Raw genomic sequence first — 72089 nt, forward strand, 5'->3', positions numbered from 1 at the left:
GGTGTCTATATAAACCGGAGGGGTTAGTCCGGAAAGGACACACGTTCATGACCATAGTCATTCAGGTTAGACTTCCAGGGTTTAGCCATTACGATCTCGTGGTAGATCAACTCTTGTAACACCCATATTCATCAAGATCAAACAAGTAGGACGTAGGATATTACCTCCATAGAGAGGGCCCGAACCTGGGTAAACATCGTGTCCCCTATCTCCTGTAACCATCGATCCTAGACGCACAGTTCGAGACCCCCTACCCGAGATCCACCAGTTTTGACACCGACATTGGTGCTTTCATTGAGAGTTCCACTATGCCGTCAACGAAAGGTTCGATGGCCCCTTCGATCGTCTATAGTGATGCTGTCCAAGGAGAAACCTTCCTCCCCGGACAGATTTTCGTGTTCGACGGCTTCGTACTACAGGCCAATTCGCTTGTCCATCTGGAGCAGATCGATAGTTACGCCCTTGGCCACCAGGTCATATTTGGAAGCTTGAACTACGTCATGGATATCCATGGACACTTGATCTTCAATGGATTTGAAACCGCAGCGATCGCTCCCCCTCACCCCGATGAACATGACTTAAATCTGTCATCGGATCACATCCAGGAGATGGTCCCTGTTGTTGCAACAGCCTTAGGACCGGAGCAGATCGTGCCATCTGAGGCCTCATAGTCCGCGGCATTGGAGCCACACACGGACCCGGCACCCCACAATATTTGCATCAATGGAACTCCAGACTCGTCTCCGGCTATAAGTCCCGGACCGGGTACGCCTGCGGACACCGAGCTGGATCGGTTATCAATTCTCGAATTTAGCGATGCAGACATCTTCCAGCACTCACCTTTGGGTGAAGTGCTAAACTCTTTAAAGAACTTGTCCTTGGAGAAGGACTCACAGCCGAACTATGTTCGATTCGAGCGAGAGGCTGATGATGGGAAATTTCGCTTCCCACCAGCCACCAACTTCATAGCCACTGTCGATGACTTAATCGACGTGCTTGATTACGGCTCTGAAGACTTCGATGGTATGGACGACGATGCCAACATGGAGCAAGGCCAAGACCCGCCGTTTACTGGATGTTGGATGGCCACCTCTTCATACGATTTGTATATAGTTGATACACCTAAAGAATCTAGCGGTGATGACAAAGAAGACCCAGATGTGAATAAACCTTCTGAGACACAGTCCAAGCGCCGGCACCCTAAACACTGCTCTAAGCCACGCCGCTCAAAATATGGCAACACTGGCACCGGAGAAAATAGCACTCCGGACGACGCCGAAAACAATGAAGACCCTGTTGGGGCAGCATCTGAACAGGAGGAACAAGACAATGAGCTAGCTAACCCTGATAAACAAGACACGCCGAGTGACCCAGATGACAATAGTTATCGTCCACCCTCCGAAGATGAGGAGAGCCTCAGCAGCGAGGATTTCATCGTGCCTGAGGCACCACTAGAGCAGGAGCATTCCAAGAGCCAGCTAATAGCTACTACAAGAAGCCTAAAGAAAAAGCAGCAGTAGCTCCAAGACGATCAAGACCTACTTATTGACGGATGTACTGATGTCCTGTCAACCGAAGAAAACGGCCTCAAGCTCCCAGCCAAGAGTTACCCAAATCGCAGACTGCTACACCGGTTCGATGAGGAGGCACCAAATCCCATACTTCCCTCGTGTAATGCGGAACGACCACCATGCGGCCGGGATAGTACGGTAGACCGACCACCCTGTGGTCGGGATAAAATGGCAACTCAGGCCAAATAACAAGTGGCCCTACTGCCTCGCAAAAATAGGGACAGTAGAGCAGGACACACGAGATCAATCTACGGATCGCGAAGACGCTTCCCCACTAAGGATGACAGCCACCTACTCGGACGCGACAAACTTAATCACACCTGGGCCGATAACCACAGATGGACTTCATCAGAGGTACGCCATGACGCGGCCCGCTATAGAGGTGCGGCACACCCTCTCTGCTTCACAGATGAGGTGATGGATCACGAATTCCCCGAGGGGTTCAAACCCGTCAATATTGAATCATACGACGGAACAACCGATCCCGCAGTGTGGATCGAAGATTTTATTCTCCACATCCTCATGGCCCGAGGAGATGACCTCCATGCTATCAAATACCTCCCATTAAAGCTCAAAGGACCAGCTCGACACTAGCTAAATAGTCTGCCTGAAAATTACATCGGCAGCTGCGAGGACTTGGAAGAATCCTTCCTTGATGTAACACCCCGGATGTAACTTACCATATTTGTAACTCTAACTATTGCCATTTCCGACTTTAAGTTATGAGATTCCCTTCGTGGTTGGGTTTTGTCTTTGTTTTGCATTTCGTTCATGTCATGCATTTCTTATCATGTCATCATGTGCATCTCATTTGCATACGTGTTCGTCTCATGCATCTGAGCATTTTCCCCGTTGTCCGTTTTGCAATCCGACACGTGGGAGATATAGCCGCCTTGTGGGTGTTACAAGTTGGTAATCATAGCCTTCCCCGACTTAGGAGCCCCCTGCTTGATCAAATAGCTGACGTTGTTGAGTCTAGAAGAAAATGTTTTGAGTCTTAGGATTATATATATATATCGGAGAGTAGGACTCTTTTTACTCCTCGGTCCCTTCGTCGCTCTGGTGAGGTCTCATGACGTAGAGTTTTGACTCTTCTCGCCTCAAATTTCACGAAAAAAAATTAGGATCACGCGGGTATCTTGGAATCATTCTGATGGTTTTGTGACGAGAACATTGTTCTTGGTGCCTCCTGACATTTCGGGGTTGTGGCAGTGTCCCGGGGAGTTGAGCTCCGAGGTGTTGTCGTCACAATTTTATCGTTGCAGTTCTGGAATACCTGAGTTCGCCGACATCGAAAATCTCTTTTATGCAGTTGTTGGTGAGATAACCTCAACGCCACCCAGTACTGGGGCGGGAGTTCGGGAATATTGCCATAACTCGTATAATAGATGCTTTTCAAAGGTTGAGGTAAATGATTTCCGAAGGTTTCTTGGTTATGTGTTGAAGGATGGATACAGCTGGATGTAGGATTTGCTAGTTTTGGGTGAGATGTTATGCTTCCCCTGTATCCCCAACACCTGATTGCATAACCAGAAAGTTTCAGGAGTTTCATAGGTGGGAATTCAAGTAGCTCTAGTATTTCTTCCCGCAGATATTTGGTTTGTGATTGGGTAATCCTTACCACTTATTTGTTCATATCCGTACCTTGTTGCTTTATTGCATCTACCTTTATCTAAGTGGCTTCTAAATTTATGGAAGTGTGATGATTTACTTTGGAATTCATTCGTTCATTCTTGTTTGAATGTTAAGGCTATATGTTGCAATTTTGATCCATTGATTCAACTTGAATATATGACTTTCAAGATGCTAACGGATGTCAACCTCTTCTGGACGGCTCCTCCAACGCATCAGAATTCGGACCACAATGATGGGGATCAGTCGAACCCTCCGCCACCACCTCCACCTCCGGAGGCATGGCAAGCTTTCATGGCAGCCACCAAGGCCAACACTCATATGCTTCTACAACTCTTGCAAGAGCGCAAACAAGGGCAAGGCAACCAAGGAAATCAAGGCCAAGGAAACTATCAACCTCAGTTTGCTACCCTCAACAAGTTCCACACAAACCAGCCGAAGTCCTTCAGCAATTGTGTCGAGGCCACAGACGCCGACGACTGGCTTGTGGATATCTGCAAACATTTTGAGTGTAGCAATGTCAGGCCTGAGGTCTTTGTCAAGTTTGCTTCGTTTCAACTAAAGGATCAAGCTGCTGAGTGGTATCAACAATACAGAGACTCCAGAGGAGGTCATGTGATTACCTGAGATGATTTCTGTCGAGACTTCAAAGCTCATCACATTCCACAAAGTGTTGCTGAGAGTAAGCGTGAGGAGTTCCGCAATCTCAAGCAAGGCAACATGTCCGTGTATCAATACAATATCCAGTTTCAGAAACTCGCTCGCTTCACTAAACAAGACATCCCTGATGAAAAGAGCATGATTTATCAATTCAGAGGTGGCCTCAGAGAAGATCTGCAATTAGCTCTCGTGCTTCTTGATTCGATTAAGTATGATGAATTCTACAACATGGCACTAAAGCAAGAAGCCGCTCAAATTAAGTGTGATGCATCTAAGAAGAGAGTCAGGGATGCAGTTCAATCTTCTTCTTCAACTCAAGTGGCAGCTAAGCAACAGAAGTTCTGGTTGCCTCCTCAACAGCAGAAGAGTAAAGGTGGTAGTGGATCTTCCCACCCACCCAACCCAGGCTATCAGAACAAAGCTCAATCTCATACTCCAAGGTTAAGTGCTCCTTATCACCGTCCGCTCTCAGAGGTTACTTGCAACAAGTGTCAGCAGAAAGGGCACTATGCAAACAAATGCTTCAACCAAAGGCGCCTTCCGCCTCCTCCTGTGAGATCTGCCAGCAGTGAAGTGGTCAAGCATAATCCCAAGCATGCTAAGGTCAACATGATGAACGCAGCTCAGGCAGAGGATTCTTCAGAAGTGATCATGGGTAACTTTCCAGTTAACTCTATTCCTGCAAAAGTTCTTTTTGACATTGGGGCATCGCATTGTTTCATGTCAAGATCATTTGTTTCAAAGCATGACTTCGTTTCGGAAATCTTGGGTAAACCCATGGGAGTGGTTTCTCCGGGAAAGTCTTTGAGGGCTACCACGATGATCCCGGATGATTCCATCAAGATGGGAGACTATAAATTTCTGTCTTCTCCAATGGTTCTTGGTGACTCGGATATTGATCTAATTCTCGGCATGGACTGGCTTTCTAAGCACAAGGCTCAGCTTGATTGTGCTGCCAGGCAGATTCAATTGACACACTCGTCTGAGGATGTGATCATCTATGCTGCTCGTGATGATACCATTCGACTGTTTTCTCTCAATGAGAAGGGTGAGTTTAATGCCATCTCTCAGATTCCAGTCGTTTGTGAATATCAAGATGTATTTCCAGAAGAGCTTCCGGGAATGCCTCCTCACCGGCCAGTTGAATTCGTTATCGATCTTGAGCCTGGCGCGGAACCTGTTTGCAAACGTCCTTACATGATTGGACTAGAAGAGTTGAAGGAGTTGAAGAAACAACTCGATGAACAATAGCGTATGGGTCTGATCAGACCGAGTTCGTCTCCATGGGGTTGTGGTGTTCTTTTTGTCAAGAAGAAGGATGGAACAGAACGACTCTGCGTCGACTACCGTCCCCTCGCGAGCCAGCCTAGTGAGGCCGCTCCTGAGGTGGTCTTGTGTCGTCTGCCTCGCGAGGCTTGGAACCTCGCGAGGGTGTTGAATGTCTTGTTGATGAAGTTGGACCGTACGGGCCCGCTCGCAGAGCCACGCCGTGGGCCGCAGGCAGGCAAGCCTGGGGACCCGCGTTCCCAGAACGACGACACTCCCTGCCGAGGAGCGGCGCCGTCCTGATCCTAGGGAGACGCCCCAGTTGGGTCCACTTCCTGCCTTCTTGACCCCTTCCTAAAGGAGATGGATAAGGGCAAAGGCATTACGAGGCACTTATCTTTTTTCAATCTTAAACTTGTCGACACTTCCCAAATTTTAATTCAAATAATGTAATCTCTCGAGTCCATGTTTGTGTTATGTAAGATTCACACTTGTAATATCAGCATATTAATGAAAAAGATGAACCATGCCGAGAACTCGTGCATTTATATGTCCATGCAGAGGTGGGATGCCTCTTTAGTTTTAAATAAACGAGTCTTCCCCGGCAGGCTATGTTGTCAGTATCCTTCTTATCGTGCTTGTAGGAGGACCAAGCCTACCGGGAAAAAATTAGAGGGACCAGCCCCCCGCAAACATCTTTTTGACAGAGGCCACTGCGACCATCTGAATTGAAGCAACGTTCAAGTGATGGATAGGAGCACCTAAGTTTCAAAGGGGCGACGAGGTTTTCTCATGCACAAGTTTCAGCTTACAGAACACTTTATGGACAAGAGGTAGAACTTATCTGTTTGGTGTTGGAGTATTGGGCCACAGGTAGCCTAACCCGAGTCCCTGAGCCTTTCAAGACATCGGGGCTGGCAGCGCCCCTCAAAACTGTCACAACCCTAGAATTTGATTGCAATTAGTTTCATAAGCATCCATGGATGATGTCTATATTGTTTGAAATTTGAAATGGGGATGTTCAAACCCTAGCACCACATGGAATTCAAATAGGCTCAACTAAAGTCATTTTCAATGAACCCAAAATGCCATTTGAAAATTTTCATGATTTCTGATAAAGGTGAAAACCTCTACCAAAAATGATGAACATATTTCTTGGTCATTCCTGGATTTTTGAATTAATTCATATTGTATTTGACTTTGGGCATTTAAACACTATAAATAATTTAAATGCTTAGATAATGCTGAAATTAAATGTGGGCCACTAGAATAATCCAGAGAGTGTCCACAAATTATTCCAGCATTTTACAAAATGCTTTAGTATTTTTACTAAAGCCAAAACAGCATCAGAAAAATAGAAAATAGAAACAAAATTAGAAAACTAGGGAGAGGCAGAAAATTACCATGTCTACACAGTAGCGGTCCGGCACTGTTCCTGGCCCAACCCAGGGACAGGGGCGTCTTTTTCCTCGTGACAGTGGGCACGAGGGCATGTGCCCACGGCACGCCGGCCACCTCCTGCTTACCTGCTCGCCACTGGAAGCACCCGAGGGCGCCACGCACCCCCCTCGACACCTCTTGACCCCCCTCGCTCTCTCCCAGGACCCCCTCCCCCTCCTCTGCACCCGAGGACCACTAGTCGGCGCCACAAACTCTAGCGGTGGCGGCACGTAGTTCAGGGGGATGACGAATAGCGGCTCCTAGCGGCGTGCGGCTGCTTCAAGACGCTTCTTCACGGCGGCATCGGCCTCGGCCTCCGCCAGTTTCTTCAGCGCGATGGCCTCCGCTTTTCTGCCTCCGCCTTCTCTAGGCGGGCGGCCTCCTGCTCCTCACGCACCTCACGCGCATTTCGTTCCTGCGCCTCCCGGAGGTCGGCCATAGGATCGATTCGCAGGCTAGTGGTGGAAGCCTCCACCGACCCGATAACGGAGGCGGCGGCCGACTTCTCGACTGAGAGAAGAGCCCTAAGTCTAGAAGACAAGGATAGGAAGCTCAGATAGAATCAACAAGAAAGGAAGGCACGAGAAAAAGATACTTACACCGACACCATGGGAGGTGCCTTCGGGAGTTTTTGAATTTGGCCGCCTTCGCGGCGGCTTCCTTCCGCCTGATCGCAGCGGTCGGGTTCTTGGCCTTCTTCGGCACGCTGCCGAACAAGGCGGTGCCCTGTTTACGCTTTCGCGTACTGCCTCGGGCGGTCGGCTCGGCGGAGGGGCCCGAGTCCGCCTTGCCAACGCCTCGTGAAGGGCACGGCTCCTCCTCCTCCTCGAAGTCGTCCGGCCACGTCTCGACGCCAAACCCCTCTTCGGAGCCGCCTGCTCCATAGATGCCGCCTGTGGTGTCATCTTCCAAGGCAGCCGCCCCCAAGTCGGGGTCGTCCACGTCGCTCAAAATTCGGCACGGTAAGTAGGGCCGCCCGCCCCCACGATGGCGGTCGTCCCCTCAGACATGTAGATCCGTTTCAAAAGTAAGAGGCCGATTGGTCGATACAACAAGACGGAATCAAGAAAAAGGACGAAAGAGGGAAAAGGTTGAAGAGCTTACGGCAGGCGGTGGGTCCGCGCGGCAGTACGACTGCTTGCCGAACTGCCAGGGCCCCTCTAGCTTGAGGTCGGAGATCTCGTTCACCAAGTTCGCCACCTCGGCAGCCAGCATCTCCTTGGTACTCAGCCGACACGGGTCACGGTGCCAGCTCATCCGGCTAATCAAGTGAGGCTGGCCTTGGAGCGGGAGAACCTGGCGCGCGACAAAGGCGACCAGCAAGTCGAACGCTTTGAGGCCTTCGGCCTCGGTCAGCACCCGGAGTCAGTTGATGGTGGCGGCGCCGTCTGCTGACACCGGCTTCGGCTTGTAGCCCCAGTTGGCCCCAGGCTCAGCCGATGGGCCGGCTTCGTAGGCCGGCAGGTTGATGAAGGCGACAGCCGGGTCGATGTTCTCCATGTAGAAGTAAGATTGCTGCCACATCTTGACCGATTATGGCAGCTTGATGGCGGGGAAGACATTCCGCGGTGACGGCCAGCGCACCGCGATGAAGGCACCACACTGGGCCGCCTTCTCCTTGGCGGAGGTGCCCAACTTGGCGTAAAAGAGCGCCCCCCCCCCCACAACTCGATGGTGGGGAGGATGCCGAGGTAGCCTTCGCACATCGTGATGAAGGCGGATAGAAGCATCACGGTGTTGGGCATGATGTGATGAGATTGGAGATGGTAGAACTCGAGGAACAAGCGGAGGAAGCCGCTCGTCGACAGGCCGAATCCGCAGATGAAGTGTGAGCGGAAGACGACCCGCTCGCCCTCCCCGGCGCCGGTGAAATCTCCCCCTCAGGAGGCGCGCGCACCTTCACATAGCCCGTGTTGGGAAGGCGCCACATGTCGTGGAGGAAGGCGATGTGGTCGTCATTGACGTTCGACCCGTCCCAATCTCCTTCCCGCTCACGCGCCATGAAGAGCTCGACGAGGCAAATGGCGCGGCCGGGGAGCTGAGGATCGAAGCAGGGCCAAGAGGGCTCGGGGCGGAAGAGCTCGACCGAAACGAGCGGCAGGAGCACTCTGGCGGAGCTCGGGGGCGCTGCGGCGAGAGGAGGAAGAAGTAGATGAGAATGGGGCAGGAAGGCGTGCGTGCTCCGCCGCTTCCCCTCCTCCCCCTACTTATAGCCGACGGGCTATGAAGCCGAGGGGGCGAGCGTGGGATCATGGGATTAACTGTTTCCACAACCCCATGTCCCCATGTTTATCACGCGAGTTACCGCACGCGGTAACTCCGTGGAGAAGCTTAACCGGCCGCCCCGACCGCGGCGGATCCGCTGGCGTGCCGACGCCCGGTAGTGGCGGGCCCAGCCTACTGTCGAGTCCCATCGCGTGCGTGGGCTAGCAGGTTGGCCCGGTTGGTTGACGCCAAGTGGCATGCCCACAGCGGGCGGCGGGCCTGGAGGCTTCGCTGGTACGCCACTTGGTTCCCGCCGTTGCATTCGAAGTTTTCGAACAAGTCCGTCTGGCTGTGGCTGACTCCTTCCATGTGGCACGCTAGGAGTCGGATGAAGATTCATACCACAGAACTCGGAGAAGGAAACTATCGAGGCTTCTCGGCTTGTCAGCTGCGACGCCTAACCAGCTTCAGGGACTACTGTTGGAGTATTGGGCCACGGGTAGCCTAACCAGGGTCCCTGAGCCTTTCAAGACATCGGGGCTGGCAGCGCCCCTCAAAACATCAAGAAAAGCTCCGCCTTCTGGTGGCCGGCTGTCCCAAGCGGCCGGCTGCAAGAAGGCGGCTCCAGACGGGCCGACTTCTTGCGGGAGGCCTCCAGAGAGGCCGGCTCCTAGCCACCAGCCCACGGGGCCCTCAGAGTCTGCGCTGCCATTTAGAAGACAAGACGGGGTAAGGCTATAGTGTAGCCCATCACCCCCGTATCCAAGGCCGGGCGTGGCCACAGTGCTACGTACATGCGGAGATCTCTGCCCGGTGTGGCACTGTTGCCACTCCATCCCTGTCGTCGCTACTGGTAGGTGGAGCCCTGCTCCCATGACGACCTGTCAGTACGGCGTGCAGGCGGCGGGCCCTCCTAGGCAGCGAGAGCCCGGAATATGGCGGAAGCCTGACCAGTCGGACCTGAGGGGGGGCGACTCCCAGCAGGCGGCCTGTTCCTTCCTCGATGCTCGTGCACCATTAACCAGATGAGACATGAAGTGGCTACAGTGATCTCCCACCAGTCGGCGGGACTGTAGCCACGCTATCCTGACAAAAAGAGCGTGTCATTAGCATTACGGCTACAGTAACCAGCAGCCGGCAAGACCCGCAAGCGGCGGGAGCGTCCTGTCGGCTCCGTACCAGACCAGGTGGCGGGCCCGAGCAGCCGGCGGAGAAGCCGGCGACCAGAGACACTGACAGCCAGGACCTACACCCAGCCAGATTAGCATTGTACCTCTGGGGGGTAGGCCTATATAAACCCCCCAGGGCACCCATGCAAAGGGTTCCCAACCGGTTAGAACTAGACTCATACCTAGAGGAAGGAGAGAGCGTGCCTGCCTTCTTCTACCTCTAGCATACAGCTCGAGGATCACCATTGTACTCACTTGTGCCTTAGTGATCATGCGGAGACCCCGCAGAGCAGGACTAGGGGTGTTATCTCCTAGGAGAGCCCCGAACCTGGGTAAATTCCAGCGGCGTTCGTGTCTATGCCTCATCCCGCTTTCAGGCACCAGCGATGTTTTACTCGCTCCCACCATGATAAGCCATCCATTGGCATATGTCGTACCCAACCCCGACATTTGGTTTGCCGGGGATCGTAGTGCTGGTCCATCTTCCCAATTCCTTGTCGAGGTCAAGTCCACGGCAGGAACATGTTAGTTCATGCAGATGGGAATGATGCAAGATGCGATCCTATCTATATGCATATGCAAATGCTTATGCAATGCTCTCGGAATGCTCTTGGATTCATGCAACTTGGTTGCGGCCCCGCAGCGCTTCGTTTATTTCTCTGGTGCTCAGGGTCATTACATGGCTTTGTACAAGGGGTTACATGCAACTGAGGCAAGGCATGTACAAAAGGGTGGCTGCCGGGCAGAGCCCAACAACCACATGTTATGGGTAGAACTTGCGCAGATGCTCAATATTCCATGAGTTTTGCCATTTAATGCCATCTCCGGTCTCTAGATGGACTGCGGCATGTCTGGTGACTCATACTATCCTGTAAGGGCCTTCCCACTTCGGCATCAAATTGTTTGTACCCTTGGCGGACTAAGCGCACCTAAGGACAAGATCGCCTTCCTCAAAACACAGGGCATGAACCCTGCGGCTATGTTAGCGACGCAAGGCTTGCTGATAGCGTGCAGTATGCGTAGTAGCCCGGAGATGGTTCTACTCTAGTTGCACAACGTCATCATGCCGGTGCAGATCTTGCGCTGCTTCATCGTAGGAAAGCACTAGAGGCGACCCGTAAATGAGTTCCGTGGGGATAACTGCTTCTGCCCCATAAACTAGGGAGAAGGGAGTCTGCCCAGTAGCTCGATTCGGTGTCGTTCTGAGGAACCATAGAACTACCGGCAGGTCATCGATCCACGGTCCGCCGTGCTTCCGCAGCGTATCAAAGGTTCTTGTCTTGAGTCCCCGCAACACTTCAACATTCGCCCTCTCTTCTTGCCCATTGCTTCGGGGATGTGCAATAGAGGCAAATGATATCTTGCTTCTGAGGTTATGAACATGTTGCATGAAGGTGTGGCTCGCGAACTGGGTATCATTGTCGCTAATGATCCTTGCCAGAACACCAAAACGATACACCAATTCTTTCAAGAAGTTCATAGCTGACTGAGCAGTCACCTTTCTCACGGCAGTCACTTCCAGCCACTTTGTAAACTTGTTGATAGCAATGAACACGAATTCAAAGCCCCCGATTGCTTGGGGGGAGGGGGGAGAGGACGAGGATATCGTGCCCCCAACCGAAAATGGCCATGATAAAGGGGTTGTCTAAAGAGCTTGGGCAAGCAGGTGTATATTGTTGGAATGGAACTAGCAGGCTTCACATCTGGTGATTAGCTCAACCACATCATTCAGGGTTGTGGGCCAATAGAATCCTTATCGCAGTGCTTTCCCAACCAATGCCCTTGATCCAATGTGGGAGCCGCACATGCCTTTGTGTTTCTTAGCCCGCAGTTCCTTTCCTTCTTCCCGGCAGGTGCACAGTAATTTCACACCGTTGGCCCTCCTTCTGTACAGAGTGTCATCGACAAACAGATACATACTAGCCTTCCGGGCTACTCTTTCAGCTTCATGTTGGTCGTCGGGAAGTTCTCCGGTTTGGAGAAAGTGGACTATGTGTCTTGCCCAAGTTGGAGCCTGGAGCTCGGCAACGAGGACTAGCGGCACCTCCTCAACTATGGGGGCACATTCCTCGTTCGTGGGGACCATAGGCCCGGCTGAAGGGTGCGGTCCGGCAGGTGGTGAGGAGTTGTTTCTGGCAGTGTCTCTGCCTGGAGAGGAAGGCCCTACCAGGAGATGATTACCGGAGTCCATCTTTCTCCTTTTTCGCGCCATTGTTTCCGGGGATACAGAGGGTTGATCAAGATGGAGAACAAAAGTCAATGGTTCCATAGGGAGCTTCTACACAGCACATTTTGACAGATGATTACCTATGCTGTTTTCCGAATGGGGTACGTGCTCTATTTGTAATCCGTCAAAGCGCTCCTCCAATCTTCTCACTTCCTTAATGTATGCCTCCATCAATGGGCTTTGATAATCCTTTATGACTTGTCTCACCACAATTTGTGAGTTTCCTTGAATGACCGGCTTCCTAACTCCCAGTTCTGCGGCAATCCTGAGCCCGACAAGGATCCCTTCATACTCTGCTATATTGTTGGTTGCCGCTTCTTGGGCAAAGTGCATCTGGACGACGTACTTCATGTTCTCCCCAGAGGGGGTGACGAGAAGCACACCAGCCCCAACACCTTGCAAGGAAAAGGTACCATCGAAATACATAATAAATTCTTGGGGCGCTTCCTTGCCGGAGACAATTGTTTCTGGTACTTCTTCATCAGGGGTTGGCGTCCATTCTGCAATAAACTCTGCCAATGCACTGCTTTGAATTGTTGATGTGCTTTCAAACTTTATACCAAAACTGGATAACTTCGAAGCCCACTCCACTATTCTGCTGGTAGCCTCAGGGGTTTGGAGTATCCTTTGCAACGGGAAGCGAGGGACAACCATGATCTCATGGGCTTGGAAGTAGTGGCGCAGTTTCCTTGAGGCCATGATAAGACCAAATATTAACTTTTGCACGCTAGAGTAACTCGATCTAGCTCCTCGTAACAAGGAACTGACTAGTACACCGGGTGCTGCACCACTTTCTTCATTGCCGTGTCCTTGGGGCTTCTTTCGCTGCCATGCTCATTTTTGTCCATATCCTTCCCTAGCTCTGCCGGTCCTTGCTCACTCTCTGCCTCGTCCACTTCCTTTTGTGCCACCAAGGCTGCACTGACCACTTGGTTGGTTGCGACAAGGTATAGCAGCAACGGTTCCTGTGGTTTGGGAGCAACCAAGGTGGGCACAGTGGACAAGTAGGTTTTTAATTGTTGCAAAGCTGCATCAGCATCCGGGGTCCACTTCATGGGCCCTGCCTTCTTCAGGATTTTGAAGAATGAGAGGGCGCGCTTGGCAGACTTGGAGATGAATCTGCCTAGTGCGGCAACGCACCCTGTCAGACACCTCACATCTTTGACTATCCTTAGCGCTTGGATCTGCTCGATGGCTTTAATCTTGTCAGGGTTGGCTTCGATTCCCCGATGGGACACAAAGAACCCAGGCAGCTTGCCGGAGGGAACGCCAAACACACACTTCTCCGGGTTGAGCTTCAAGTTGATCTTGGGCATATTGGCAAATGTCTCCTCTAAATCCTGGAAAAGGGTTGCTCTATGCTTGGTCTTGACCACAATATCATCCATATAAGCTTTAATGTTTCGGTGTAGCTATGGTTCGTAACCTACCTGGACAGCCCTTGCAAAAGTAAACCCGACACTCTTTAATCCGAATGGCATGCGGATAAAATAGTACGTACCACATGGGGTGATGAACGATGTCTTTTCTTCATTTTGCTTGGACATGAAGATTTGTTGATACCCGGAATACGCATCAGAAAGGAAAGGAAATCGCGGCCTGAAGTCGAATCCATAATCTGATCTATGTGCGGCAAGGGAAATGGGTCCTTCGAGCAAGCCTTGTTGAGATCCGTGAAATCTATGCACCGCCTCCATTTCCCATTAGCCTTCCGAACAACCACTGGATTTGCTAACCATGTGGGATGTAGCACTCCTCTCACCAAACCAGCTACTTCAAGCTTCTTGATCTCCTCTACAATAAACTGCTACCATTCCAAGGCCTGCTTCTTGACTTTCTCCTTAACGGGTCGGGCATGTGGGTAGACAGCAAGGTGGTGCTCGATTACCTTCCTGGGAACACCGGGGTTATCAGATGGTTTCCAGGCAAACACATCGATATTCGCCCGCAGGAAGGAAACGAGCATGCTTTCCTATTTTTCATCGAGGGTGGCGCTAATAGTGAAAGTACCATCAACGCCAGCCAGCCCTGCCGGGACCTTCTTCACTCGGGGTGCAGTGACCTTAGATCCTTTGCTGTTGGAACTCTCCGACAAGTCATTAATGGGCGCGGCATACTCCTAAGAGATACGCTTCATGGATTCCTAGCCAGTGTCCTTGCTATCCTTCTTCTTTCCTCTGTCCTCCTTGACGGGAACTGCTACTGCCGCTGCCTCTGCCGCGATTGCCTCCCGGTACATATTGTCCATACAAATGATTGCGTCCTTCTTATCTGATGAGATGGAAATTACTCCTATTGTCCCAGGCATCTTCAAGACATTTGTCGGATTACGGGTTCTGGCAAACCCTGGAGGTTCGAACACTGGCATGCGCACGAAGATCTCTCTCCCCCACGAGCCCACGATCGCAACGATCTCTAAACCTACCTCACCGAACCCGAAGAACAAGGGACACAAGGATTTATACTAGTATGGGCCACTGTTGTGGTGTAATACCCTACTCCAGTGTGGTGTGGTGGATTGCCTTGTAGGCTGAGGATGAACAAGTACAAGGGATGAACAGCCTCCTAAGGAGAGGTGTTCCTGAGCTCGATGAGCTTGTGTGTGCGTTTGGATGGTCTCTATCCGCCACTCTAAGGTGGTGGCTAGTCCTATTTATAGAGGCCCTGGTCCTCTTCCCAAATATAGGCGGGAAGGGATCGCACAGTGGCTAGTTTGAAGGGGGACAACTAGTACAAGTTATCCTGACAGAAGGTGGTCTTCGCCTGCCAAAGGCTCTGGTGGTGACGGCATGACGCTGTCGTGGGCTCCGCGGTGATCTTCGTCCTGCCATCCTGCTATGGAATCCTTTGCCTGATGCCTCGGGACTCCTCGCCTATGCTCGTCTCCTTAGCACTAAAGAGGAAACTGGCACCCTGCGCCTGCTGCCGCCCGCCTAGCCTTGGTCGTCTTGCCTCTCCGCTCCTCAGGAACCAGCCTAGGGAGGCTGCCCATGAGGAGGTCTTGCATCGTCTGCCTCGCGAGGCTTGGCCCCTCGCGAGGGTCTTGAATGGTTGCTAATCAAGATGGGCCATACCAGACCACTGGTGGAGCCACGCCCTAGGCCGCAGGCAAGAAAGTCTGGGTACCTCCATTCCTAGGACGCCGATAGCAGGCCTCGGGCCCAAGGCGTGCTGGTACTTGGCTCACAGTGAAGCCAAGGATCAAGTGCGGAGCGCCTTGGGCCGCAATAGGCTGCGGCCTTGATTGACGCGTGGCGACTGACTGGACGTGGGCATCTCCGCTTCCCCATGCTGCCTCGGCAACTGCCCCCAACTTGACGAGACCCTGTCGCATGCGGAAGAAAGTCATCATTACCTTAAATCATGGAGGCCGGCGGTTGGCCTCCCTCTGGCTATAAATGAGGGGAGGGGCAGAGCCCCCGTTGCTCATCTCTTCCTTCATTCCGCCCTCTTCTTTTTCTTCCTTCTTTCTCCGCCGCCCGCCAGCGACACTCATGGCGCCGGCGAAGAGGTTCTCGGCCGCCGAGAAGGGGAAAGCTCGCCAAGTGGGGCCTGGCTCACCACTGCCTAAGAGGGGGCGTGGTCGCCCCTGCAAGTACCTCGCAACCCCTAGTGTGGTTGCTTGTGGACGTGGACGAACTTCCCCAGGGTCCGGCGCCATTGATGGCGGCTGCGGCCGCGCCTCTTCGCGCGGCGGGAGCCTCCTAGGGTGCGGCATCGCCGTTGATGAAGGGGGGCGTGCCATGGTTGCCCGGCCTCCACGGCCGCGCTTCCACTCGGCGGAGGTGCTGCCGGAGTTTGTCGTGTGGTCGGAGAACCCGGCCGGCACTTGCCTTCAACTTCCGCGCTCCTTAGCCGGCGAACTGCCGGCCCCAGGTCCCAGCGGCCTCTGGCTACAAGCCGACGGCTGCTGCGGCAAGGCTTCATGGGTCACGGTGGAGTTCTGTGTTGCGGGCAATGTAGCCCTAGCCCGTGGCTGGCAAACGTTCGCCCACACACACGACCCGGGTAGGCTGCACCCTCTATTTCAAGTTTGATGGGGCAGCGACCCTCTTCATGAGGGTGTTCAGGGAAGACGGTCGCCATGCCGGATGCTGCCCTGAAGACAACGACAATGGTGGCGAGGTGCTTGGCCTTGGCGATGGCCGTGATGAGCATGAGGGTGAACTCGCCCTTGGTGGCGGTCGCGGATCGCCCAGCTACGGCAGCTCCTACTCCGGTGTGAGCTCCAGCGGCAGCGGCTATGACAAGCCGCCATGCCGTCAGGCCCGCTTTGAGGACGGTGGCGTGTCATCCAGTCATCGCGCCCCGGTGAAGCGCGAGGAGGGCTCTGTCTGAGTACGAGGGGCCGGTCCTCATGAGCAGCCACGTCGTAGGAGCCGCTTTTGCTTGTCCTCTCCTTCCCTTCCCCCCTGCATCGTCAGAAACTAAGATGGGGCCCTGCGAGGGCGCATAATGAACCATGGTACTTATGTTGCTTTTGTGGTGCGTTTGCTGTTTCCGGGTTGTGTTGTGAAATCTGTGCGTTATGTGGGTGTAGAGGGGTAACTTAGCTTGATGTATCCGGGGTAGACTTGACCTCGTGAAGGCGCGCACCTGTGGGCACCTAGTCATGCTTCCCCACTGCCTGCTTGAGCGATATCGCGAAGCTGCAAAAATTCGTTAAGAAATCCTTATCCCTTCCCGCGAGAGGCCTGGGGCATGGGTTGGTCATGGCCAAATGCACCGCATCGCGATACCCGTGGGGCATGGACTAAAAAATGGATGCGCCCATCATGATCTCAAACGAGTGTGCCTTGCAGAGATAAGGGGAGTGCGTACGCACACGTGCCTATCCCGTATCCTCAGCGCGAGGCGCGTGAGGGAGAGCATGGGGCGACTGCTGCCCTCGCAGGCGCAAAACGAAGAATCGAGGGAAGAATCAGAGAGAAGAGGGCACAAAAACAATCCATCGAGAAACGCCATAACTCCAAATTTCATTAAAGGAAAAGGGGCAAGCCAACTACAGAAAGCAAATGAACAGCCGCGTCCGGCACCTAGTCTAGTCTTCTCACCAGCGCGTAGCTATGTGTTGCGACTAGGACGTGAGAGGGAGCCCTCGAGGCCTGAGGGCGGCACTCCGGAGACATCGAGGCATGTACAGCCCCACTCATTATTACGTGAGAGTGTCATGAGCGGAGACCTTCACAGGCACTGGGCCTTGCTTCATGGGTAGAACTTCAGGAGGTGTTGGATGTTCCATGCTTTCTGGATGGGGATCTTGTCCTGCGTCTCCAGGCGCGCGGTGCCAGGCCTGGAGAAGCGGGCGATCCTAAGCGGGACCTCCCACATGGGCGAGAGCTTGTGCAGCCCTTCCCTAGAGAGCACCTGCCTAAAGACGAGATCGCCCACCTTGAGCGTCTTGGAGCGGACGCTGCGATAGTGGTACCGTCGTAGTGCCTGCCGGTATCTTGCCGCTTGGAGCGAGGCTTCACGGCGGCATTCCTCCCACAGCATGAGTTCCATCCCCGCATTGCGTCCTGCTGCGTCTCATCAAACACCAAGACGCACGCGGAGCGATGCCTGACGTCGTGAGGGAGAACCGCTTCTGCTCCGTAGGCGAGGAAGAACGGGGTGTCGCCTGTTGGCTTGGTGGCGGTGGTGCGGATGGACCGCAGTACGGACTGGAGCTTGTCGTGCCAGCCCCTGCCGTAGGTTTCGAGCTTCTTCTTGAAGGTCCAGGTCTTGAGGCCTTTCAAGACCTTGGGGTTGGCGTGCTCGGCTTGGCCATTGCTCTTGGGGTGTGCCACCGAAGCATAGCAAATCTGCGTTCCAAGGTTAGCACAAAAGGTCCTGAAGTGATTGCTAGAGAACTGTGAGCCGTTGTCGGTGATGATGCACTTAGGGACCCCGAACTGGTTCACGAGGCCCTTGATGAACTTAACTGCCGACCCGGCTGGGATGGTGCCGACGGCCTCCACCTCTGCCCATTTGGTGAACTTGTCGATGGCAACAGAGAGGTAGCGGTCGCCCTCAGGCGCTCGCGGGAATGTACCTACGATATCCAGCCCCCAGACCGTGAATGTCCACGAGAGCGGGATAGTCTAGAGTCCCTGGGCCGGCTGGTGGATTTTCTTGGCATGGAATTGGCAGGCCTCGCAGGACCTCACCAGCTCGGTCGTGTAGTTAAGTGCCGTGGGCCAGTAGAACCCGCTGCGGAACACATTGCCGACCAGGGTATGTGATGATGAGTGGTGGCCGCAATCTCTACCATGTATGTTAGCTAGCAGCTCGTTCCCCTACTCCCTAGAGATGCATCGCAAGGAAACACCATTTGGTTGCTTTCTGTATAGCACACCATCATGTATGCAGTATGCCGTAGCCTGCCGGGCCACACGCTCCGCGTCCTCCTCCTTCTCTGGCAGCGTCGCGTGCACCAAGTACGCCTTGAACTCCTCGGTCCAACACCCCTCCTGAGGTCGAGTGCCAGGAGCAGACGTGCTCCTAAGGTTGGACCGCGAGCGGGGGCTCCCGAGGCTGGTGGTTTGGGGAGTTCCTCTCAAGATGATGTAGTCTCCACGGCCACGGGGGTCGCCGAAGTCTTGAAGAGTTGCTCTTTGAAGACACCAGGTTCTTTGGGTAGACGCCTTGATGCCCTCTTCATGATCTCGTCAGCCTCCTTGTTTGTGCCGCATGGCACATAATATATCTCTAGGCCCGAGAATTGCTTCTCCATCTTGCACACCTCCGCGAGGTACGCCTCCATGTGCTTGTCCCTTGGTTCGTACACCTTGTTGGAGAAGTTGACGAAGAGCTGCGAGTCACCCTTGAAGGTGAGACGCCTCACCCCCAAGGCTGCGCCGGCCTTGAGGCCGGCGATCAATCCCTCGTATTCCGTGATGTTGTTGGAGACCTTCTCACCCCGCTATTAGCAAAGTTGCACGGCATAGTATAGCTTGTGTTGGGCGGGCGAGATGACCAGGGCGCCAGCTCCCGCACCTTGCCGTGCGAAAGCGCCATCAAGTTCCATGACCCAGCCATCCGGAGCTTCATTCCCAATGAGAGGGATCGGCTCTCGCCCGCTTTGGACCCTAGAGCGTCAGTCCATTTCGCAACAAAGTCAGCGAGTGCGGCTCCCTTGATGAGCCTAGTCGTGTTGAACTCCAACTGAAACGCTTGTAGTTCAATGTTCCATTCGGCGACTCTCCCCGCGGCATTGGGGCTCCGGAGCACCCTCTCCAGGGGGGTAAGCTGAGACAACATTGATTGGGTGGTGTTGGAAATAATGGTGTAGCTTGCGCGAGGAAACCAAGAGCGTGAGTAAGATCTACTGTGGCATGGGATATTGTGCACTTGCGTCCCGTAGCACAGTGCTGACGAAATATACTGGGTGCTCGATGAGGGCTGGAGTGTCGATGGAGCTTTGTGTCCTCCTGAGGTTGTGGTACCTCCTGAGGTCGAGGGACCTCAGGAGCCCGGCCGCCCATTGGGGCCTCCTCAGGCCCGGGAGTGGTGTCTTGCAAGGCCTGACCATCAGCTGATGCCGTCATGGCCTCGGTGGCGCCGCCTTGGTGCCGCATCGTACCCGCCGAAGGTGCAGCGTTGCTCGGCGGGCTCTTGGCCTGGCACTCCTCCCGGACAGCCACAAGCGTCGCGCTGGTGGAGTGGGGCGTGGCAGCCAGGTAGAGTACGAGGGGCTCGAGGGGATGAGGCGCGACCATCACTCGTGGGCTGGTCAAGTATCTCTTGAGGTCTTGAAACACCAGGTCGGCCTCTGGGTCCATTCAAATGGTCCCTACCTCTTCATCAGCTTGAAAAACGGTAGGGCGCGCTCCCCCAACATGGAAATGAAGCGCCCCAACGAGGTCACGCAGCCCGCGAGCTTCGACATTTCCTTTAGTGTTTGCGGCGGGCTCATGTCTTCTATTTCCTTGACCTTCTCCAGATTGGCCTCAATCCCGTGGTGCGACATGAGTAAGCCTAGCAGCTTGTCGGAAGGGACACCAAACACGCACTTCTCTGGCTTGAGCCGCAGGTCCACCTGGCACAAGCTGGTGAAAGTCTCCTCTAAGTCTTGAATGAGGGTTCTTGCTTCCCTTGATTTTACAACGATGTCATCAACATAGGCTTCTGCGTTCCTCCCTAGTTGCTGGCCCAGGGCGATGTGCATCAACCGCTGGAAGGTCGCCACTGCGTTGCGTAGTCTGATCGGCATGCAGGTGCATTACTATACCCCGCAGGGGGGCGAGAAGGCCGTTTTCTCCACGTCCTCCACCGCCATCTTAATCTAGTGGTAGCCCGAGAATGCGTCCACGAAGCACAGCAGGTCGCACTCGGTGGTGGAGTCGATGATCTGGTCGATGCGCGGGAGCGGGAAAGGGTCTTGAGGGCAGGCTTGGTTGAGGTTGGTGAAGTCGATACACATGTGTTCCTTCCCACCCTTCTTGGGCACAATGATGGGGTTCGCCAGCCACACCGGGTATCGAACCTCGTGAATGACAACTGTCGCCTCTAGCTTGAGAGTTTCCTGGACAACGAAGGGCTACTTCTTTGTGGACTGCCGTCGTGCCTTCTGTCGGTGTTCTGGGAATGGGGGTCCCCAGACTTGCCTGCCTGCGGCCCATGGCGTGGCTGGACTAGCAGGTTCATACAGCCCATCTTCATCGACAAGACATTCAAGACCCTCGCGAGGGGCCAAGCCTCGCGGGGCGGACGATGCAAGACCTCCTCAAGAGCGGCCTCGCCAAGAAGGCTCACAAGGGGCAGAGAGATCAAGGCAAGGTAAACCTCGCGAGGTCCTCGTGACGTGAGCCATGACGATCGAGGCCAGGCGGGCGCCCGGCGGGCGCCAGTGCGCACAGCGTCCTTGTTTCCTGTTTGGTGCTAAGGGGGCAAGCGTAGGCGCGGAGTACCGAGGCATCAAGCAAAGGTTTCCATATTGGTGCGACCAGACCAGGACCAGAAGGACAGCAAGATGGAGGTCACCATGGAGCCCAAGACAGCATCATCACCAGAGCCTTTTGCAGGCAAAGACCACCTTTTGTCAGGATAGCTTGTAATAGTTGTCCCCTTTCGAATTGACCGTTGTGGCATCCCTTCCCGCTCAATATTTGGGGAGAGGACCAGGGCCTATATAAGTAGAACTAGCCACCACCATGAGGGGCATCGGATCGACACCATCACAAGTCGGCAGCTGATTCCGATCCTTGCACACACAAGCTCACCAAACACAAGAACACCTCGACCTCAGGAGGCTGTTCTTCCCTCTATACTGTTCATCATTAGCCCAAGAGCAAATCCACCACCACATTGGAGTAGGGTATTACACCACAATGGTGGCCCGAACCAGTATAAATCATGTGTCTTTCTGTGTTGAGAGTTCGTCGTGTTCGTCTACGAGATCTAGAGAGCTAGGGCATGGATCGATAGGGAGAAAACCTCCGCGCGCACCCCATTGTTCGAACCTCAAGGGTCTACTAGAATCCCAGATCCGACATTTGGTGCGCCAGGTAAGGGTGCGCCGAAGCCTCTGTTCATCGCTTCACGCTCCGTTGCTCCGTCGTCTCCATGGGATACGCGCGCCGTGCTCGTGCTGAGCGCCGGGCTGCCCTCGCCGCCCACTTCGCTTAGACGGCTCCCGTCGGCGGGCCACTCGCCACTCCCCGTCGCCCGCTGCCAACGCCTCCACCGGCCCAATGGGGAACGAGCAGCAAGCATCCTCGCTACACCCATCGGTGCGGCGGGACGGCCACACGACCACTCCATCGCTGACTCCGGCCGACTCTTCTCCCCATGCACGTCACGCTCCCATGGACGCACGGGTCATGCTCCACATGGCGCATGAGCTCCTGCGCTACCGCCCAGTCGACGACCACTACGAGGACTGGCTCGACCGCATTGCCGAGATTGTCTGCGCTGCCGGGGGCTCTCCTACGCCGTCCCTCTCACCGCCTCGCCCTCCGCCAGCCACGGGCGATGTAGCTCACGGAGCGCCTCCACCACCACAGCCCCAAGACGGCGCCCTAGCGTCAAGACGTGCGGCTCCGCGACATGACCTGCTGTGTCCCGCACCTGCGCGTGAAGAAAGAAGCTGTCGAGAAGTCTCTCGACCGCAACAAAATGCTCCGCCGCTCCTCGCGCCGCCGTGCCAGGACCGGCTGCTGCGGCAAGTCCATGCGCCACCTATAGCGGTAGGGCCCGGACCCCATCAAGACCAAGCTCCACCCCCAAGGTGGGTCCCAGTGACCACGGCTAGCTGTCGGGCCTCCCCCCCCCCCCCGAGCTGGGCAGTGTCGCCTGGCTAGGAAAGTTCAAGCCGGATTTGCCTCCTCGCTACGACGGCACCACCGACCCCGAGGAGTTCCTGCCGCACTGAAGCACCCATCCGGCGAAACAATGATCCGCCTCCTCGCCGGGACCAAGGTGCGACATCCCGGACGCTGACTGATGGCATCCGCGATAGGACATACAAGGAGCCAGCTGCCAGCCGCAGCCGGACTCGCATCACCATCAAGCGCGACCAAGATGGCCGCCAAAGAACTATGCGGCGATGAGACGACTGTCCGCCTTACCCTCCCCGCAGGGAGAGGCGCATTTCCCCGCCACCAATTGACCATCCAACACTCGACGACCGCCTCGGTCGACGAGAAGGAGTCGGAGAGAATGACGCCCGCCATCGGATCGAACGCCTCAACCGATCCCTGGCACTAGAAGTAGACGAGCTGGGCCCGCTTTTTTTGGCCCACACATCTGAGATGAGCCCTTCCCCAAAGGGTTCACGCTCCCGAGAGATACGCCCAAGTACACCGGCTCCATGAAGCCAGAGGAATGGTTGGTTGACTACTCCACAGCCGTCAGCATCGCCAACGGCAACAAGCGCGTTGCCATGAAGTACGTTCTGCTCATGCTCCAGGGCACAGTCCGGACGTGACTGAACAGCCTAAAGCCCCGCAGCGTCAACAACTAGGTTGATTTCACTGAAGCCTTCATCCGTGACCAGCACGTACAAGCGGCCGCCTAAGCCTCGCCAGCTCTCCTTGTGCGTCCAAGGCCCCAACGAGTCGACTCGTGACTATCTCACACGCTGGGCCGAGCTGCGCAACTCCTGCGAGGGCATGCACGAGGTGCAGGCCATGGAGTACTTCACTGCCGGGTGCCGAGAAGGCACCCTCCTCAAGCACCAGCTTCTCTGCGACGAGCCGACAACCCTCGATGAACTGCTGATCATAGCAGACAAGTACGCCACGGCCGACTCCTCCATGAAGGCGGAAATCTAGGTTGACGCATCTGGCAATGTGGCTCCCCAAGCTCCTCTGACTCCGGCTGGCGACACCCGTCGGCGTCAGCAACCAAATGACAACAAGCACGAGGCCACGCTACCGGCTTCCACAAGTCAGTAGGTGGCGACAGTCGAAGATCGGCAGCAGAAGGGCGGCAAGCCCAACTGGTTGCCCGCATTTTCGTACAAGCAAACTCTCGATGCACCCTGCAAGTTCCACAGCGGCGCGAAGCCGTCAAAACACATGACTCGGAAATGCCACTGGCTCACCAGGATCGCCAAGGGTGATGGACTCCCACCTCCTCTGCCCGCCGGCCCTCTGCCTCCTCCTCCCCAGCAGCCGGTGGTTCGGCTAGTTGGCGCCATACAAGATGAGTACCCTGAAGAGCATGGAGCTTATGTCGTGTTCACCAGCATGGCCGTTGATAGGCACAGCAGATGACAGGGACAACAAGAAGTAAATGCAGTCGCATCAGAGACCCCCAAGTTCATGCATTGGTCTGAGAAGCCCATCAGCTGGAGCAGAGCTGACTACCCGGAGGTGATGCCCAATCCCGATTCTTATGCCCTGGTTTTGGATGCCACTTTCGCCACAGAGAGGTGGGCTGCTCGCTTCCTGAGTCCTGATAGATGGCGGCAGCAGCATCACCATCCTGTACCGAGACACTATGGAGAAGTTAGTAATCAAACAGAGGCAGCTTCAGTCCAGTCGGACTGTATTCCATGGCATAGTTCGTGGCCTTTCCTGCTCACCAATCGGCAAGACTCAAATCGACGTCCTCTTCGGAGACAAAGAACACTATAGCCGAGAGCCAGTGTAGTTTGAGGTGGTGGACCTTGAGAGTCCTTGTCATGCACTGCTTGGCCGTCCTGCGCTAGCCAAGTTCATGGCGGTCCCCCACTATGCCCACCTCAAGATGAAGATGCCAAGCACCAAGGGAATCCGAACCATAACTGGGGACTACAAGAAGTCCTCCGCCTGTGCGGCAGATAGCAGCCGGCTAGCCGAGTCCCTCGTGATCGCGGCTGAAAAGCGGCTCCTTGACCGGGTTGTGGCAATGGCAGACAAGCAACCGGAAATGTCACCCAACCCCAAGGAGTCAGAAGCTAAGGGCTCATTCAAGCCGGCCAATGAAACAAAGAAGATACCCTTGCACCCGAAGCACCCAGAGAGGCACGCTGTCATAGGTGCGAACCTTGACAACAAATAGGAAAGAGAGCTCAGCGATTTCCTCCGTTAGAATCGGGACATCTTTGCATGGTCACCTAAGGACATGCCGGGTGTTTCAACAGATTTCGACAAGAACAAGCTACATGTCCGACCTGATGCCAAGCCAGTCAGGCAGCCCTTGCGCCACCTGTCAGAGGAGAAGAGAAGAGTTGTTGGAGAAGAGATAGCCCTGCTTCTGGCAGCTGGCTTCATCACGGAGGTGTTCTTTCCCGAATGGTTAGCCAACCCAGTCCTTGTGCTAAAGAAGAATAAGAAGTGGCGCATGTGTATTGATTATACCAGCCTCAAAAAATCTTGCCCCAATGACCCATTTGCTTTGCCGGATGCGAGCTATTGAGCTTTCTGGATGCATACTCAGGATATCATCAGATCAAGATGAACCCGGCCGACAGGCTGAAGACCGCCTTCATCACGCTATTCGGAGCCTTCTGTTACCTGACCATGATGTTCGGCTTGAGAAATGTCGGCGCCATGTTTTAGCGTTGCATGCAGAAGTGTCTCCTCAAGCAACTCGGTAGAAATGCCCATGTTTATGTGGACGATGTTGTGGTGAAGACGGAGAAGCACGGAACGCTGCTAGAAGACCTCAAGGAGACCTTTGAAATCTTGCACCAATTTCAGGTGAAGCTCAACCCGGAGAAATGCGTCTTTGGAGTACTAGCCGGCCAGCTTCTTGGCTTCATGGTCTTAGAGAGCGGCATAGAATGCAACCCTGTGAAAATCAAGGCCATCGAGAGGATGGAGGTTCCCACCCTACTGCTGGATGTGCAAAAATTCACCGGCTGCTTGGCATCCATCAGCCGTTTTATCAGTCGGCTGGGCGAGAAGGCTCTTCCCCTCTACCAGCTCATGAAGAATACCACTTTTTTGAGTGGAATGAAAAGGCAGATGAAGCTTTTCTCCCGCTCAAAAAGATGCTGACCACTCCGCCTGTCCTGGCGGCTCCGACTGCTAAGGAGCCCATGCTTCTCTACATCGCCGCCACCAGCCAGGTGGTCAGCACAATCATAGTTGTGGAACGCAAGGAAGAAGGCAAGGCACTAAAAGTCCAAAGGCCGGTGTATTACCTAAGTGAAGTGTTCTCCGCCTCCAAGCAGAACTACCCGCACTATCAGAATATGTGCTACGGCGTACACTTCGCCTCCAAGAAGCTAAAGCCATACTTTCAAGAGCACCCAATCACTGTTGTCTGCACTGCTCCTCTTGCTGAGATCATTGGAAGCCGAGATGCTTTGGGTTGAGTGGCCAAATGGGCCATAGATTTGGCCCCCTACACCAGCTACTACCAGCCTCGCACCGCCATCAAGTCAGAAGCACTGGCCGACTTCCTCGTCGACTGGGCCGAGACCCAATACCTCGCGCCAGCGCTAGACTCCACCCATTGGCGGATGCACTTTGATGGTTCCAAGATGCGCACCGGTTTGGGAGCCGGCATCGTCCTCACCTCTACGAAAGGTGACAAGCTTAGATATGTGCTGCAAATCCACTTTGCCACCTCCAACAATGTTGCTGATTATGAAGCACTCATTCACGGCCTCCGGCTTGCCAAGGAACTCGGCATTCGCCGGATCCTGTGTTATGGAGACTCTGACTTAGTGGTCCACCAGTCGTCAGGCGACTGGGACGCAAAGATGCAAACATGGCAAGCTACCGCTTCCTCGTCCAGCAACTCAGCGGATACTTTGAAGGGTGCGAGTTCCTACATGTGCCCAGAAATGACAATGAGCAAGCAGATGCCTTGGCACGAATCGGTTCCACCCGGCAAGTGATACCAGCCGGCGTCGCCCTGCAACGTCTCCTTAAGCCGTCTGTCAGGCTATCTCTAGAGTAAGATTCCATCTTCGTGCCGGCTCCTCCTAAAGCATTCGGAACCGACTTGAGGACCTCAGTAGCCGGCACGGGGAACTCGGCAGGCGGCCCGCGGACTGCAGCAGCCGCACCCGGCCCGGGGACTGCCGCAGTTGGCCCCGGGACCTCGTCGACTCAGTAAGTGGCAGCCGACTCCAACCCGCCGCCTCCCGGCCCAACCGCCCTCATGCAAGTTGCTGTTCTGGCAGTCGAAGAAATAGCAGCACCTTCATGGGCATAGCCCATCCTCAACTTTCTATTGAACAAAGAGCTGCCGACTGATGAGATCTCGGCCCGGCAAGTCCAATGCCGGGCAGCAGCGTACACCATTGTCAACAGAAAACTTGTGAGGCATAGTGTCACTGGTGTGTACCAGCACTGCGTGGAGCCAGAGCAAGGTCAAGCAATCCTCAAAGATATCCACCAAGGCGAGTGTGGCCACCACGCGGCTTCAAGAGCACTTGTTGCCAAAGCTTTCCACCATGGGTTTTTCTGGCCGACTGCTCTAGAAGACGCCAAAGTCTTGGTCCAAAAATGCAAAGGGTGCCAGAAGTTCCGCTTCAAGCCACATTAGCCGGCTTCTGCACTCAAGACCATCCCTATTGCCTGGCCCTTCGCTGTTTGGCGGCTGGATATGGTGGGACCATTCAAGACAGCACGCGGCGGCCTGACTCATCTGCTTGTCGTGGCGGACAAGTTCACCAAGTGGATAGAAGCAAAACCAATGAAGAAGTTGAATGGTCCAACTGATGTGACTTTCATTGCCGACATGACCATCCGGTATGACATACCACACAGCATCATCACCGACAACGGCACAAACTTTGCCAAAGGTGCCTTGGCCCGTTTCTGCGCGACGAAAGGCATCTGACCGGACTTAGCGTCCGTTGCCCATCCGCAGTCAAACGGCCAAGTGGAGCGAGCAAACGGCCTCATTTTGTCTGGCATCAAACCCCGACTGGTCGAGCCTCTGGAGTGCTCGGCCGGCTATTGGATCGATGAGCTGACGGCTGTCCTTTTGAGCCTGTGCACAGCTCTGAACAAGTCAACTGGCTTCACGCCCTTCTTCCTCGTCTACGGTGCCGAAGCCATCATCCCGACGGACATAGAATTCGACTCCCCCCGAGTCACCATGTACACTGAAGAGGAGGCAAAAGAAGAATGAGAAGAAGACGTCGATCTACTGGAGGAGAGCCGGCTGCTGGCACTCAGCCGGTCCACCATCTACCAACAGAGTCTACGCCAATACTACAACCGGAAGGTCAAGCCAAGATCCTTCCAAGAGGGAGACCTTGTGCTACGGCTGATCCAGCGAATAGTCGGCCAGAAGCTCTCGGCACCTTGGGAAGGCCCCTTCAGCATCAGCAAGGTGTTGGGCAACGACTCCTACTACCTTATCGATGCTCAGAAGCCTCGAGCACCCAAAAGAGACGACTCCGGCAAGGAGACAGAACGATCATGGAATGCAAACCTCCTCCGAAGGTTTTACAGTTGATACAGTATGTACCAAGCCAAATTTTGTATTAAGTATGTAGACTCCGAGTCCCCCGAGAAGAAGCTCGGGGACTGCCCTCCTTTATCTATATGATAAGTATTATGCCTATGAATGTGTTAGTCCGCCTGGCGCTGGGTTCGACCAGTCGACCCCGGGGCTCGCTGCCTTGTACTATGTAATGGTTCCCGCAGTCGGACAAGTAATGTGTTGGCACTTAAGCCTTCTCCTGCTGAAGCCGTAGCTCGCAGACCGGCTATTCAGTAGGCAGGAGTCAAAGGCAGAAAAGGGTGCCCACATGAAAAATGGCCAAGGACCCAAAAGTATGAACATAGTTTAAGCTGGCTTCCCGCCTCGCCGATCAGCTGCTGCGCAGCCAGCCGGCCGACTTCTATTTAATTTGCTAAACACTCTAGTCGGCTAAGTACTTGCCTTCCCAAAAGAGGCTAAGTACTTGACCCAGCCATAGTTCGCAGAGCGGCTGTTCGGCAGGCAAGACGGCAACTGAGGGAGGGCGGCAAAGGAAAAATGCCAAGGAGCAGAAAGCAAGGAGAAATAGAACTCGGCAAAAATATTTACATATCAAAAGGCCCTTGCCCAACATTCAACAAAATTTTGAAATACACCCCGCGGGTGGAATTGTGCGAAGCTAACAAAGTTTGTCAAGACTGATAAGCAGGTAAAAACAAAGATAAATTGGCAGCCTAGGGAGCAGCAGACGGGTTCGGTGGAATGGTGGAGTGGGTGGTGTCAGTTGGTTGAGTGGCTGGCTGGTCAGTCTCCGCTTGGTCGCCTTCAGCGGCAGTCGGCTTGCTCGGGCATGGCAGTGGCTCGTTGCTGGAGGCACGGTCGAGCTGAGGCTGGCCGTCCGCTCCAACCTCTAGCACTTCCTCTTCACCTTCCTCGTCCTCCTTGTCTTCTCCCTCATCGCTGGAGTCGATCACTTTGGCCGAGTCCTCGCCATCCTCCGGGTTCAGCCCGAACCACTCTGGTGGTGCCTCGGCACCATTCTCAGCCACCTCCGGGACAAAGACGTTGGTGTTGGTGTACACGGTGATCGCCGCCCCACGCTTGATGAGATCACGCTCCACCGCCACCAGCTCCTCCTGGGCCTCCTGTCGAAACATGGTCAACTGGGCTAGATTTAGCACAGGGTGCCACGCCTTGACGAACTCCAAGGCCCGGCGTGCTCCAGCCCGGGCCGAGGAGCCATTCCAGGCCTCAAGACGGCCGGCCGCCACTTCCAGCCAGTCGGCAGTCCGGCTGGGAGTGCGCGGAGCCGGCATGTCTGCCCACATGGTGGAGATCGCCTAGGCCCCAGCACGATGAAGACGACACAACATCCGATGAGCCGGCCGAAGGCGGGCCTGGATGCTGAGGAGCTGCTCACTAAGGGACCGGGGGGCATCGGCAGTAATTTGCGCTCCTTCCGCCCTCCGTTCCTCGTGATTAGCCTCAGTAGCCTGGTTGGCGGCGCCAGAGTGGCCAGGGAAGAAGTCTGCATGAGCAGAAAACAAGTAAGGTAGAAGCCAGAAGCTAGAAGCCGGCTTGGTCAGCAGCCGGTAGCTCAAAGAAAGAAAAAGGAAGAAGTTTTACCGTCAACCATGTCTTCGATCTCGCCAAAGCTAGCAGTTAGCAATGCCTCCTTATCAGTCCAGGAGGAGTGTTTGGTCTCGAACTCAGCAAGGAGACTGGACTCCTTCGCATCCGCCTCTTTCTGAGCTGTCTTGAGAAGCTCGGCCTGCTCCGCCAATTGCGTGGCAAGCCAGTCACCCTCTTCGGGCGGCTTGCTGCAATCTTCCTCCTTGGCACGCAGCGCGGTGTTGGCTTCACCCAGCTGCTGCTGCAGGGCAGCGTTGGCCTCTGCAAGAAGAGGGAAAGAAAAAGGCGTCATCAGCCAACGAAGAAGAAGAGAGTTGCCGGGGAGATCCGCCCCGACTGCTCAGCAATCCGCCCGAATCTCAGGGACTACAACCCGCGGCTGCACCAGCACGCCCCTGTAGAGAAAGAAAACAAGGACTTACTCCGGCTCTCCGACAAGTTGACAGCTCGTCGGTCCAGCTCTCGGACGTTAGAGTTGAAGGCGACGGCGCGGAGGTTGTGATTGTCCTATAATGAAGATAGCAGATGAAGTTAGTACTCGGAGCTCGCCAATTAAAGCTCCAAGCCGCCTGCTCGGCAGCCGGCCCGAAGCTCGAGGACTACACACAGTATGTGCGCTGGCGCGCCCCCACAGAGAAGTATAAGAAATACAAGAATCAAAGATGAAGAAACATACCCGAATGGCTGCTCACGACTCCAGGAATGCCTAGTTGCACCGCTTCAGGGCGTCGGCTTCGGCTCGAAGTTTGCCTTGGACGTCCAGGATCGCCTGGTTGAAAGGGCCGGTCCCGCCTCCCTGCACCCAATCGGCGGGCGCGGTGCTGGTTGCCTCGGCATCCGGGATCAAAGAGCCCGCGGCACCGACTTCCAGCGGGTGCAGCGCCGAAGCCGCCTTTGCAAGCCGGCGGCGTGATGGTGTGCGGACCTCGGGAGTTGGGGCCATTACCATCTCGCTTTCGGCAGGTGGCGCTGGCGGGTCAGCCGACTGCTTGTCCTGTGCTCCCTCGGATGGTGGTGGTGGAGGCACGACTATGTCCGGCATGGCGGCGTTGCCGCCCTCCCTCTCCATGATTAGGTGATCGTCGCCAGCACCACTAGTCGGCGCCACAAACTCTAGCGGTGGCGGCGCGGAGTTCAGGGGGGTGACGAATAGCGGCTCCTAGCGGCGTGCGGCTTCTTCAAGACGCTTCTTCACGGCGGCATCGGCCTCGACCTCCACCAGTTTCTTCAGCACGATGGCCTCCGCTTTTCTGCCTCCGCCTTCTCCAGGCGGGCGGCCTCCTGCTCCTCACGCACCTCACGCGCGTTTCGTTCTTGCGCGTCCCAGAGGACGGCCGCAAGATCGATTTGCATGCTAGTGGTGGAGGCCTCCGCCGACCCGATAATGGAGGCGGAGGCCGACTTCTCGAGTGAGAGCGGAGCCCTAAGTGAAGAAGACAAGGAGAGGAAGCTCAGATAGAATCAACAAGAAAGGAAGGCACGAGAAAAAGATACTTACGCCGACACCATGGGAGGCGCCTTCGAGTGTTTTTGAATTTGGCCGCCTTCGCGGCGGCTTCCTTCCGCCTGGTCGCGGCGGTCGGGTTCTTGGCCTTCTTCGGCACGCTGCCGAACAAGACGGTGCCCTGTTTACGCTTTCACGTACCGCCTCGGGCGGTCGGCTCGGCGGAAGGGCCCGCGTCCGCCTTGCCGACGCCTCGTGAAGGGCACGGCTCCTCCTCCTCCTCCTCCTCGAAGTCGTCCGGCCACGTCTTGACGCCGACCCCCTCTTCGGAGCCGCCTGCTCCATAGACGCCGCATGTGGCATCATATTCCAAGGCGGCCACCCCCAAGTCGGGGTCGTCCACGTCGCTCAAAACTCGGCCCGGCAAGTAGGGGCCACCCGCCCCCATGATGGCGGTCGTCGCCTCAGACATGTAGATCCATTTCAAAAGTAAGAGGCCGACTGGCGATACAACAAGACGGAATCAAGATTAAGCACGGAAGAGGGAAAAGTTTGAAGAGCTTACGGCAGGCGACGGGTCCGCGCGGCAGTACGGCTGCTTGCCGAACTGCCAGGACCCCTCTAGCTTGAGGTCAGAGATCTTGTTCACCAAGTTCGCCATCTCGGCAGCCGACATCTCCTTGGTACTCAGCTGGCACGGGTCACGGTGCCCGCTCATCCGGCTGATCAAGTGAGGCCGGCCTTGGAGCGGGAGAACCCGGCGCGCGACAAAGGCGACCAGCAAGTCAGACGCTTTGAGGCCTTCGGCTTCGGGCAGCACCCGGACTCGGTTGATGGCAGCGGCGCCGTCTGCTGACACCGGCTTCGGCTTGTAGCCCCAGTTGGCCAGAGGCTTAGCCGGTGGGCCGGCTTCGTAGGCCGGCAGATTGATGAAGTCGACGGTCGAGTCGATGTTCTCCACGTAGAAGTAAGATTGCTGCCACATCTTGACCGACTATGGCAGCTTGATGGCGGGGAAGACATTCCGCGGCGACGGCTGGCGCACCGCGACAAAGGCACCACACTGGGCCGCCTTCTCCTTGGCAGAGGTGCCCAACTTGGTGTAAAAGAGCGCCCCCCACAACTCGATGGTGGGGAAGATGCCGAGGTAGCCTTTGCACATTGTAATGAAGGCGGACAAAAGCATCACGGTGTTGGGTGTGATGTGATGAGGTTTGAGATGGTAGAACTCGAGGAACGAGCGGAGGAAGCTGCTCGCCGGCAGGTCGAAGCCGCGGATGAAGTGTGAGCGGAAGACGACCCGCTCGCCCTCCCCCGGCGCCGGTGAAATCTCCCCCTCAGGAGGCACGCGCGCCTTCATGTAGCCCACGCCGGGAAGGCGCCGCATGTCGCGGAGGAAGGCGATGTGGTCGTCGTTGATGTTCGACCCGTCCCAATCTCCTCCCCGCTCACGCGCCATGAAAAGCTCGACGAGGCAAATGGTGCGGCCGGGGAGCTGAGGATCGAAGCAGGGCCAAGAGGGCTCGGGGCAGAAGAGCTCGACGGAAACGAGTGGCGGCAGCACTCCGGCGGAGCTCGGGGGCGCTGCGGCGAGAGGAGGAAGAAGTAAACGAGAATGGGGCAGGAGGGCGTGCATGCTTCGCCGCTTCCCCTCCTCCCCCTACTTATAGCCGGCGGGCTATTAAGCCAAGGGGGCGGGCGTGGGATCGTTGGATTAACTGTGCCCACAACCCCATGTCCCCATGTTTATCACGCGAGTTACCGCGGGCGGTAACTCCGCGGAGAAGCTTAACCGGATCCGCTGGCGTGCCGAGGCCCGGTAGTGGCGGCCCAGCCTGCTGTCGAGTCCCATCGCGTGCGTGGGCTGGCAGGTTGGCCCGGTTGGTTGACGCCAAGTGGCATGCCCACAGCAGGCGGCGGGCCTGGAGGCTTCGCTGGTATGCCACTTGGTTCCCGCCGTTGCATTTGAAGTTTTCGAACGAGTCCATCTGGCTGTGGCCGACTCCCTCCACGTGGCACACTAGGAGTCGAATGAAGATTCAGACCAGAGCACTCGGAGAAGGAAACTGTTGAGGCTTCTCGGCTTGTCAGCTGCGACGCCTAACCAGCTTCGGGGACTACTGTCGGAGTATTGGGCAACGGGTAGCCTAACCAGGGTCCCTAAGCCTTTCAAGACATCGGGGCTGGCAGCGCCCCTCAAAACATCAAGAAAAAGGGCCGCCTTTTGGTGGCCGGCTGTCCCGAGCGGCCAGCTGCGAGAAGGCGGCTATGCTCAAGAAGGTGGCTCCAAGATGGGCCGACTTCTTGCGGGCGGCCTCCAGAGAGGCTGGCTCCTAGCCAGCGGCCCACGGCGCCCTCAGAGTCTATGCTCCCATTTAGAAGACAAGATGGGGTAAGGCTACAGTGTAGCCCATCACCCCTGTCGGTGTCAAATCCGGCGGATCTCGGGTAGGGGGTCCCGAACTATGCATCTAAGGAAGATGGTAACAGGAGGTAGGGGACACGATGTTTTACCCAGGTTCGGGCCCTCTTGATGGAGGTAAAACCCTACGTCCTGCTTGATTAATATTGATGATATGGGTAGTACAAGAGTAGATCTACCACGAGATCAGAGAGGCTAAACCCTAGAAGCTAGCCTATGGTATGATTGTATGTTGTCCTACGGACTAAAACCCTCCGGTTTATATAGACACCGGAGAGGTTTAGGGATACACAAGGTCGGTTACAAAGGAGGAGATACACATATCCGTATTGCCTAGCTTGCCTTCCACGCCAAGTAGAGTCCCATCCGGACACGAGACGAAGTCTTCAATCTTGTATCTTCATAGTCTAACAGTCCGGCCAATGGATATAGTCCAGCTGTCCGGAGACCCCCTAATCCAGGACTCCCTCAGTAGCCCCTGATCCAGGCTTTCAATGACGATGAGTCCGGCGCGCAGTATTGTCTTCGGCATTGCAAGGCGGGTTCCTCCTCCGAACACACCACTGAAGAATTTGAAGACAAGGATAGTGTCTGACCCTGCAAAATAATCCAATTTGCTGACTTGTTTTGGCAACATGACATTACGTCACGGCCTGGTGATTATTCGAACCGTTTCCTTTAACTAGCCCCGCGCATAACGCGAGGCAGTTTTTTGACACGTCTTGTCAAAGCAAAGATCGTGTCCCCTTATCACGGGATTCTCATCAATACGGGCATGGGTAACCGAACCGCATCTAGGACTCCTAGATTATAGGCAAGTACCAAACGGCCACGGAGAGGACGCTTGATATTCACCCTCTTTATAAAGGGCCAAGGCTTTGACTTTTTTCCCTCCCGTGCTCAATCCAGTCCTTCCCCCGCCTCGAGTTCTAACACCCAAAGCCCGGGTCAGGTGCTCCGAACCTTCAATCATGTCCGGATCCAGCCTTCAAGGCCGATGAATGCCCTCCTTCGTTACGGAAGAAGATATCAAGAAGTTGAGGGAGGCGAGATACCTGACCGTCGAGGTTTCGCATCGGCTGTCTGCCCGAGGGCAGGTCGTCCCTACTCCTGAACCCAATGAAGACGTCGTGTTCATCTCCCACTTCCTCCGAGGTCTAGGCCTCGCTCTGGATCCCTTTGTAAGGGGTTTGATGTTCTATTACGGGCTAGACTTCCACGATCTAGCCCCGGACTCCTTTCTCCACATCTCGGCATTTATTGTCGTGTGTGAGGCCTTCCTCCGCATTACCCCTCATTTCGGCCTGTGGCTCAAGACCTTTGATGTGAAGCCGAAGACAATCGAGGGATAGTACGCAGCGTGCGGAGGCGCATTAATAAGCAAGATTTCAGGATCTCCGTGGCCAAAAGGTTCCTTTCTAGAGGTGTCCGGATTATGGCAACGGGAGTGGTTTTACATCACAGCTCCCAGAAGTGCCAAGTGGGTGGCTGCCCCCGCTTTCCGCTCGGGCCCCCCAGCACAACTGATGTCATGGATTAGCAGAGGGCTGAGCTGGGGTCCAGCCAAGGACATGCCTATACTGCAAAGCCGCATTCAAGATCTCTTCGAGGGAGATTTTAATTTGGTTATGGTAATGCAAGTCATGCTAGTTCGTCGAGTCCAGGCTTGCAAACGCCGGCCCCTTTGCTTGTGGGAGTTCAACCCAGAAGGACCGCGCGCTATTCAAAGTTTCCTCGGCCTGACGCACAAGGAGATGTACAAGTCATTCTTCGGACCTCAAACAGAGTGTCCGGATACTACCGAGGATGTGGGCCTGAGTAGCAACCGCGCCGCCGACCAAGTAAGTAATCCTCTAGCTGAACACACCGTCTTTTATTTACCATGACATCATTTCTGAGAAATCGCCCTTTGACCAAGACTGGCTAACAAAGGCGAAGATGATTCGGTGTTTGGCCCCCTCCCTGAGGGTTTGGAAAATCCAGTGTTGGAAAAGATGCTCGAGCTCGCACCTTGCCCGGAGCCCTTAAAGGAAGATAAAGGGGGAATGATGCTGGCGAAAGCGGGCACCCATCGCTGCCAGTTCCAACAGAGGGAATGAGCGCGTCCATAAGGGAGGATAACCAAGGAGAAGACTCTGACCTTCTCTCACTATGAGGGAGGAAGAGGACTGCATCTGAGGATCCGGAAACCGAAGCTTCCAAACGGGAGAAGAAGTCTCCAATAGAGGGTCTTGTCTCAGGGGGTGCTCTTGCCGCACAAAGTCCGCGCGGGGATCGGCCTTCTAACGAGCCGTAAGTGATCAAAAATACTTTAATAGTGAAGATATACTACCTTTCCTTTGAGGAAAATAACCGAAGCATATATCTTGCAGTTCAGATCATAGCCCTTCTCAGCTGAGCTCGTCTTCGGGGGATCTTCTTCCGGAGATGATGGAGAGCGAAACGCCTCCCCCGGACTCCCCCGCTCAAGAAGCGGGCGAAGTCGAAGTGTCGTCATGGAGGGCCTCTCCGGATCCGGGGAGGCCAGAAGATAATCCTATAGTCACCCGAAGTCCCCAGCGTCCGGCTCTCGAAGAGAGAAAACAAAAGAGTGCGGCACCATCTGGTATGCGGTCGGACGTACTGAGGGAACTGTTGGGGCGAGCGGCCATCTCAGAAGAACACCGTACATTGATGGGTACGGTGATGGAAAGAATTTCGTCAGCCGAAAGCGGATTACATGAAGCCTTTATGAGTGTACTGACGGGCTTTGAGGTAAGTGAAATGACATACCGCACATGTTTAGGTGTGCCCTGTATAGATAGTAGCCCCTGAGACTCTGGTTGTCATCGAGAACGGCGGCGAATAGAGGATCATTGTCCCAGGTAATAACCAGACTGCCTTTATGTGCAGGTGGTGGAAGCTCCGGTGGCTAGCCGGACTAATGAGTTTGCCGAACTAAAGCAGCAGACGCCGACATCGAGCTTGTTAACAAGCGGCTTGACGAGTCACGGGGTAAGTCATGTTTTCTGGTGAATGTCACATAGGAAGAGAAGCATGATGCCAGTATCTTTAATATGTTGTGACTACAGAGGGAGCTGCCACCGTGGAGACCCTTCGGGCGGAACTTGCCCGAACCAAAGAACAAGCAAGAATTAGCAATGCGGCTGCTTTGAAGGCAGCCGAAGATTTAAGAGCCAAGAAGGCCGCGCATTGCGAAAGCAAAGAGAAGATGGCCAAGATGGCCGTAAAATTAAAAGACACTGCCGACCGTTGCCAGTTCCTTGAAGAAGAGAACCGAGTGAAGGCAGCGGACCTTGAAAAGGCCACGATGGCGACCAAAGACACCCGCTCTGCTATGAGGGCGAAGAAGGAGGAGCTGCGTGAAGCCGGGGATCTTGCGGCAGGGAAGCCCTTTCTGCTGCAGAGGAAGTTCGGAGATCCACGGTATGCCCCTCTAGATCGGCTATGGAGTTCGGCAGACGCATATATGGACTTGGCGGCAAGCACTGTCGATGCGGTCAAATACTTCCGAGATCAGACAGATCGTGAAGTGGACAGGCTGTTCTGGTCGCAATTTAACGTTCTAGAGCATCCGCTTCCCTTGACTGATCAGCTAGCCGAATGGGCCGAACTTAATAGATTGTCCGGACTTGCCATGAGGTCCATCGTAGATCATCTATGGCCAGAGAAGCCGAAGCCGAACAACTATTTCAACTTAGTGCAGCAGTTCCTTGGTGCGGTGCCGCGCATCAATGTGATTAAGAGGTCGGCGTGCATAGAAGGCTCGCGGATGGCCTTTGCCCATGTCAAAGCATACTGGGCGGAGATGGATGCTACCACTGTTGCAGCGCAGGGTTCGGCCATAGGCCGAGTGGCTGCCGAGCACTATTTTGAAGAAGTTCTTGAGGGTGGTTGTTTGATAGAGGCCCAGTGCTCGAAGAATATTATGTTTGAGTGACATGTATTCCCATTGTAAACATAATGTTTTCATGAAATGTATTAAGGCTGTATTTATACTTTTGCCTGAAAGTAATATGATGCCTCCTGTGGGGCCGTTTATGTATATATGTATATAACCTGAAAGATTGCAGTCGTCGGCTTGAACCCCCATGCATATAATGCGGAGGTGCTCGTAGAAGACGCGTGTTCACACTTAACCCAACGTCTTGGTCCTATTAAGGAGGTGATAGCGCAATGAACGAGGCAACCGGACTATAATGCTTTAACACTTTCACTTAGCCATAGGAGTTTGACTGTGGGGCTACTATATAGCCCCTGGTGGCTCCGCACTCTCCCAAACTCGGGGTGCGTATATGCCTGGCCGGGAAACGGCCCTTCGTTAAAGCGGAGGAATTCTAACATTCCAATAGGTCATCGAGTGGTTGACCAGTCTCGCGCTGTATCATGACAGTCAGTTTCGGCTTTCTCTACTGAGGTGCTCGTCCGGATGAACCACGGCACAATCGCTGTAGTTCTCCTGGTGCTGTCTTAGCCGATAGAGCGGAACGTAAGGCACCAAAACACAGGAGCCGGGCAAACCCAACATTTAACCAAAGACATGATTCGGAGCTGATGCATATAAGGCCAAACTCGCGACGCCGAACACTCCCTAAGGTATTCGGTATTTATGGTATAAATCGGGCCTAAATAGTGCCCTTTGTAAGAAGCCCCTTGTGTCCAGGTACGTGCATTATTCTGACGTGGCCACATGCCAAAACGTCAGCATCCTTCTCAATTGTACTGAGAATCCGAGGGATGTGTATCAACAAGAGACAGTAAAAAAGGTTTACGCAGGGTCTTAATCTAAAAAGAATCCTTGGAACGGGTCCCTGTTGCACGTCTGCGCCTGTGTCTCCGTTGTGCCGTATCCTGGACGGGTGTAGCACGATGGTCATCTGTAAAGTTGTCGTGCAAAAAGGTAGTTTTAAAGAAACCATGTATAATTCAAGATGAGTAAAAATTGCCACTTGTCTGCGCGCCTTGAGCCCCTTGTATTTGTAATAGGGGTGTGGCCATCAATCCGGTATGAATTACATATAGCTGCGCCGGACTCGTCTAACCGTGTCTGTGGTCTTGACGACCTATCAAATGCTTTAGTTGGTGAGGCCGTTTTTAATGTGCGGCTGCCAAGGCAGTCGCACTCTCTTCGGCGCGCAAAGATCGCTCAATATTTCCATTCAGTGTAATGATGCTCCATGGACTGGGCATCTTGAGCGTGAGGGAAGCGTAATGCGGTATTGCATTAAAGCGAGCAAAGGCTTTGCGTCCAAGTAGTGCTTGATAGCCACTTTGGAACGGAGCAATGTGGAAGGTTAAATGTTCGCTATGGAAGTTATCGGGGAAGCCAAATATAACCTCTAGTAGCAGGGAGCCCGTGCAATGAGCCCCTCGGCCTGGCGTTACTCCTTTAAAGGTAGTATTGCTGTGGCAAATTTTCCTTGGGTCTAACGCCATTTTGCGGATTGTGTCCTGGTATATCAGGTTTAAACTGCTGCCACCGTCCATCAGGACTCGTGTGAAGTGGTATCCGTCAATTATTGGGTCTAGTACCAAGGCAGCCCATCCTGCACGCCGGATACTTGCTGAGTAATCACGATGGTCGAAAGTGATCGGTTGAGACGACTAGTGGCAGGACTCCGCGGTGATAGGCCCTTGTTCATATTTCTCTGGGAGTGCCGCTTTGTTTCTCCCCTTGATCACGTGTAATACGTTCACCGTTTTGACTTCTGGTGGAAATTTCTTTTGTTCCCCAGTGTCTTGCTTGAGAGGCTCATCCTCGTCTTCGCTTGGTGTATCCTCCCCCTTATGTACGGCGTTGAGCTTGCCGGACTGCTTGAAGACCCAACATTCTATGTGGGTATGATTAGCGGGTTTACCAGGGGTGCTATGGATCTGACATATTTGGTCCAGAATTTTCTTTAGGCTGGTCAGTTCGTCTCTGGCGCCTTTAGAGGGCAGCTTTTGATGACCTAGCCGAGAGCTTCTGAATCCGGCATTGACTATCGTGCTCTTCGTGCTGTCTTCTTTATTCTGGCATTTGTTATTGTTGTTGCACCGTGATTTCCCGTTTCCATCTCTAACTTCGGATGTACTGGGGTCGCTGGTGCTACATCTGGCTAGCCAGCTATCCTCACCCGCGCAAAAGCGGGTCATGAGGCTTGTTAATGCTGCCATTGTTCTCAGCTTTTCTTGGCCGAGGTGTCTAGCAAGCCATTCGTCACGGACGCTATGCTTAAAAGCCGCCAAGGCTTCGGCGTCCGGATAGTCGACTATTTTGTTCTTTTTAGTAAGAAACCTGTTCCAAAAGCTTTCGGGCTGACTCTCCGGGCTGTTGAGTTATATGACTCAAGTCGTCCGCGTCCGGAGTCGGACATAAGTCCCTTGAAAATTTGCCCGAAAAGCATCTTTGAGCTCTTCCTAGCTTCCAATGGAGCTTTCGGGGAGGCTTTTGAGCCAGTGCCGAGCTGGCCCTTTGAGTTTGAGGGGTAAATACTTAATGGCATGGAGATCATCTCCTCGATCCATATGGATATGGAGGATATAGTCCTCAATCCAGACCCCAGGGTATGTTATTCCGTCGTATGCCTCTATGTTTACGGGTTTGAATCCCTCTGGAAATTCATGGTCCAGCACCTCATCAGTGAAACATAGGGGGTGTGCGGCACCCCTGTATCTGGGTGTACCGTGTTGTTCGGATGTTTGTTGTGTTGCATTGTATGCTGGAGCATGATTGCGTGGTCCATAGATGGATCTGGTTGCGCCGTCTTTTTGATGCGGGCCCTCGCATGGATCGCGTATTGGCTTATGTGCAGCGTTGTTTGCCGCTCTAGGTTGGCCGTGAGGTCATCTATCCGGCCAGATGGCTGTTTTAATTTTTGGTTGTGGGGGATCTAAGGGCTCCTCATCGAATTCAGGTAGCAACTTCCCCTTCGGGTAGCTCTTGGTGGGGCGATTACCGTCGTACTTCGCTGCTGTGTTGAGTACTTTACTCCATCTAATTTGGAGTGTGTCCTGCGCAGCCTTGAGCCTTTGCTTCTGCTTTTTTAGACTCCTCGCGGTGGCAACGAGTCTTTGATGGGCATTATGTTGCTCCGGGTGTCTGTCCGGTGTGATCTCGTTTGGACTATTATCTTTGACAGAGTCGGGTTGTTCGGTTTGATTCTCCATATTGCCGTGGTCCGGCAATGGTTCACCCTGCTCTAACGCTGGGTCTGTATGATTGTTGTTTCTATCGAGGAGGGATTTGGGGCGGCTCTTACGCCACCGCTTTGACTGCTTCTCGGGGGGACAATCCTTTGTTGCGTCCTTTCGTTCCTCATCATTGTTTTCTTTTGGTGTGTCCACCATGTATACGTCATGTGGTGAAGTGGGCGTCCAGTGACCTGTGCGCAGTGTTTCCTGTTCGTCTCCTGCATCGTCGTCCATACCGTCGATGTCTTTGGAGTCGGAGTCGAGCATGTCGGTTAAGTCATCGACAGTGGCTACTAAGTGGGTGGTGGGTGGGCAGCGAATTTCTTCGTCATCCGCATCCCAATCTTGTCGGGCATAGTTCGGCCAGGACTCTCCTGACAAGGAGAGAGACTTTAATGAATTTAGTATATCGCCAAAGGGCGAGTGCTAGAAGATATCCGCGGAGGTAAACTCCATGATCGGCGCCTAACTGGATTCGATAGGAATGGGCGCAGGCGGTTAGGAGTCCGTGGCCGGAGAAGTATCCGGCAGTTTAACAACACGGCTCTCGTGAAGGGTAAGGTCGATATTCGGCTCGATCGCCGTTGAGGATACGGCCTCCGTGACAGGGTCTATACACCCGTCCATGGATGGCGTAACTTGCTCCAAATTGAGGCTCGGAGTGGCTGCTGGTGCGATCTCCTGAATACGGTCCGATGGTAGAGCTAAATCGTATTCATCGTGACCGTGTGGCGCACAAGGCAGGGGCTCGAATCCGTCGAAGATCAAGTCTCCGCGGATATCGACTGTGTAATTTAAGCTTCCAAACCTGACCTGACGGCCATGGGCGTAACTTTCGATCTGCTCCAGATGGTCAAGTGAGTTGGCCCGCAGTGCGATGCCGCCGAACACAAAGATCTGTCCGGGGAGAAAAGTCTCACCCTGGATCGCATCGCTATCGATGATAGAAGGAGCCATCAACCCTAATGGCGACGACACAGAGGAACTCTCAATGAAAGCACCAACGTCAGTGTCAAAACCGGTGGATCTTGGGTAGGGGGTCCCGAACTGTGCGTCTAAGGGGGATGGTAACAGGAGGCAGGGGACACGATGTTTTACCCAGGTTCGGGCCCTCTTGATGGAGGTAAAACCCTACGTCCTGCTTGATTAATATTGATGATATGGGTAGTACAAGAGTAGATCTACCACGAGATCAGAGAGGCTAAACCCTAGAAGCTAGCCTATGGTATAATTGTATGTTGTCCTATGGACTAAAACCCTCCGGTTTATATAGACACCGGAGAGGGTTAGGGTTACACAAGGTCCATTACAAAGGAGTAGATACACATATCCGTATTGCCTAGCTTGCCTTCCACGCCAAGTAGAGTCCCATCCAGACACGAGACGAAGTCTTCAATCTTGTATCTTCATAGTCTAACAGTCCGGCCAATGGATATAGTCCGGCTGTACGGAGACCCCCTAATCCAGGACTCCCTCAACCCCCGTATCCAGGGCCGGGCGTGGCCACAGTGCTACGTACATGCGGAGGTCTCTGCCCGGTGTGGCACTGTTGCCACTCTATCTTTGTCGTCACTGCTGGCAGGCGGAGCCCTGCTCCCACGACGACCTGTCGGTATGGCCTGCAGGCGACGGGCCCTACTGGGCAGTGAGTGCCCGGAAGACGGCGGAAGCCTGACCAGTCGGAATTGAGGGGGGCCGACTCCCAGCAGGCGGCCCGTTCCTTCCTCGATGCCCGTGCACCATTAACCAGATGAGACATGAAGTGGCTACAGTAATCTCCCACCAGTCGGCAGGACTGTAGCCACGCTATCCTGACCAAGAGCGCGTCATTAGCATTACGGCTACAGTAACCAGCAGCCGGCAAGACCCGCAAGCGGAGGGAGCGGCCTGGTGGCTCCGTACCAGACCAGGCGGCGGGCCCCAGCAGCCGGAGGAGAAGCCGGCGACTAGAGACACTGACAGCCGGGACCTACACCCGGCCGGATTACCATTGTACCTCTGGGGGGCAGGCCTATATAAACCCCCCAGGGCACCCATGCAAAGGGTTCCCAACCGGTTAGAACTAGACTCATACCTAGAGGAAGGAGAGAGCGTTCCTGCCTTCTTCTACCTCTGGCATACAGCTCGAGGATCACCATTGTACTCACTAGTTCCTTAGTGATCATGCGGAGACCCCGCAGAGCAGGACTAGGGGTGTTATCTCCTAGGAGAGCCCCAAACCTAGGTAAATTGCACCGGCGTTCGTGTCTACGCCTCATCCCGCTTTCAGGCACCAGTGACGTTTTACTCGCGCCCACCATGATAAGCCATCCATTGGCATATGTCATACCCAACCCCTGACATTTGGTTTGCTGGGGATCGCAGTGCTGGTCCATCTTCCCAATTCCTTGTAGAGGTCAAGTCCACGGCAGGAACCTGTAAGTTCATGCAGATGGGAATGATTCAAGATGCGATCCTATCTATATGCATATGCAAATGCTTATGAAATGCTTATGCAATGCTCTCGGAATTCTCTTGGATGCATGCAACTTGGTTGGGGCCCCCCAGCGCTTCGTTTATTTCTCTAGTGCTCAGGTTCATTGCATGGCTTTGTACAAGGGGTTACATGCAACTGAGGCAAGGCCTGTACAAAAGGGTGGCTGCCGGGCAGAGCCCGACAGCCACGCGTTATGGGTAGAACTTGCGGAGATGCTCAATATTCCATGAGTTTTGCCATTTAATGCCATCTCCGGTCTCTAGACGGACTACGCCAGGTCTGGTGACTCATACTATCCGGTAAGGGCCTTCCCACTTCAGCATCAACTTGTTTCTACCCTTGGCGGACTAAGCGCACCTAACGACAAGATCGCCCTCCTCAAAACACAGGGCATGAACCCTGCGGCTATGTTAGCGACGCAAGGCTTGCTAATAGCGTGCTGTACGCGTAGAAGCCCGGAGACGGTTCCACTTGAGTTGCACAACGTCATCACGCCGGTGCAGATCTTGCGCTGCTTCATCGTAGGAAAGCACTAGAGGCGACCCGTAAATGAGTTTCGTGGGGATAACTGCTTCTGCCCCATAAACTAGGGAGAAGGGAGTCTGCCCAGTAGCTTGATTCGGTGTCGTTCTGAGGAACCATAGAACTACCGGCAGCTCATCGATCCACGGTCTGTCGTGCTTCCACAGCGTATCAAAGGTTCTTGTCTTGAGTCCCCGCAGCACTTCAGCATTCGCCCTCTCTGCTTGCCCATTGCTTCGGGGATGTGCAATAGAGGCAAATGATATCTTTCTTCTGAGGTTATGAACATATTGCATGAAGGGCGGCTCATGAACTGGGTGTTGTTGTCGCTAATCATCCTTGCCGGAACACCAAAACGATACGACAATTCTTTCAAGAAGTTGATAGCTGACTGAGCAGTCACCTTTCTCACGGCAGTCACTTCCGGCCACTTTGTAAACTTGTTGATAGCAACGAACACGAATTCAAAGCTGATAACCCACAAGTATAGGGGATCGCAACAGCTTTTGAGGGTAGAGTATTCAACCCAAATTTATTGATTCGACACAAGGGGAGCCAAAGAATATTCTCAAGTATTAGCAGCCGAGTTGTCAATTCAACCACACCTGGAAACTTAGTATCTGCAGCAAAGTGTTTAGTAGCAAAGTAATATGATAGTGGTGGTAACGGCAACAAAAGTAAAGATAGCAAAAGTAATGTTTTTGGTATTTTGTTGTGATTGTAATGGTAGCAGCGGGAAAGTAAATAAGCGTAAACCAGTATATGGAAAACTCGTAGGCACCGGATCAGTGATGGATAATTATGCCGGATGCGGTTCATCATGTAACAGTCATAACATAGGGTGACACAGAACTAGCTCCAATTCGTCAATGTAATGTAGGCATGTATTTCGTATATAGTCATACGTGCTTATGGAAAAGACCTTGCATGACATCTTTTGTCCTACCCTCCCGTGGCAGCGGGGTCCTATTGGAAACTTAGGGATATTAAGGCCTCCTTTTAATATAGAACCGGAACAAAGCATTAGCATGTAGTGAATACATGAACTCCTCAAACCCTGGTCATCACCGGGAGTGGTCCCGATTATTGTCACTTCGGGGTTGCCGGATCATAACACATAGTAGGTGACTATAGACTTGCTACATAGGATCTAGAACTCTCATATATTGATGAAAACATAATAGGTTCAAATCTGAAATCATGGCACTCAGTCCCTAGTGGCAAGCATTAAGCATAGCAAAGTCATAGCAACATCAATCTCAGAACATAATGGATACTAGGGATCAAACCCTAACAATACTAACTCGATTACATGACAAATCACATCCAACCCATCACCGTCCAGCAAGCCTACGATGGAATTACTAACGCACGGCGGTGAGCATCATGAAATTGGTGATGGAGGATGGTTGATGATGATGACGACGACGAATGCCCCTCTCCGGAGCCCCGAACGGACTCCAGATCAGCCCTCCCAAGAGGTTTTAGGGCTTGGCGGCGGCTCCGTATCATAAAACACGAAGATTTCTTCTCTCTGATTTTTTTCTCATCGAAACTTAATATATGGAGGTGGAGTTGGAGTCGGAGACGCAACAGGGGGCCCACGATGTAGGGGGCGCGCCCTAGGGGAGGGCGCCCCCACCCTTGTGAGAAGGGTGTGGGCCCCCTGGTCTTCGTATTCAGCGAGGATTTTTTTTTTGTAAGACCTCCCGTGGAGTTTCAGGTCATTCCGAGAATATTTTTTTCTGCACATAAAACAACACCATGGTAATTCTGCTGAAAACAGCGTCAGTTCGGGTTAGTTTCATTCAAATCATACAAATTAGAGTCCAAAACAAGGGCAAAAGTGTTTGGAAAGTAGATACGACGGAGACATATCAACTCCCCCAAGCTTAAACCCTTGCTTGTCCTCAAGCAATTCAGTTGACAAACTGAAAGAAAGAAAGAAAAACTTTTACAAACTCTGTTTGCTCTTGTTGTTGTAACTATGTCAAGCCAGCATTCAAGTTTTCAGCATAGATCATAACTAACCACATTTGCAATATTTCTCAGGTCTCATAATCACTCATATCAATAGCATAATCAACTAGCAAGTCATAATAATAAATCTCAGATGACAACACTTTCTCAAAACTATCATAATATGATATAACAAGATGGTATCTCGCTAGCCCTTTCTGAGACCGCAAAACATAAATGCAGAGCACCTTTAAAGATCAAGGACTGACTAGACATTGTAATTCATGGTAAAAGAGATCCAATCATAGTCATACCCAACATAAATTAATAATGATGAATGCAAATGATAGCTGTGCTCTCCAGCTAGTGCTTTTTAATAAGAGGGTGATGACTCAACATAAAAGTAAATGGATAGGCCCTTTGCAGAGGGAAGCGGGGATTTGTAGAGGTGCCAGAGCTCGGTTTTGAAATAGAGATAAATTGTATTTTGAGCGGTATACTTTCATTGTCAACGTAACAACTAAGAGATGGCGATATCTTCCATGCTAAACACATTATAGGTGGTTCCCAAACAGAATGGTAAATTTTATACTCCCCCTCCACCAACAAACATCAATCCATGGCTTGCTCGAAACAACGAGTGCCTCCAACATACATCAGGTCCCAGGGGGAGTTTTGTTTGCAATTAATTTTGATTTAGTTTGCATAAAGCATGGGACTGGGCATCCCGGTGACCAGCCATTTTCTCGTGAGTGAGGAGCGGAGTCCACTCCTCTTGAGAATAACCCGCCTAACACGGAAGATAAGGACAACCTTGGTTGATACATGAGCTATTCGAGCATAGAAAACCAAATGTTTATTTGAAGGTTTAGAGTTTGGCACATACAAATTTACTTGGAATGGCAGGTAGATACCGCATATAGGAAGGTATAGTGGACTCATCTGGAATAGCTTTGGGATTTAAAGGATTGGATGCACAAGCAGTATTCCCGCTTAGTATAGGTGAAGGCTAGCAAAAGACTGGGAAGCGACCAACTAGAGAGCGACAATAGCCATGTACATGCATTAAAATTAATAAACATTGGATGCAAGCATGAGTAGGATATAATCCACCATGAACATAAATATCATGAAGGCTATGTTGATTTGTTTCAACTACATGCGTGAACATGTGCCAAGTCAAGTCACTTAAATAATTCAAAGGGGGATACCACCCCGTCATACCACATCATAACCATCTTAATAGCATGTTGGCACACAAGGTAAATCATTATAAATCATAGCTAATCAAGCATGGCACAAGCAACTACGATCTCTAATTGTCATTGCAAACATGTTTATTCATAATAAGCTGAATCAAGAACGCGGGACTCGTCATATTTACAAAAACAAAAGAGGTCGAGTTCATACCAGCTTTTGTCATCTCAGTTAGTCCATCATATATCATCATAGTAACCTTTCACTTGCACGAACGAACGGTGTGAATAATAATAAGAGTGCACGTGCATTGGACTAAGCTGGAATCTGCGAGCATTCAATAAATAGGAGAAGATAAGGCAATATGGGCTCTTTGGTTAATTCAACAATAATGCACATAAGAGCCACTTCAACTATTTAATTATGGTCTTCTCCTACCGACCCCCAAAGAAAAGAAATAAAAACTATTTACACGGGAAAGCTCCCAACAAGCAAAAGAAGAACGGGAAATATTTTTGGGTTTTCTTTTTAATTATTACTACTACAGCAGAAAAATAAACTACTACTAAATTTTTTTGGTTTTTTCTTAAGGTTTAACAAGCACACAAGAAGAAAGCAGGAAAAAGAAAATAAACTAGCATGGATAATACAATGAAAAAGTATGAGCACCGACATCTAGCAATGAGTGTGTGTGAGCATAAATGTAATGTTGGTGAGAAATACGTACTCCCCCAAGCTTAGGCTTTTGGCCTAAGTTGGTCTATGGCCACGGCTGGCCTGGCGGATATCCATAATAATAGTTATTGGGGTCGTACTGTGATGAAGAGGAAGAAGGCTCCGATTGCCACTGGCTGGCAATCATCTCCGGATCCCACTGATAGTTAGACTATCATGAAGGATCAAATTGTGGTTCCAGTTCTGGATCCTCGGCTGGTGCGGGGTTCCGGTAGGTGTGAATAGCTGCCAACGGAATAAGGTACGTGCCTGCAGTCAAATCAAACAAAGAAGGGGCAGGCAAGGTAATAGTCTCAGGATGATGTTTATTAAAGAACAATTGATATTTAAGCTCCCCTGCCCTATTCTTAACAATAAAATCATGTGCCACCATACTTCTATGATCTAGATAAACATGAGGTAGCACCTTTTCTTCTTTCTCAGCATGCCAAATAGGTATGTTAAAATGTGGGGCTAGGCGTGTAGCATAAATGCCTCCAAAGATGGGGCCCTTAGTACGGTTCATACTTAACCATCTAGCAATAATACCGCCCATACTGAAAGTGTTATCATCGTATAAACCCTGGAGTAGAATAATTAAATCAGGGATACTAAGGTTTCCATAGTTTCTGCGTCCAATTAAACAACGACTAGCAAATAATGCAAAATAACGTAAAATAGGAAAATGTATGCTAGTGATTCGTGCATCGGAAACCATCCTGGTCTCTCCTACAGTGATATTATTAATAAATCCCTCCACATCATCATGTTGTGGTTCTTTTGTCTTGCCCTCAAAAGGGACTAAACAAATCCGATAGAAATCATAAAGTGACATCTACTTATGCTCATCATATAAATGAAACTCCACCGTAGGTGGTGAGTTCCTAGGATGAAAAAAAAAGTTTTGCACAAAGGTATTTGTGAGTAAGAGATACTGATTGCATTGGTCGTGGGGGAAAGAGGTGAGGCCTGCATTGTGAGCCAATTCATGAAAATCTTCATAGATACCGGCTGCTCTCAAGAAATCATCAGAAGGCCATTCACACGCCCGAATCTCTGCGGTGCGAGGCAGATTATACTTAGGCTTGGGTGCCTTTTCCTTCGAGCTTTGGCTCAATGAGCCCCTCAAGAATCTCCTCATTATATTCTGAAATATTCTGAAATTTTAGTCACTTCAAACAAAAGTGAACCAACTTCAATAAAACTGATAGCAACTACTCCCACAAGTGCCTAGAGCCTAAATCATGCATCAAAACTGCTTGGAACCGAAGAACATGGTCACCTATGCAGCACAAATTTGCAACGAATAAAGCACTAGAACAAAAACTAATTGGACCAATGGAGGAGTCACATACCAAGGAACAATCTCCCCAAGCAGTTTTGCGAGAGGTGCTTTGAGCAAGGAGATCGAAAATCACAGCAAAAGTGGCTGGAACTCGTGCTTGAGTTGGTTTTTCGGGTTTGTGTGAGATAGAGGAAGAAGATGGGTACTGGGATAAGTGGAGGAGGGCCACCATGGGCCCACGAGGCAGGGGGCGCGCCCTATGGGGGGCGCCCACCACCCTCGTGGCCAGGTGGCAGCTCCTCCCGCGGTAATTTTTGCACAGTAAATCCTCAAATATTCCCGAAAAAATCATATTAAATTGGCATGTCATTCTGAGGACTTTTATTTTCGGGATATTTTTATATTGCACAAATAATCAGATAACAAACAGAAAGATACTATTTTTACTTTATTTCTACTAATTAACAGAAAGTATAGAGAGGGTACAGAAGTTTGTGTTTCTAGTTTCATCCATCCCATGGTCATCAAAAAGAATCCACTAACAAGGTTGATCAAGTCTTGTTAACAAACTCATTCCGATAATCATGGAACCGAAGAAATTTCGAATAACACTAAGTTACCTCAACGGGGATATGCACATCCCCTATAATAAGTATATCATATTTCTTCTTGATAGTAGGAAGAGGAAATTCAAAACCTCCAAATATAATCGATGGAATTTTTCCAATGGAGTTGATACTATGAACTTGAGGTTGTTTCCTAGGAAAGTGTACCGTATGCTCATTACCATTCACATGACAAGTGACATTGCCTTTGTTGCAATCAATAACAGCCCCTGCAGTATTAAGAAAAGGTCTTCCAAGAATAATAGACATACTATCATCCTCGGGAATATCAAGAATAACAAAGTCCGTTAAAATAGTAACGTTTGCAACCACAACAGGCACATCCTCACAAATATTGACAGGTATAGCAGTTGATTTATCAGCCATTTGCAAAGATATTTCGGTAGGTGTTAGCTTATTCAAGTCATGTCTATGATATAAAGAGAGAAGCATAACACTAACACCGGCACCAAGATCACATAAAGCAGTTTTAATATAATTTCTTTTAATGGAGAAAGGTATAGTAGGTACTCCAGGATCTCCAAGTTTCTTTGGTATTCCACCCTTAAAAGTATAATTAGCAAGCATGGTGGAAATCTCAGCTTTTGGTATCTTTCTTTTATTAGTAATGATATCCTTCATATATTTAGCATAAGGATTTGTTTTGAGCACATCAGTTAATCGCATATGCAAAAAGATAGGCCTAATCATTTCAGCAAAGCGCTCAAAATCCTCATCATCCTTTTTCTTGGATGGTTTTGGAGGAAAAGGCATGGGTTTCTGAACCCAAGGTTCCCTTTCTTTACCATGTTTCCTAGCGACAAAGTCTTTTTTTGTCATAGCGTTGATTCTTTGATTGTGGGTTATCAAGATCAACAGCAGGTTCAATTTCTACATCATTGTCATTACTAGGTTGAGCATCATCATGAACATCAGCATCAATATTTTTATTAGGTTCATGCTCATTACCAGATTGTGTTTCAGCATCAGACATAGATATATCATTTGGATTATCAGGTGGTTCAGCAATAGGTTCACTAGAAGTTTGCACAGTTCTATCATTTTTCTTTTTCTTCTTTTTAGAACAACTAGGAACATCAATATTATTTCTCTGAGAATCTTGCTCGATTCTCTTAGGGTGGCCTTCAGGATACAAAGGTTCATGAGTCATTCTACCGGTTCTGGTAGCCACTCTAACAGCATAATCATTTTTCTTACTATTAATTTCATCAAGCACTTCTTTTTGAACTTTAAGTACTTGTTCTACTTGCGTGGTAACCATAGAAGCATGTTTGCTAACAAGTTTAAGTTCACCCTTAATATCAGCCATGTAATCACCCAAGCGTCTAATAATATAAGCATTTTCTTTTAATTGTCTACCAAAATAAGCTTTGAAGTCGTCTTGCTTATATATAAAGTTATCAAACTCATCCAAGCACTGACTAGCAATTTTAGTAGGAGGAACTTCAGCTTTATCATATCTATAGAGAGAATTTACCTTTACTACCTGTGTCGGGATATCGGGGTCAGGAGGTTCTTCCAGGAATAAATAATTGAGATCATAAGTTTCTTCAACAGGCGGTATATTAAGACCATGTATTTCTTCAATAGGAGGTAAATTCTTAACATCTTCAGCTTTAATACCTTTCTCTTTCATAGATTTCTTTGCCTCTTGCATATCTTCGGGACTGAGAAATAGAACACCTCTCTTCTTCAGAGTTGGTTTAGGAATAGGCTCAGTAATTGGAGCAGGATCTGGCTCAGGAGCTGGCTCAGGAGGTGGCTCAGGAGGTGCCCAATTATTTTCATTTGTCAACAAATTATTCAATAGAATTTCAGCTTCATCCGGTGTTCTTTCCCTGAAAAGAGAACTAGCACAACTATCCAGGTAATCTCTGGAAGCATCGGTTAGTCCATTATAAAAGATATCAAGTATTTCAGGTTTCTTAAGAGGATAATCAGGCAAAGCATTAAGTAACTTGAGAAGCCTCCCCCAAGCTTGTGGGAGACTCTCTTCTTTAATTTGCACAAAGTTGTATATTTCCCTCAAAGCAGCTTGTTTCTTATGAGCAGGGAAATATTTAGCGGAGAAGTAATAAATCATATCCTGGGGCCTACGGACACAACCAGGATCAAGAGAATTAAAGCATATCTTAGCATCACCCTTTAATGAGAACGGAAATATTTTGAGTATATAAAAGTAACGCGATCTCTCATCATTAGTAAACAGGGCAGCTATATTATCTAACTTAGTAAGATGTGCCACAACAGTTTCAGATTCATAGCCATAAAACGGATCGGATTCAACCAAAGTAATTATATCAGGATCAACAGAGAATTCATAATCCTTATCAGGAACACATATAGGTGAAGTAGCAAAAGCAGGGTCGGGTCTCATTCTATCTCTAAGTGATTCTTTGTTCTATTTAATTAATAACCTCTCAAGCTCATATCTATCTTTGCAAGCAAAAATAGCGGCAGAAGATTCCATATCAAAAAGATAGCCCTTAGGGATGTCAGGCATATTTTCATCATCACTATCATCGTCGTATTCAGATTCAATAATTTGTTTTTCTCTAGCCCTAGCAATTTTGTTCATCAAGAAATTCACCAAGGGGCACAGTAGTATCAGACATAGAAGCAGTTTCATCATAAGTATCATGCATAGCAGAAGTGGCATCATCAATAACATGCGACATATCAGAATGAATAGCAGAAGCAGGTGTAGGTGTCGCAAACTTACTCATAACAGAAGGTGAATCAAGTGCAGAGCTAGATGGCAGTTCCTTACCTCCCCTCGTAGTTGAGGGATGGATCTTGGTTTTTGGATCTCTCAAGTTCTTCATAATGATAAGCAGATATAAATCCCAAGTGACTCAAAGAATAGAGCTATGCTCCCTGGCAACGGCGCCTGAAATTAGTCTTGATAACCCACAAGTATAGGGGATCGCAACAGCTTTCGAGGGTAGAGTATTCAACCCAAATTTATTGACTCGACACAAGGGGAGCCAAAGAATATTCTCAAGTATTAGCAGCTGAGTTGTCAATTCAACCACACCTGGAATCTTAGTATCTGCAGCAAAGTGTTTAGTAGCAGAGTAATATGATAGTGGTGGTAACGGCAACAAAAGTAAAGACAACAAAAGTAATGTTTTTTGGTATTTTGTAGTGATTGTAACAGTAGTAGCGGGAAAGTAAATAAGCTTAAACCAGTATATGGAAAACTCGTAGGCACCGGATCAGTGATGGATAATTATGTCGGATGCGGTTCATCATGTAACAGTCATAACATAGGGTGACACAAAACTAGCTCCAATTTTTCAATGTAATGTAGGCATGTATTCCGTGTATAGTCATACGTGCTTATGGAAAAGAACTTGCATGACATCTTTTGTCCTACCCTCCCGTGGCAGTGGGGTCCTATTGGAAACTCAGGGATAGTAAGTCCTCCTTTTATTAGAGAACCGGAACAAAGCATTAGCACATAGTGAATACATGAACTCCAGAAATCATGGTCATCATCAGGAGTGGTCCCGATTATTGTCACTTCAGGGTTGCCGAATCATAACACATAGTAGGTGACTATAGACTTGCAAGATAGGATCTAGAACTCTCATATATTGATGAAAACATAATAGGTTCAGATCTGAAATTATGGCACTCGGGCCCTAGTGACAAGCATTAAGCATAGCAAAGTCATAGCAACATCAATCTCAGAACATAATGGATACTAGGGATCAAACCCTATCAAAACTAACTCGACTACATGATAAATCTCATCCAACCCATCACCGTCCAGCAAGCCTACGATGGAATTACTCACGCACGGCGGTGAGTATCATGAAGTTGGTGAGGGAGGATGGTTGATGATGACGACGGCGACGAATCCCCCTCTCCGGAGCCCGGAACGGACTCCAGATTAGCCCTCCCGAGAGGTTTTAGGGCTTGGCGGCGGCTCCGTATTGTAAAATGCGATGATTTCTTCTCTCTGATTTTTTTTCTCATCGAAACTCAATATATGGAGGTGGAGTTGGAGTTGGAGACACAACAGGGGGCCCATGAGGTAGGGGGCGCGCCCTAGGGGGGGCGCCCCCACCCTTGTGAGAAGGGTGTGGGCCCCCTGGTCTTCATATTTGGCGAGGACTTTTTATTATTTTTTCTAAGACCTCCTATGGAGTTTCAGGTCATTCTGAGAATATTTGTTTTTCTGAACATAAAACAACACCATGGTAATTATGCTGAAAACAGCGTCAGTCCGGGTTAGTTACATTCAAATCATACAAATTAGAGTCCAAAACAAGGGCAACAGTGTTTGGAAAAGTAGATACAACGGAGACGTATCAAAAGCCCCCGATTGCTTGGGAGAAGGGGCCGAGGATATCGAGCCCCCAGACCGAAAATGGCCATGATAAAGGGGTTGTTTAAAGAGCCTGGGCAAGCAGGTGTATATTGTTGGAATGGAACTAGCAGGCTTCACATCTGGTGATTAGCTCAACCACATCTTTCAGGGTTGTGGGCCAATAGAATCCTTGTAGCAGTGCTTTCCAACCAATGCCCTTGATCCAATGTGGGAGCCGCACATGCCTTTGTGTTTCTTAGCCTGCAGTTCCTTTCATTCTTCCCGGAAGGTGCACATTAATTTCACACCGTTGGCCCTCCTTCTGTACAGAGTGTCATCGACAAACTGATACATACTAGCCTTCCGGGCTACTCTTTCAGCTTCATCTTGGTCGTCGGGAAGTTCTCCGGTTTGGAGAAAGTGGACTATGTATCTTGCCCAAGTTGGAGCCTGGAGCTCGGCAACGAGGACTAGCGGCACCTCCTCAACTGTGGGGGCACATTCCTCATTCGTGGGGACCATAGGCCCGGCTGGAGGGTGCGGTCCGACAGGTGGTGAGGAGTTGTTTCTGGCAGGGTCTCTGCCTGGAGAGGAAGGCCCTACCAGGAGAGGCTTACCGGAGTCCATCTTTCTCCTTTTTCGCGCCATTGTTTCTGGGGATACAGAGGGTTGAGTAAGATGGAGAACAAAAGTCAATGGTTCCATAGGGAGCTTCTACACAACACATTTTGACAGATGATCAGCTACGCTATTTTCCGAACGGGGTATGTGCTCTATTTGTAATCCGTCAAAGCGCTCCTCCAATCTTCTCACTTCCTCAACGTATGCCTCCACCAATGGGCTTTGATAATCCTTGTTGAATTGTCTCACCACAATTTGTGAGTTTCCTTGAATGATCGGCTTCCTAACTCCCAGTTCTGCAGCAATCCTGAGCCCGGCAAGGATCCCTTCATACTCCGCTATATTGTTGGTTGCCGCTTCTTGGGCAAAGTGCATATGGACGACGTACTTCAAGTTCTCCCCGGAGGGGGCGACGAGAAGCACGCCAGCCCCTGCACCTTGCAAGGAAAAGGTACCATCGAAATACATAATAAATTCTTGGGGCGCTTCCTTCCGGGGACAATTGTTTCTGGTACTTCTTCATCAGGGGTTGGCGTCCATTCTGCAATAAACTCTGCCAATGCCCTGCTTTGAATTGTTGATGTGCTTTCAAACTTTAGACCAAAACTGGATAACTCCGAAGCCCACTCCACTATTCTGCTGGTAGCCTCAGGGGTTTGGAGTATCCTTTGCAACGGGAAGCGAGGGACAACCATGATCTCATGGGCTTGGAAGTAGTGGCGCAGTTTCCTTGAGGCCATGATAAGACCAAATATTAACTTTTGCATGCTAGAGTAACTCAATCTAGCTCCTTGTAACAAGGAACTGACTAAGTACACCGGGTGCTACACCACTTTCTTCATTGCCATGTCCTTGGGGCTTCTTTCGCTATCATGCTCATTTTTGTCCCTATCCTTCCCTAGCTCTGCCGGTCCTTGCTCACTCTCTGCCTCGTCCACTTCCTTCTGTGCCACCAAGGCTGCACTGACCACTTGGTTGGTTGCGACAAGGTATAGCAGCAACGGTTCCTGTGTTTTGGGAGCAACTAAGGTGGGCACAGTGGACAAGTTGGTCTTTAATTGTTTCAAAGCTGCATCTGCATCCGGGGTCCACTTCATGGGCCCTACCTTCTTCAGGATTTTGAAGAATGACAGGGCGCGCTTGGCAGACTTGGAGATGAATCTGCCTAGCGCGACAACGCACCCTGTCAGACGCCTCACATCTTTGACTGACCTTGGCGCTTGGATATGCTCGATGGCTTTAATCCTGTCGGGGTTGGCTTCGATTCCCCGATGGGACACAAAGAACCCAAGCAGCTTGCCGGAGGGAACGCCAAACACACACTTCTCCGGGTTGAGCTTCAAGTTGATCTTGCGCATATTGGCAAATGTCTCCTCTTAATCCTGGAAAAGGGTTGCTCTATGCTTGTTCTTGACCACAATATCATCCATATAAGCTTCAATGTTTCTGTGTAGCTGTGGCTCGTAACCTATCTGGACAGCCCTTGCAAAAGTAAACCCAACACTCTTTAATCCGAATGGCATGCAGATAAAATAGTACGTACCACATGGGGTGATGAACGATGTCTTTTCTTCATTTTTCTTGGACATGAAGATTTGTTGATACCCGGAATATGCATCAGAAAGGAAAGGAAATCGCGGCCTGAAGTCGAATCCATAATCTGATCTATGTGCGGCAAGGGAAATGGGTCCTTCGAGCAAGCCTTGTTGAGATCCGTGAAATCTATGCACCGCCTCCATTTCCCATTAGCCTTCCGAACAACCACAGGATTTTCTAACCATGTGGGATGTAGCACTCCTCTCACCAAACCAGCTACTTCAAGCTTCTTGATCTCCTCTGCAATAAACTGCTACCATTCCAAGGCCTGCTTCTTGACTTTCTGCTTAACGGGTCGGGCATGTGGGTAGACAGCAAGGTGGTGCTCGATTACCTTCCTGGGAACACCGGGGTTATCAGATGGTTTCCAGGCAAACACATCAATATTCGCCCGCAGGAAGGAAACGAGCGTGCTTTCCTATTTTTTCATCGAGGGTGGCGCTGATAGTGAAAGTACCATCAATGCCAGCCAGCCCTGCCGGGACCTTCTTCACTTAGGGTGTAGTGACCTTAGATCCTTTGCTGTTGGAACTCTCCGACAAGTCATCAACGGGCGCGGCGTACTCCTAAGAGATACGCTTCCTGGATTCCTTGCCAGTGTCCTTGCTATCCTTCTTGTTTCCTCTGTCCTCCTTGGCGGGAACTGCTACTACCGCTGCCTCTACCGCGACTACGTCCTGCTACATCTTGTCCACACAAATGATTGCGTCCTTCTCATCTGATGAGATGGAAATGACTCCTATCGTCCCAGGCATCTTCAAGACATTTGTCAGATTACGGGTTCCGGCAAACCCTGGAGGTTCGAACACTGGGGTGCGCACGAAGATCTCTCTCCCCCACGAGCCCACGATCGCAACGATCTCTAAGCCTACCTCACCGAACCCGAAGAACAAGGGACACAAGGATTTATACTAGTTCGGTCCACTGTTGTGGTGTAATACCCTACTCCAGTGTGGTGTGGTGGATTGCCTTGTAGGCTGAGGATGAACAAGTACAAGGGATGAACAGCCTCCTAAGGAGAGGTGTTCCTCAGCTCGATGAGCTTGTGTCTGCGTGGATGGTCTCTATCCGCCCCTCTAAGGTGGTGGCTAGTCCTATTTATAGAGGCCCTGGTCCTCTTCCCAAATATAGGCGGGAAGGGATCGCACAATGGCCAGTTTGAAGGGGGACAACTAGTACAAGTTATCCTGACAAAAGGTGGTCTTTGCCTGCCAAAGGCTCTCGTGGTGACGGCATGACGCCGTCGTGGGCTCCGCGGTGAACTCCATCCTGCCATCCAGCTGTGGAATCCTTTGCCTGATGCCTTGGGACTCCTCGCATGTGCTTGCCTCCTTAGCACTTAAGAGGAAACTGGCACCCTGCGCCCGCTGCCGCCCGCCTGGCCTTGGTCGTCTAGCCTCTCCGCTCCGCAGGAACCAGCCTAGGGAGGCTGCCCATGAGGAGGTATTGCATCATCCACCTCGTGAGGCTTGGCCCCTCACGATGGTCTTGAATGGTTGCTGATGAAGATGGGACATACCAGGCCGCTGGTGGAGCCACGCCTTGGGCCGCAGGCAGGAAAGTCTGGGTACCTCCATTCCCAGGACGCCGGTAGCAGCCCTTGGTCCCAAGGCGCGCTCGTACTTGGCTCACGGTGAAGCCAAGGATCAAGTGTGGAGCGCCGCGGGCCGCAATAGCCTGCGGCCTTGATTGACGCGTGGTGACTGACTAGACGTGGGCATCTCGGCTTCCCCATGCTGCCTCGGCAACTGCCCCCGACTTGAGGGGACCCTATCGCATGCGAAAGAAAGTCGTCATTACCTTAAATCGTGGAGGCCGGCGGTTGGCCTCCCTCTGGCTATAAATGAGGGGAGGGGCAGAGCCCCCATTGCTCATATCTTCCTTCATTCCGCCCGGTTCTTCTTCTTCCTTCTTTCTCCGCCGCCTGCCAGCGACACTCATGGCGCCGGTGAAGAGGTTCTCGGCCGCCGAGAAGGGGAAAGCTCGCCAGGAGGGGCCTGGCTCACCACCGCCTAAGAGGGGGCGTGGTCACCCCCACAAGCACCCCGCAACCCCTACTGTGGTTGCTTATGGACGTGGACGAATTTCCACAGGGTCCGGCGCCATTGATGGCGGCCGCAGCCGCGCCTCTTCACGCGGCGGGAGCCTCCTAGGGTGCGGCATCGCCGTTGATGAAGGGAGGCACCCCATGGTCGCCCGGCCTCGACTGCCATGCTTCCACTCGGCGGAGGTGCTACCGGAGTTTGTCGTGTGGTCGGAGAACCCGGCCGGCACTTGGCTTCAACTTCCGCGCTCCTTAGCCGGCGAACTACCGGCCCTAGGTCCCAGCGGCCTCTGGCTACAGGCCGACGGCTGCTGCGGCAAGGCTTCATGGGTCACGGTTGAGATCTCTGTTGCGGGCAATGTAGCTCTGGCCCGCGGCTGGCAGACGTTCGCCCACACGCGCGACCTGGGTAGGTTGCACCCTCCAGTTCAAGTTCGATGGGGCAGCGACCCTCTTCATGAGGGTGTTCGGGGAAGACGGTCGCCGTGCCGGATGCTGCCCTGAAGACGACGACAATGGTGGCGAGGTGCTTGGCCTTGGCGATGGCCGTGACGAGCATGAGGGTGAACTCGCCCTTGGTGGCGGTCGCGGATCGCCCAGCTACAGCAGCTCCTACTCCGGCGAGAGCTCCAGCGGCGGCGGCTACAACAAGCCGCCATGCCGTCAGGCTCGATTTGAGGACGGTGGCGTGTCATCCAGTCGTCGCGCCCTGGTGAAGAGCGAGGAGGGCTCTGTCTGAGTCCGAGGGGCCAGTCCTCGTGAGCAGCCACGTCGTAGGAGCTGCTTTTGCTTGTCCTCTCCTTCCCTTCCCCCCTGCATCGTCAGAAACTAATATGGGGCCCTGTGAGGGTGCATAATGAACCATGGTACTTATGTTGCTTTTGTGGTGCGTTTATTGTTTCCGGGTCGTGTTGTGAAATCTGTGCGTTATGTGGGTGTAGAGGGGTAACTTAGCTTGATGTATCCGGGGTCGACTTGACCTCGTGAAGGCGCGCACCTGTGGGCACCTAGTCATGCTTCCCCACTGCCTGGTTGAGCGATATCGTGAAGCTGCAAAAATTCGTTAAGAAATCCTTATCCCTTCCCGCGAGAGGCCTGGTGCATGGGTTGGTCATGGCCAAATGCACCGCATCGCGATACCCGTGGGGCACAGACTAAAAAATGGATGCGCCCATTATGAGCTCAAACGAGGGTGCCTTGAAGAGATAAGGGGAGTGCGTACGCACGTGTGCCTATCCTGTAGCCTCAGTGCGAGGCGCGTGAGGGAGAGCGTCGGGCGACAGCTGCCCTCCCAGTCGCAAAACAAAGAATAGAGGGAAGAATCAGAGAGAAGAGGGCACAAAACCAATCCATCAAGAAACGCCATAACTCCAAATTTCATTAAAGGAAAAGGGACAAGCCAACTACAGAAAGCAAATGAACAGCCGCGTCCGGCACCTAGTGTAGTCTTCTCACCAGCGCGGAACTAAGTGTTGCGACTAGGACGTGGGAGGGAGCACCCGAGGCCTGAGGGCGGCACTCCGGCGATATCAAGGCATGTACAGCCCCACTCATTATTACGTGAGAGTTTCACGAGCAGAGACCTTCACAGGCACTGGGCCTTGCTTCTTGGGTAGAACTTCAGGAGGTGTTGGATGTTCCAGGCGTTCTGGATGAGGACCTCGTCCTGCGTCTCCAGGCGCGCGGTGCCAGGCCTGGAGAAGCGGGCGATCCTAAGCAGGCCCTCCCACATGGGCGAGAGCTTGTGCAGCCCTTCCCTGGAGAGCATCCGCCTCAAGACGAGATCGCCCACCTCGAGCGTCCTAGAGTGGACGCTGCGACAGTGGTACCATCGCAGTGCCTGCCGATATCTTGCCGCTCGGAGCGAGGCTTCACGGCGGCATTCCTCCCACAACACGAGGTACATCCCCGCATTGTGTCCTGCTGCATCTCATCAAACACCAAGACGCACGTGGAGCGATGCCTAACCTTGTGAGGGAGAACCGCTTCTGCTCCGTAGACGAGGAAGAACGGGGTGTCGCCTGTTGGCTTGGTGGCGGTGGTGAGGATGGACCACAGCACGGACTGGAGCTTGTCATGCCAGCCCCTGTCATAGGTTTCGATCTTATTCTTGAAGGTCCAGGTCTTGAGGCCTTTCAAGACCTGAGCGTTGGCACGCTCAGCTTGGCCATTGCTCCTGGGGTGTGCCACCGAAGCGTAGCAAATCTATGTTCCAAGGTTAGCACAATAGGTCCTGAAGTGATTGCTAGTGAACTGCGAGCCGTTGTCCATGATGATGCGCTTAGGGACCCCGAACTGGCTCACGAGGCCCTTGATGAACTTAACTGCCGACCCGGCTGGGATGGTGCGGACGGCCTCCACCTCTGCCCATTTATTGAACTTGTCGATGGCAACGTAGAGGTAGCGGTAGCCCTCAGGCGCTCGCGGGAATGGACCTAGGATACCCAGCCCCCAGACCGTGAACGGCCACGAGAGCGGGATAGTCTAGAGGCCCTGGGCCGGCTGGTGGATTTGCCTGGCATGGAATTGGCAGGCCTCGCAGGACCTCACTAGCTCGGTCGTGTAGTTAAGTGCCGTGGGCCAGTAGAACCCGCTGCGGAACACATTGCCGACCAGGGTCTGTGATGATGATGAGTGGTGGCCACAATCTCTGCCATGTATGTTAGCTAGTAGCTCGTTCCCTGCTCCCTAGAGATACATCGCAAGGAAACACCATTTGGTCGCTTTCTGTATAGCACACCATCCTGTATGCAGTATGTCGTAGCCTTCCGGGCCACACGCTCCGCGTCCTCCTCCTTCTCTGGCAGCATCGCGTGCACCAAGTACGCCTTGAACTCCTCGGTCCAACACCCCTCCCGAGGTCGAGTGCCAGGAGCAGACGTGCTCCTAAGGTCGGACCGCAAGCGGGGGCTCCCGAGGCTGGTGGTTGGGGGAGTTCCTCTCGAGATGATGTAGTCTCCATGGCCGCGGGGGTCGTCGAAGGCTTGAAGAGTTGCTCTTTGAAGACACCAGGTTCTTGGGGTAGACGCCTTGATGCCCTCTTGGTGATCTCGTCAGCCTCCTTGTTGGTGCCGCATGGCACATGCTGTATCTCTAGGCCCGAGAATTGCTTCTCCATCTTGCACACCTCTGCGAGGTACGCCTCCATGTGCTCGTCCCTTGGTTCGTACACCTTGTTGGAGAAGTTGACGAGACGCTGCGAGTCACCCTTGAAGGTGAGATGCCTCACCCCCAAGGCTGCGGCGGCCTTGAGGCCGGCGATCAATCCCTCGTATTCCACGATGTTGTTGGAGACCTTCTCACCCCGCTGTTAGCAAAGTTGCATGGCATAGTATATCTTGTGTTGGCCTGGCGAGATGACCCCGGCGCCAGCTCCCGCACCTTGCCTTGCGAAAGCGCCATCAAAGTCCATGACTCAGCCGTCTGGTGCTTCATTCCCAATGAGAGGGATCGGCTCTCGCCCGCTTCGGACCCCGGAGCGTCAGTCCATTCCGCAACGAAGTCAGCGAGTGCGGCTCCCTTGATGAGCCTAGTCGTGGTGAACTCCAACTGAAACGCAGGTAATTCAATGTTCCATTCGGCAACTCTCCCCGCGGCATTGGGGCTCTGGAGCACCCTCTCCAGGGGGTAGGCTAAGACTACATTGATTGGGTGGCATTGGAAATAATGGCGTAGCTTGCGCGAGGCAACCAAGAGCGTGAGTAAGATCTACTGTGGCATAGCATACTGTGCTCTCGCGTCCCGTAGCATAGTGCTGACGAAATATACTGGGTGCTCGACGAGGGCTGGAGCGTCAATATAGCCTGTGTCCTCCTGAGGTTGTGGTGCCTCCTGAGGTGGGGGGACCTCAGGAGCCTGGCCGCCCATCAGGGCCTCCTTAGGCCCGGGAGCGCTGTCTTGCAAGGCCTGACCATCAGCTGATGCCGTCGTGGCCTCAGTGGCGCCGCCTCGGTGCCGCATCGTACCCGCCGAAGGTGCAGCGTTGCTCGGCGAGCTCTTGGACTGGCGCTCCTCCCGGACAGCCACAAGCGCCACGCTGGTGGAGTGGGGCATGGCAGACAGGTAGAGCAAGAGGGGCTCGAGGGGATGAGGCGCGACCATCACTCGTGGGCTGGTCAAGTATCTCTTGAGGTCTTGAAACACCAGGTCAGCCTCTAGGGTCCATTCAAATGGTCCCTTCCTCTTATCGGCTTGGAAAATGGCAGGGCGCGCTCCCCCAACATGGAAATGAAGCGCCCCAACGAGGTCACGCAGCCCGCGAGCTTCGACATTTCCTTTAGGGTTTGCGGCGGGCTCATGTCTTCTATTGCCTTGACCTTCTCCGGATTGGCCTCAATCCCGCGGTGTGACACAAGTAAGCCTAGCAGCTTGCCGGAAGGGACACCAAACACGCACTTCTCCGGGTTGAGCCGCAGGTCCACCTGGCACAGGCTGGTGAAAGTCTCCTCTAAGTCCTGAATGAGGGTTCTTCCTTCCCTTGATTTTACCACGATATCATCAACATAGGCTTCTGCGTTCCTCCCTAGTTGCTAGCCCAGGGCGATGTTCATCAGCCGCTAGAAGGTCGCCCCTGTGTTGCGTAGTCTGAACGGCATGTATGTGCAGCACTATACACCGCAGGGGGCCGAGAAGGCCGTCTTCTCCATGTACTCCACCGCCATCTTGATCTGGTGGTAGCCCGAGAATGCATTCAGGAAGCATAGCAGGTTGCACTCGGCGGTGGAGTCGACGATCTGGTCGATGCACGGGAGCGGGAAAGGGTCTTGGGGGCAGGCTTTGTTGAGTTTGATGAAGTCGATACATATGCGTTCCTTCCCACCCTTCTTGGGCACAACGACGGGGTTCGCCAGCCACACCGGGTATCGAACCTCGTGAATGACAACTGCCGCCTCTAGCTTGAGAGTTTCCTGGACAATGAAGGACTAGTTCTTTGTGGACTGCCGTCATGCCTTCTGTCGGCGTTCTAGGAACAGGGGTCCCAAGACTTGCCACCTGCGGCCCACGGCATGGCTGGGCTGGCAGGTTTGTATGGCCCATCTTCATCGACAAGACATTCAAGACCCTCGCGAGGGGCCAAGCCTCGCAGGGCAGACGACGCAAGACCTCCTCAATAGCGGCCTCGCCAGGGAGGCTCACGAGGGGCGGAGAGATTAAGGCAAGGTAAACCTCATGAGGTCCTCGTGACGTGAGCCATGAAGATCGAGGCCGGGCGGGCGCCAGGCGTGCGCCAGCGCGCACATCGTCCTTGTTTCCTCTTTGGTGCTAAGGGGGCAAGCGCAGGCGCAGAGTACCGAGGCATCAAGCAAAGGTTTCCATGTTGGTGCAACATGACCAGGACCAGAAGGACAGCAAGACGGAGGTCACCATGGATCCCAAGACAGCGTCATCACCAGAGCCTTTTGCAGGCAAAGACCACCTTTTGTCAGGATAGCTTGTACTAGCTGTCCCCTTTCAAATTGGCCGTTGTGGCATCCCTTCCCGCTCAATATTTGGGGAGAGGACCAGGGCCTATATAAGTAGAACTAGCCACCACCATGAGGGGAATCGTATCGACACCATCACAAGTCGGCAGCTGATTCGATCCTTGCACACACAAGCTCACCAAACACAAGAACACCCCGACCTCAGGAGGCCGTTCTTCCCTCTATACTGTTCATCATTAGCCCAAGAGCAAATCCACCACCACACTAGAGTAAGGTATTATACCACAATGGTGGCCCGAACTAGTATAAATCTTATGTCTTTCTGTGTTGAGAGTTCGTCGTGTTCATATATGAGATCTAGAGAGCTAGGGCGTGGATCGATAGGGAAAAAACTTCACACACACCCCAGTGTTCGAACCTCAAGGGTCTGCCGGAACCCTAGATCTGACATTTGGCGCGCCAGGTAAGGGTGCGCCGGAGCCTCTGTCCATCGCTTCGCACTCCGTTGCTCCATCGTCTCCATGGCATACGCGCGCCGCGCTCGTGCTGAGCGCCGGGCTGCACTCGCCGCCCACGTCGCTCAGACGGCTCCCGTCGGCAGGCCACCTCACCGCTCCCCGTCGCCCGCTGCCAACGCCGCCGCCGGCCCTGCGGGGAACGAGCAGCAAGCATCCTCGCTACACCCGTCGGTGCGGCGGGATGGCCGCACCGCCACTCCCTCGTTGACCGCGGCCGACTCTTCTTCCCATGCACGTCACGCTCCCAAGGATGCACGGGTCACGCTCCTCATGGCGCACGAGCTCCTGCGCTACCGCCCAATCGACGACCTCTACCTGGACTAGTTCGACCGCATTGCCGAGCTTGTCCGCGCTGCAGGGGGCTCTTCTGCGCCGTCCCTCTCACCGCCTCGCCCTCCGCCAGCCATGGGCGACGTAGCTCACGGAGCGCCTCCACCACCACAGCCCCAAGAGGGCGCCCTAGCGCCAAGACGCGCGGCTCCGCGACGTGACCCGCTGCCTCCCGCACCTGCACGTGAAGAGAGAAGTTGTCGAGAAGTCCCTTGACTGCAACAAAACGCTCCGCCGCTCCTCGCGCCGCCGCACTAGGACCGGCTGCTGCGGCAGGGCCCGAACCCCATCAAGACCAAGCTCCACCCCCAAGGCGGGTCCCAGTGACCACGGCTAGCTATCGCGCCTCCCCCCCCCAGCCGGGCAATGTCGCCTGGGCGGGCAAGTTCAAGCCGGATCTGCCTCCTCGCTACGACGGCACCCCCGACCCCGAGGAGTGCCTGCAGCTCTATGAGCTGAGCATCGAAGTGGCCAACAGCGACGAGAAGGTCATGGCAAACTGGTTTCCCATGGTTCTCAAGGAAGGCGCTCGTTCATGGCTCCTGAACCTACCGCCGGGCTCGATCTCCTCCAGGGACAAAATGCGCACCCGCTTCATCGCCAACTTCCAGGGCACGCACGACCGCCCCCTGGTCGCGGGCAACCTACGCCGCATCAAGCAGCAACCGGGAGACACCCTGCAGAAGTACATTCAGCGCTTCAAGACCGCATGGATCAAGATCCCCAAGGTGACCGACGAGGCCATCATCTCTACATTCTCTGATGGCATCCGCGACGTCAAGATGAAGGAAGAGCTCGCTATCCATGAAGAGTTGTGCACAACCCTGGAGCTGTTCAACATTGTGACCAAGTTTGCAAGAGCTAAGGCGGGGGTGCCTCTCCCTCCTCGAGCTCCCTGTTGCAGACCCGGAGGAGAAGAAAGCCAAGGCCAAGGACGTGAAGCGCAAGGGAGCAGCCGTACTCGCGGCGGAACCCGACACCAAGCGTGGCAGAGACCAACCAAAGTCATCCAAGAGCAGCCGTCCGTTCTGTGCCTTCCATAACCTGAGCACCCACAACACCAGCGACTGTTAAGAGCTCCGAGCCATTTGCGAAGGACGCTTCAACCGATGCCCCAAGCGCGGCAACCGGGGCTATGGCCGAGGAGGAGGACGCGGTGGTGGACGATGGGACGACCGTGGCCCATGTCAGGAGTGGCGCGACCGGCCTCGTGAGGATCGCTGGCAGGATCAGCCTCGCGAGGGCGCCTGGAGAGATCAGACTCGTGAGGATCGCCCTCAAGGCAACGCTGGACTCCCTCCGCTACCACCGCCACCAAGAAGGAATGACGAACACCATTAGGACGAGGGGGATGGGGGCTTCCAGGAACCGCATGCCATCGCCTGCATCTTGGGTGTAGCCCAGTGAGGGAGTCCTGGATTAGGGGGTCTCCGGACAGCCGGACTATATCCTTTGGCCGGACTGTTGGACTATGAAGATATAATATTGAAGACTTCGTCCCATGTCCGGATGGGACTCTCCTTGGCATGGAGGGCAAGCTAGGCAATATTATGTAGATCTCCTCCCTTGTAACCGACTCTGTGTAACCCTAGCCCCCTCCGGTGTCTATATAAACTGGAGGGTTTAGTCCGTAGGACAACAAACAATCATACCATAGGCTAGCTTCTAGGGTTTAGCCTCTACGATCTCGTGGTAGATCAACTCTTTTAATACTCATATCATCAAGAACAATCAAGCAGGATGTAGGGTATTACCTCCATCAAGAGGGCCCGAACCTGGGTAAACATCGTGTCCCCTGCCTCCTGTTACCATCCACCTTAGACGCATAGTTCGGGACCCCCTACCCGAGATCCGCCGGTTTTGACACCGACACCCAGGCCCCAGCCTCGCAGCGTATCTTCAAGCAGTTTGCTTGTGAAGTGAATTCAGTCCTTCCCAAGCTCGAAGCCACATGCCCGCTCAGGTGGTCCCAGTGCCCCATCATGTTCAGCTCGGCAGATCAGCTCAAGTGCGCGGCTACCGCTGGCGTCCTCCCGATGCTTTGCTCCCCAGTCATCAGCAACGTGCAAGTTACCAAGACCCTCATCGATGGCAGCGCAGGGCTCAGTGTCCTATCCGTTGACACGTTCGATAGCCTCCAAGTGCCTTATGACCAGCTCCAGCCTACCAAGCCTTTCTCAGGAGTGACCAATGGTTCCACTACATCGATAGGGCAGGTCCGCCTCCCTGTCACCTTCGGCACGCGCAACAACTACCGCACCGAGCTCATCGACTTCGATGTCGCGCACATCCGTCTGCCATACAATGCCATCCTCGGGTACCCAGCCCTGGCCAAGTTCATGGCGGTGACCCATCACGGCTACAATGTCCTCAAGATGTCGGGAAGCAGCAGGATCATCACAGTCCCATGTGAAGAAAGAGATGCGGTGTGCTCCCTCGAGCGTGCCTTCCAAGCTGCAGCAATCGACGACACCGATAGCAGGAGCGAGGGCCCTCATGAGGCCATCCCCAAGAAGAAGAAGCACTTGCGCCGTGCCGGACTTCAGGAGGGTGGCGTCGCAGCCAGAGCCTCGTCAGGATCGGCGCCCGTTCCAGGGGCGCCTCCTTCCATCGCATAGGAAGGCGCGCCCTGCGCCCTTCTCGGGCAGGGCTCGGGGGCTTTCTTCTAGAAGGCCTCAGACCTTGCCCACATCACGAGGGAGGCGCTCGGGCACCACTTGGAGGCATGCTTCACAGCATGTTTCCCTCAGGAGGACATAGGGCAAGGACCGCCCACCGTTTAGGAGTTCATCACCAAGATCAACTAGGAGCTGCAAGACCCAAGGGCCATGCGTGGCGACCACCGCTCACAAGGCAGCTTTTCATCCAGGCGAGGATGCCGGGCTGCACGTCTGCGTCAATGTCGACATCCCAAGGCTCAACAGGGTCGCTTCTCAAGAGCTTTTCTGGCCTTCGCGTGTGGGACACTGCGAGGGCCCACCGCACAGCTACGTTGCATGCCCTTTGGCCTACCAAGCGTATCGGCCGCCTACCAGTGCAACCTGCGGCACCTCCTGGCGTCTCAGGAGGCCAGGCACCACGCCATCCGGAGGGAGATGGAGATGGTCCTCAAGGAACCACGTGAGTCCCCAGAGCCTCCTGAGGCTCAGGGCCCCGGTGCCTCATGAGGAGCAACCCTTTCACCGTGCGCCTTCAGCTGCCTCAACTCTCCTTCATCAACATAACCAAGTGACATCTTTTCAAGCTCATTCAGCTGGGAGTGCCCCTCGGGATGCATCATTCCCAGGCCGCGTGGGTTCATCCCTATGGCATGTACCCCTTTTATTTATGTCTTCAGCTTACCTTGTTGGGAGCGCCCCACGGGCTGCATCATTCCCAGGCTGCTCGGGCCTGACCCAGTGGCACGTATCCCCCATGCATTACTTAAGCCTGCTGCTCTTATGATTGATCTACCTGTGATTGATACCTGCTCAATCATCGCCTCCCACGGGGCCTCCTCATGCACCACAGCGCTGGTGCATGGGTTCGTCCCTGCCACGTTGAAAAACCTCACCAGGCCCGCGCACGTCACCTCACCAGGCCCTCAGTGCCTTCACCTCCTCATGAAGCAACTAGTGGCAGGCTGGCAACCATAATGGCAGATCATGTTCTTCCTTGTGCTGGCTCGCAGGAACCTCATGAGGATAAGACTAGGCGGCACGCGAGCTCCCACCTCATCCGAGCAATCCACTTGCACGTTAAAAGGGGGGCCCTGAGCATCGCGACTCATGAGATCTTACTAGCTCTCCAGCCCTCACCCCTGGCCTTGACCACGGCACGCGACCTGGCATACCAGCGGCGGCTAAGCTCGCTCGAGGGCCGGGACCTGAGGTCGTAGAGCACGAAGGAGAGCATTGAAAGGGGAGGACTCGTATGGGCCTGGCCTAGCCACGCTCTGGATGTTCGCGCACAGGTCTGGCGCATCACGAAGAATCGACCCCGGACCGCCAAGATAAGTCATGAGCTCGGATCAACCAGTCATTGGAACCTAATCAGACACGCATGCCGCAGCCCTGTTGTGGCTATGTCGCCTCCCTTTCTTATCTTACCACAGCTTCTTGAGCTCTAAAGGGGACCTCCTGCGCATCGCGCCTCAGGGGCTCTTACTAGACCTCGGGCCGCTCACCTCCTGGCCTTGACCACGGCACGTGACCTCGCATACAAGTGATGGATAAAGCCTGCCTGGGGACCAGGACCTGTCAGCATAGAGCAACAAGCTGTCGCGAGGTTGGAAAGGGAAGACTGAGCCTAAACAGGACTAGCGCTAACAAGGCTTGCATAATTAAGATAATGACAACTAAAGGAATTGCAGATTCTTTACACGCCCCCGCGAGAAACTTCTTGATTCCTCGTAGGGAACAAAAGACAAAAACTTAGGAGAATCCTATCTACACACCCCCACGGCCGACGCCATCATCAACAGGAGGCCGGCGCCAACCCCATCCAGATCAGCGATGGCGGCGGCCGGACGTGGCGGCCCTGCTCCAAGCACGGCGGGAGCTCGGGGCACGTAGCTGTCGTCGCTCATCTCCGGAGTCTCGTAGAGCTCAAGAGAGCCGCTGAACTCCCAAGAGTCGCTGCTGTTGGAGCAGCCCCGAGCGGGCCGCGCCTCACCCTGGCGCTCCCCTTCAGGGGAACACTCCAAGTGACGACCCTCCATGTCGAAGACCATGAAGAACAGCATGGAGGCGCCGTCATACTCGAGGTGGATCGTGAGGGCGCCCTTCGCACGGGAAACCCGCGCGACCTCACCCCAGCCATAGGTCATGAAGATCTTGCCGGTGCAGACTGCTTCAACCTCGGCTCCGGTCGCCGGGGCATTGTAGTCGGCATGCTGCAAGCAGAGCTTGAGAGGTCCCCTCGGTGGCATCACATCGGAGAAGAAGCGCGGGAAGCGGATCCAGGAACTTGGGGGCATCGCCGCCCATAGCACGAACTCGCGTGAAGAGTCCAAGGCATGAACTCCAGGAGCGGCGGCACTCGACGTTGCGGCGCGTTGACCTTGGCCGTGGCGCGCACGCCAATGCTCGTCGTTCCTTCCTCCAGAGCCCCCGGTTTTGGCGTACAAGGGCAATGGATACCCAGGAGGAGGCCGCCCGCACCAAGGCCTCGTCACCACCTGCATCTCCGCGGCGTCGCGGTGGTGGACCGATCTCTTCTTCAGTAGAAGCAGTGTCGGCACGTCAAGGGGAACCTTCCCCTTTTCCTCAGCCGAAAACCTGCGGATCGACACCATTGAAGTGGCTGCTAGAAGAGGAGCAGAGGAGGAAGAAGCAGGCAGAATGGAAGAGAAGGACGATGGGGGCTCTGCCCCCTCCCCATTTATAGCAGAGGAAGGCCAACCAGCACCCCAGGATCACAGGTAATGATGGTTTTCCTTCCACGCGATAGGGACTTGTCAAGTCGGGCAGTTGCCAAGGCAGCGTGGGGAAGCGAAGACGCCCACGTCCAATCAACCGCCACGCGTCAACCAAGGCCACAGGCTTTTGGGGCCCACGGCGCTACGCGCTTGACCCTTTGGCTTCGCCTCGAAGCCAAGCCCGAGCGCGCCTTGGGCCCGGGGGCTACTGTCGGTGTTCTGGGAACGGGGGTCCCCAGACTTGCCTGCCTGCCGCCCACGGCGTGGCTAGGCTGGCAGGTTCATACAACCCATCTTCATCGATAAGACATTCAAGACCCTCGCGAAGGGCCAAGGCTCGCGGGGCGGACGACGCAAGACCTCCTCAAGAGCGGCCTCACTAGGCAGGCTCACGAGGGGCGGAGAGACCAAGGCAAGGTAAACCTCGCGAGGTCCTCTTGACGTGAGCCATGACGATCGAGGGCAGGCGGGCGCCAGGTGGGCGCTAGCGCGCGCAGCGTCCTTGTTTCCTCTTTGGTGCTAAGGGGGCAAGCGCAGGCGCGGAGTACCGAGGCATCAAGCAAAGGTTTCCATATTGGTGCAACGAGACCAGGACCAGAAGGACGGCAAGATGGAGGTCACCATGGAGCCCAAGACGACATCATCACCAGAGCCTTTTGTAGGCGAAGACCACCTTTTGTCAGGATAGCTTGTACTAGTTGTCTGCTTTCGAATTGGCCATTGTGGCATCCCTTCCTGCTCAATATTTGGGGAGAGGACTAGGGCCTATATAAGTAGAACTAGCCACCACCATGAGGGGCATCGGATCAACACCGTCACAACTCGGCAGCTGATTCCGATCCTCGCACACACAAGCTCACCAAACACAAGAACACCTCGACCTCAGGAGGTTGTTCTTCCCTCTGTACTGATCATCATTAGCCCAAGAGGCAATCCACCACCACACTGGAGTAGGTTATTACACCACAATGGTGGCCCGAACCAGTATAAATCTTTTGTCTTTCTGTGTTGATAGTTCGTCTTGTTCGTCTGCGAGATCTAGAGAGCTAGGGCGTGGATCGATAGGGGGAAAACCTTCACGTGCACCCCAGTGTTCGAACCTCAAGGATCTGCCGAAACCCCAGATCCGACACCTTCTGCTTCACAGGGCGCACATTGGGGCACACCCTTAAGTGATGCTTGATTACCCCCCTTCGGACCCCTACCAGGTGCTTGGGTTCCCAGGCGAATACCTCCTTGTTCACGCGCAAGAACTTTACCAACGCATCCTCTTGATCTGGGTCGAGGCTGGCGCCTATGGTGAAGGTGGCCCCCGAGGATCCGTCTTCCTCGACTGGCACTTGCTTTGTTTCGGCCCGATCTTGAGTGAACAACTGCTTCTTCTTCGCCAGCGCGGACTCCTTAGCCCTTAGGGCGGCCTCGCAGGCCAGGTGTGCCACCGCTGCAGCCCTGAAGGTGAGCTTGAGAGCCGCCAGATCTTCCTTGGTGTCTCCAGCCACAGTGAGGATGCCACTGCTGCCCGGCATCTTCATGTGGTTGTAGGCTGGATGAGTCGCCGCCATGAACTGGGCTAAGGCAGGGTACCCGAGGATGGCATTGTACGGGAGGCCGATGCGGGCGATGTCGAAGTCGATGAGCTCAGTGCGGTAGTTGTCCCAGGTACCGAAGGTGACCGGAAGGCGTATCTGCCCCAGGGGGCTGGTGGACCCACTGCTGACTCCAGAGAAAGGCTTGGTGGGGCGGAGCCGGCCGTATGGTACATTAAGCAAGATGAAAGCTTCCAAGGAGAGCACGTTGAGGCCTGCTCCACCATCGATGAGAGTCTTGGTCATGGCGACGTTGAAGATGGTGGGCACGTAGAGCATTGGGAGCACGCCCAAGCCGGCAGTGGTAGCGGGGTGATCCCCTAAGTCGAATGTGAGGTGGGCCTTGGGCGCCGCCCATCCTGGAGGGGCTCCCTGCCATACAATGCAGCACCGATCTGGCGGAAGAACTACTTGACATGGCGGTCCGAGGGTGGCGATTGTGAGCCGCCGAAGAGGGCCGCAACGGTGACAGGCGCCGGCACTGTGAAGCGCGTGACAAAAAGGCCGCACAGCTCTTCCCAAGAAGTGACGGAGGATCCTGGCATGTTGAGCAATGAAGCGCACGGTGCGCCAGCGAGGGCCATGGGGAACCAATTAGCCATGAACTTGTTGCCGCCTCCCGCATCCAGGACGGCCTCCTCATAAGCCAGCACGAAGGTCGACGGATCCGCCATGTCATCGAAGTGAGGCGGCATCTCCGGCCTGAACTTGGGCGGCCACCGCACCAGCCGTAAGGCAGGGGTGAAGGCCCTGAGCCCCCTGGCACCGTCGTGGTCGCCCGTCGATCGAGTCGGTGGAGCAATGCCAGCCATGTGGACCAAATGGGGAGGTGGAGCC

The sequence above is a fragment of the Triticum urartu genome, chromosome 5A (genome assembly GCF_056163025.1).
Source record: "Triticum urartu cultivar PI428250 chromosome 5A, HENAU_Tu73, whole genome shotgun sequence".
NCBI lineage: Eukaryota > Viridiplantae > Streptophyta > Magnoliopsida > Poales > Poaceae > Triticum > Triticum urartu.